Source organism: Zingiber officinale, chromosome 1A (genome assembly GCF_018446385.1).
Source record: "Zingiber officinale cultivar Zhangliang chromosome 1A, Zo_v1.1, whole genome shotgun sequence".
Lineage (NCBI taxonomy): Eukaryota > Viridiplantae > Streptophyta > Magnoliopsida > Zingiberales > Zingiberaceae > Zingiber > Zingiber officinale.
Window position 1 is genome coordinate 163,040,722 of NC_055987.1, and position 72,089 is coordinate 163,112,810.

The 72,089-nt window shown below is 37.6% G+C and overlaps 4 protein-coding genes and 1 pseudogene across 4 annotated transcripts; 1 reads left to right on the forward strand and 4 right to left on the reverse strand.

The window, feature by feature from the left end:
* Positions 1 to 4,774: 4,774 nt before the first annotated feature.
* LOC122038240 (cyanidin 3-O-rutinoside 5-O-glucosyltransferase-like) lies at positions 4,775 to 6,491 on the reverse strand. Its single transcript, XM_042597887.1, has one exon. The coding sequence runs from the start codon at positions 6,365 to 6,367 to the stop codon at positions 4,952 to 4,954; it is 1,416 nt and encodes a 471-aa protein (XP_042453821.1). The 5' UTR covers positions 6,368 to 6,491; the 3' UTR covers positions 4,775 to 4,951.
* A 172-nt stretch (positions 6,492 to 6,663) lies between these two features.
* LOC122006107 (transcription repressor OFP11-like) lies at positions 6,664 to 7,344 on the reverse strand. The gene has a single exon (XM_042561462.1). It carries the CDS (start codon positions 7,342 to 7,344, stop codon positions 6,664 to 6,666), a length of 681 nt encoding a protein of 226 aa, XP_042417396.1.
* Positions 7,345 to 8,127: 783 nt separating this feature from the next.
* Positions 8,128 to 12,083, reverse strand: LOC122038241 (FRIGIDA-like protein 4a). The gene is made up of 3 exons (XM_042597888.1): positions 11,189 to 12,083; positions 8,963 to 9,138; positions 8,128 to 8,865 (listed from the first exon to the last, which is right to left on the reverse strand). The coding sequence occupies exons 1-3, from the start codon at positions 12,051 to 12,053 to the stop codon at positions 8,563 to 8,565; spliced, it is 1,344 nt and encodes a 447-aa protein (XP_042453822.1). The 5' UTR covers positions 12,054 to 12,083; the 3' UTR covers positions 8,128 to 8,562.
* Positions 12,084 to 48,942: 36,859 nt separating this feature from the next.
* On the forward strand, positions 48,943 to 50,664 carry LOC122038242 (isoprenyl transferase-like). Its single transcript, XM_042597889.1, has 3 exons — positions 48,943 to 49,457; positions 49,536 to 49,603; positions 49,954 to 50,664. Exons 1-3 carry the CDS (start codon positions 49,011 to 49,013, stop codon positions 50,399 to 50,401), a joined length of 963 nt encoding a protein of 320 aa, XP_042453823.1. The 5' UTR covers positions 48,943 to 49,010; the 3' UTR covers positions 50,402 to 50,664.
* A 5,146-nt stretch (positions 50,665 to 55,810) lies between these two features.
* LOC122006120 lies at positions 55,811 to 60,345 on the reverse strand (annotated as a pseudogene).
* Between the last annotated feature and the right edge of the window lie 11,744 nt (positions 60,346 to 72,089).

Genomic DNA, 72,089 nt, shown 5'->3' on the forward strand with positions numbered 1-72,089 from the left:
TTTTTTATTGTGAAAATTTGTATTGAATATACTGAAGCCTTTAATTTGGAAGATGTATACAAAAATTAATAAATTAAATAGAAATCAATCGATAAGCTAATTTTAAAATTTGCTCATCTTTATCGAATCTTTGAAGTGGGACATCCTTAGTTTGATTGCGATGTTCGAGATAAGCACAAACAATTTCCCGTTAGTTTCATTTTTTTTTTTACAAAAAGCTTAATTTCATATCTTTTTATCTTATTCTCAATTTAGTCTTTAAAATTAACTTCAATCCAGTCGCTTCTATATTTTTCAACAAATCACTTTCCAACCATATACTTTTGTTATTTTAAACATATATATTAATTCTCTAGTTATGTGTAAAATGTAAATGCTAGTTAATTGGATGTTTGAATTCCTTGCACTTTAAGGATCATTTAAAGTTCCTCGCGCTTTAATCTTGCATGATTTTAATTTCGATTTGATAAAAATTAAATCATTATATGGTTATTTTCCTAATGCTTTTAAGGGTGCGTTTGATTCGGGGTTATTTTTGATAATTTTGATTATCCATCCAAGGTTATCAATAAAAACCTTGTTTGATTTAGGTATTCAATGATTCCCGAGTAATGTTTCATACCCGACACGTCAGCAAAAGGGTTATGCAGCCCGGAATCGAGAAACCTCAGAAAACTAAAGTTTTTCTTGATTCCGGGGTTAACGAAATTTTTTTATCAAAAATACCCTCCGATAAGAAAAAACATGGAAAAAAGAGAAAAAATGTACAAAAATATTAAAAAATATAAAAAAATATAAAAAAATTGTTTAAAAAATTTTAAAATTTTAAAAAATAAATAATTTAAAAAATAAAATTTTAATTTTAAAAAAAAATTAAAAATTAAAAATTTTAAAAATAATTTTTTTAAAAAAATTTAAAAATTTAAAAAATTTTTAAAAAAATTAAAATTAAAATTTTAAAAATGTAAAAATATAAAAAATATAAAATATAAAATATAAAAAATATAAAAACATTAAAAAAAATTTAAAAAACACATAAAAAAAGTTAAAAAATATACAAGAAAAAGAAAAGTAAAAAACATAAAATAATAATAATAATAATAATAATAATATGTTTAGTTGATTTTATAACTGAGGGTAATACGGTAAAATATTAAACTAAGGTATTCATTAAAACCTTCAAACAAACAAGTTTTTGTTGTATTACCTATGTTTTATTCCCCATAACCTTGGTTATGTGATTACCTGGTAATCACATAACTAAGGTTATACATGAAAACTTGAACGAAACGCACCCTAATAGTCATTACTTTTTATCCCTTTAACATCTAATTAATATTAAAATACCTTTTAAAATATGTATTATATTCTTAAAATTTTCTCTCTCCCTTATAAATATATGATTTAGATAAAAATTTATGAAAATAAAATAGAAACTTTTGTGTTAGATAAGGTTTCTGTAACAATAAAATAATTTTCTTAGAGGCATCATGATGAAGAGGATTTTTTAAAATACTAAGGCTTAAAAATTAACTAATTTGGACGAAGAAAACAAAAATTGAAATCTATATAAAAATTAATAATTAATTTGAAGAAAAATTGAATAGCAATGACATATACGTTGCCCCCACTTCTAAAAGTCAACTTAGTTTAATTCGATTCATCAATGAAATTCTTTTTCTTCTTCCAATATTTAAATCGATTCAATTGAAAAACCTCACTTAGTTTGCTTTTAATTTTTTTTTTGTCGAAATTGATCGCATTAAATCTAATCGCTAATTCATTTTATAATTTAATTTCACAAAGATCAAATGTAACTTGTTACAAGTCTCATCACGTGTTTTTTTCGATTACGTGGTTCGAAAGTTATTCTACCGATATATCTATTCTCATCTACCTTTTCTCCTCCCTACTTATTAAAAAAAAAAATGCCAACATCTTCAACCTCTAGAAGCAGCATACATCACTAAAAATATATATATATATTGCAATAGGTATTATCAAATATGGGTTGATAACACTATTACTATAATAATAACAATTAAATCTTATCCTACTACTAAATAGGACCGATTATATAAATCCTTTTATATTATTAAACTCTATTTCCTAATATATCATAATCTATACTTAAATAAATTTTATCTTATTTTATTGTTAATTAAGTATTTTTTGATCTTCCTCTTTCTCATTTGATATGTGTATTTGTCATGGTTTTATATTGCCTAACTGGAACATTTATTGGTTGTCTAAGTATATATTTGCAGGGCGGAGCTAGGCCCCTTATAACAGGTGGAGGTAAAATATTTAAAGCACAATATATTATATAAAAATTACATAACAAAATATGTTACAAGAATTCTCTACGAGTACATATATTTTGAAAACGACGTAATATTAATTCATTATCAATTGTATCAAAAACTTCTTTTTCAATAAAAGTAGCTAAACAATCATTCATCCACCGATCTCCCATTCGATTTCGAAGTCGATTTTTCACAATCTTCATAGCAGAAAATGCCCTTTCCACAATTGTTGTAGCCACGGGTAACACAAGTGCAAGTTTAATAAGCTTATACACCAATGGATATACAATATCTCTTTTTGTTTCAACTAATTCTCTCGCAAGACTTCCTATTCCTTTCAAATTTGCAAACTCTTTACTAGAGTTCATATCCATAAAATAATTATCAAGCTGATTACCTAATGTCATAATCTCAACTACCTAATGTCATAATCTCAACTGATGAAAAATCTGCGGGATAAAACTTACCAAATTGAAGCAACTTTTCCTTATCAAAAGCAGAAAAATGATTTTCTGGACTAAGACATTCCATACAAAGAAGCAATTCAGTATTTACTTCAGTAAATCGATCATTAAGCTCTTGAAGTTGCATATCCAAGATTTCATAAAATAAACTAACCTTGTAGTAGTGTAAATTGGTAACAACTAGAGCTTTACGTCTTGATCTACCCTTGAGAACTCGAACTTCATTCATGTCTAGAATTATAATATCATGGCAACTGCAAAACATCATTACTTCATTCAATAAATCATCCCAACCATTATCTCTCATCAATTGTAGCCTCTTTTTTGAGATTTTAACTTGTATCATAGCATTGACAATATCTTGATTCTTTCTCTACAAAATCTGGGAAAGCTCATTTGTAACACCCAAAATGTTCTTCAATAAATGCAAAGTGAAAGCAAAATTAAATGTTTCTAAAGACTCCAAAAGACCAACAACTTCAGCCTTATGTTCTAATGAGAACCATCTTCCACTACATATTCTAAAACATCAAGAACAGTGGGAAAATGCACAATTAAACTCATCAATGTGCCATAATGTGAACCCCCAATGAGTATCACCAGCTTTTTTAAACCCAGATTCTTGATTTAAGCCACGATCATTGAAAATTTCTCCATTTCCAAGTATTTTTTTAACTTCAACCATTCATTTCTCTCAAAACATATCTTGTCTTTTACATGAACCTCCAACTACTTTAACTACAATAGCAACCAACTTAAAGAGAAAAGTAACTTGGAGATGATTTTTTGCTACTGCAACAATAGTAAGCTGGAGTACTTGATATGCAAAATAATGAACATAATATGCAAAAGGATTATCTTTCAAAATCAAACTTTTGAGCCCGTTAAACACTCCTCGCATATTACTTGCACCATCATATCCTTGTCCTCTAATTCTAGCTATACTCAATCCATAATATGAAACTAGTGATTCTATAGCTTTTTTGAGTGATAGGGAAGAAGTATCACCAACATGAACAATCTCAAGAAAACGTTCAACAACAATGCCTCTCAAATTTACATAACATAAAGTAATAGTCATTTGTTCTTTATCTGATATATCGTGTGATTGATCAACTAATATGGCAAACACTTCATCTCTAAGTTCATTCAATATGATATATGTAGTCTCAAGACTAGCAGCATTTACAATATCTTTTTGAATTTTAGGAGAAGTTAATTGATTATTTTCCGGAGCATTTTGCATTATTTTAGGAAAATAAAAATTAAAGCTAAAATCCAAAACAAATTATAACAAAGAAGAACTTTCAAAGTCTCACAAAAAGTCTACCAAGACTTGTGCAAGTGTCTGCTTGCTCATCTATGCAATTACATATTGAAAGGATCAACAAGTGACATAGCTCAAGTTACTACTGTACAAAACATATCCATCTTTATTGACAGCAACCACCCACTAATGGACAAGACTTCTTCAAAATAAGACTAAATTGACGACACTAATGGACAAGAGTCTTAGACTTCTTCAAAAATATCTAGCTTCAACTCAAAAAGAAATTGAACAACTTGAGAATTAGAGTGCAGTAATAGCAATTCCTAACTATCATTATAAGGTTGCTCGGTAAATAGTAAATCTCAATTTATGTCACACACTCAAATCCAATAGATCTGGCCATGACCCATCTTTCGCTGGTTGGGAGTTTCTCTTCAATGGAAGGTGTAGAGCTTGAGGTTTATTACACCGTCTGAATATGTTGGATCATCTTTGCACTTGTCCTATCATGTTATATTGTTGTAGATTCTTTAGAACTACATTAAATTGTTTAATTTCCTGTGTGTTTGTGTTGTTCTACTAAGAAAATGTTGTAGTTTCTATAATGTTGCAGTGAAAATTCTTCCAAATTATAGAATTGCCTGAATGATCATACCAAGTCTTGTGTGTATGAACACACTGTCAATTATTAAAGCCTAAACTGAACAAAGCAATGTCGACATCAACAACAAATATGGAAGAAACGATCACAAAGAGTAGAACTAGTAGATCAATCATAGACAAACAAGCAAACAAAACTGAACAAAGCAATGTTGACATCAACGACAAAAATAGAAGAAACGATCACAAAGAGTAGAACTAGTCAATCATAAACAAGCAAAACAGAAGACATGTATGTAGCTTCCAACTTCCTAATCCCTTAGTTTTCCCTTTCTAATTGCTTCCACGAAAGTCCTTAGATTTCGATCGGACGATCCTCCATCACCCACGGCGTCCCTCGCCCTCCCACTCCACTCCGCCGCCTTCCTCCTCATCCTCTCCCCCGCCTCCCCTCCTCCCATCACCACCTCCAAGCACCTCCTCAGCTCCGCCGTCGTCACCGCCCCTTCTTCGTCCACCTCCGCCCTCACCCCCGTCCCCCACGCCACCTCCGCCAGCGTTGCCACCGTCTTCTGGTCCGACCACCGTGGAGCGCCCACCGTCGGTACGCCGCACACCAGACCCTCCGTCACTGAGTTCCATCCGCAGTGAGTTACGAAGCACCCCACCGCGCGGTGTGCCAACACCTTCACCTGATCGCACCACTCCACCACCATCCCTTTCCCCTTTCCTGCTTCTTCCTCTTCCATCTGGCAGTCCAATTCCCCGCGGTTGTTCTCCCTTACCACCCACAAGAACGGCCGGTTGCTCTCCCTCAACCCATTCAGCAGTTCCTCTAACTCCCGCTGCCTCAACTTCATGTAGCTCCCGAATGACACGTAGACCACCGACCCCGCCTCCTGAGCGTCCAGCCACCTTATGTGCCGCACTGCCGCCGCCTCCTTATCCTCCTCTGCTTCACCCGTAAACGACCACGACGGCACAACCGGCCCGACGGTGAAGAGGCGAAAGTGCTCGACGACCGACGCGATTGCGTCGGGCTCCAAATCGTCGAAGGAGTTCATCAACACCTTTGGTTTCATTGTCGCCGTGGTCTCACTGTCGAGAGACTCGAATAATTCTTTCAGCACGGTGAAAATCGAGTAGAAGTCATCGTCAGGAACGATGGTGGTGATGAAAGAAGGAAGGTCTCGAATCCGGACCGGCGGCACGCCGGGAAAGTTCACCGCGTAGGAAAGGTCATGGAGATTGGCGGCGATGACGGCGTCGTAACTGTGGAAGTAGTGGTAGTAAATGGAGAAGAGGGTGGCCGGCTGAATCCAGTAGAGGGCAGAGTCGATGCCGTGCCGGCGCGCCACGTCGGCCGCCCACGGCACGAAGATGGTGTACACGACGCAGGTGGCGGGACGCCCGGCGGCGGCGAGGCTGTCCAGCAGGGCAGAAAGGCTTCTCGAGCCGACGCTCTTGAGTTGAGACATGAAGTGGTTGAACTGCGACTCCTCCATGATGCCATCGTCGTAGCCGTCGGAGATGGGAGCGTAGGCGACGAGGCCATCGTTAGCTACGTCTCCATTGGTGAACATGCGGTTGTAACTGGAGATGGAGAGCGCGAAGGTGGAGAGGACGCCGGCGCTGCCGGCGAGGCGGCGAGCGAGGTGGACGACGGGATTGATATGGCCTTGGGAGGGGAAGGTGACAAACACGAAGTGCGTAAGGCCGCTATCCATGTCGACGGCCTTGGATCGTACGTTTGCGCGAACCAATTCAATGACGAAGGAGAGATGGCCGTCCTTTTTATTTATAGAGAAGCGACGTGTGACCGCCGCTCGGCGACGATGCCAACTATGAGGCATGTCACCGTCACGCGCCAATTTTCTCATAAAGAAACGATATGATATCTTGTAAAGATGGGATTAGAAAGAAAAATGTTCCTCTAAATCATGTTTAAATAATAATACAAAAAAAAACTACTCTGTTTTCTCGAACCTACGCCGGCATTCTACTTTGTTCCAGTCGTTCGGAATCAAGTCCGGCGGCCAGTTCTCGTCGCGCATCGGATGCTGGACGTCAGGTCGGTGAACGCCCTGACTATTTCCCCGTGGAGGCTCTGTTCGTTGAGCTCCAAATACGAGAAGAGCAGCCGCTGCATGAACTCCCAGTCCGGCCGCCGCCCCGGCCCCTGCGCCTCCACCATCTCCTCCATCGACCGCCGGAAGTCCTCGTACGGCTTGCTAGAAATCCTCACCACCGCCTCCCCGCCGCACTCCGCCGCCCCCGCCTGCAGCCCCGCTTCCTCCGCCAGCGAGCTCGAGGCCCTCGCAGTCGCAGGCACAAAAAACCGATCCGACGCCTGCATCGCGCGCGGCGAGGGAAGCGTCAGCCGCGGAGACACCTCGTCCGGCCGCGAGATGTAGTAGCTCCAACAGATGTCGTCATAGTCGCGGCCGCCGTTGTGCTTGTCTTCATGTCCGTCGGCGTGGCTGCGGCCGCCGAAAAGAGATGGGAAGTTCTCGAGGAGGTAACGGTCGACGTGGGAGAGGTTTACGGCAGCAGTTGCTTCTCCGGTAGCGGTGACCTGTCGGCCTGCGGAGGAGGGGCCGCCGACGAGTCTGCGGCGCGACGTGAACCATAAATGGATAAGAAGCTTGCTGATGGACTGCTTGCTTGGTTTGGGGACGCAACTCGTGGATTTGTTTCTCCCCATTTCTTATTTTCTTCAATTGGATTGATAATCTATCAATGATTGGAGATTTATAGATTAGATTTGGTGCAGAGATTGCATGAATTTAGGAGGAAACAAATAAAGCAGGTGCTGTGGTGCTGGATTTGGGTGATGATTGGAACATAAATGGCTTAAAGTTGGAAACGGCAGGAAATGATGAATAAATTTTCAGAATTTTGAATTTTGTTGTAACATAGGAAAGGTGTAATAACAATTTGAACCGGAATTGGTAATTCCAATTTATGAGGGTTTAATGCCATAAATACAGCTGTCTAATGGCCGCAGCGATCGTTACATGAGAAAGGATGAATTAATATAATGTGCATGAGAAAGGATGAATTAATATGCACATGACATGACAATACTTAATATTTATTAATGTAAATATTGCAGTAAATTTATGTAAATATAATTTTAAAAAACTAATATAATTTAACGATTTAGTTTTTTTATAATACGGTTCACTAATCCATATTTACTATATCCATATTGTTTTATTTTTTGAAAATATGATGTCGAAAGAGATGCTGAGAGATAATTTTTAATTTTTAAATTGCCTCAATTACTTGAAGATTCAGATTGAGATTCAGATGACACGTAGCTAATGCAATTTGCTGATATATAGTTGAATTATTTGTCATGGAAAAAGATAAAGATTAGTTATACTGTTAATTTTCCATGCATCAATTTCACCATTAAAATTTCAAATAACTTGACCAATTCTACAACTCATTATATTCATTACAATAAAAAAACAATTATATATATTTTTAGAAACAATAATTTTATAAACTGCTCATTCCAACAAGTTATACCTAAACATCACGTTCGCTATAATTATAAATCATTCACTTAAGCAAGACCTCTACCACTTCACTCGTACAACAGAAATATACTGCAACCTACGACCATGTTTGGCAACCTATATAACTTACAGACTCATTCAGTAAAAAGATAATGGACACAAGTCATGACAGAGGAGAGGCTCAAAGTGGATATGATGGCTATCCCAGTGACATTGAGGGTTAGTTTTGTATCCGCCATAACTGATGGTAGATCCTCCATAACATAAGGCGCTTGCCCAGCAATGTTGTGTTCCCTATAATCCATTGTGTCGCACTGGCTGTGACTCTGGCTGTGACCTGCAGTTGCATAGGATGCAGAACCAGGGCCATCGTATCCACTCCGACCTGCGAAACCTCAGGAATGATGAGCTGGTGGGATACGAGAGGCGAGTGGATTCCGACTGAAAGAAGCATGAGGCGTATTTGATGTCCTGGCTGCTTTGGCACGATGAAATGGAGCAGTCGCACCTATCGATATAGGTCGCTTGCCATGAGATTTCTTTGAAACTGCAGGCTTCTTGCTATTGGCCTTGGCTTTCTCCAATACTGCAAGACGCCTTTTTATCTCAGTGGTGTTGAACTTGGATTCAAGGTTGCAAATCTCCACACACTTCATTATGGATCTTAAAGCAGTTATCTCCAGATTGCTCGACTCTTGCTAGAAGAAAATATAAAGATAGCTCAATAGACACATTATTAACCCTTTTAATACCAACAAATCAATAGAATCTCAATAATCAATTTGGGTAACATACCAATGCAGCAGGTGAATTATTGCCATCCTTTAATATGGAATTGGATTTTTTCTTGGAGGATTCGAGATGCATTTTGAGAAGGGACTCAGGGGGAAAACGATCGATTAAACCAGACTGATGGACAAAGTAAATAGCTTCAATCTCCTTTTCAGTCTTTATCAACTTGTCAATGACAACTGCATTAGAGCACTCGAAGTTTCAGTGTATATGTTTGATAGAAAAGGATGGATACTGCATCAGAAATTTCAGTGTATATGTTTGATAGAAAAGAATGGATACTACATTAGAAGTTTCATTGCTGACATCAGAAAGTAAGTCAAGTGGCTAAAAAACCAATTTTATGAAAGCTCGATCATGCCAACCTGAAAAAGAACTTGTTTGTGTTCCATCACAAAAGTATCCCTTTCATATCAGCTATGCGACAAAATTGCAAAAAGAAAATACCAAGATTAATATGCAGCATATCTTCCTATACCAATTTCCTTCAAATCTCCTATCTATTTTATTTCTGTTTTCCCCACTTGAATGACACAACACGAGCAACATCTGTGTACTTCAGGCATTGACCTCACAATATTTGTCAGTGTGCAAAAAATTCATGTGCCTCAATGATCATCTCACGGGATTACATTCTTAAGTAAATGATCTTAGATGGAAGAAAATTCCAAAATAAAAAATATATTATTGCATGCATGATAAAAACAATGCAAGAAACCACTTTTATGGAGCTTACAGTAATCAAGTCTAAAGATTAAATTTGTTAGAAACAGTAAAAATAAAACAATTAAATTAGTTTCCAGTATAAATAAAATAAATTGAAAAACTAAGCCATGACAGACTTATTTTATTAAAATGGTTTATTGAAAAAAGGTTTATTTTTTTTGCGTCACTCTCCTTCACCAAGGAAAATTCAACTTAAAGGATTTCACTGAATTGTCTTCAAGGAAGCAATTTGTGTTATCATCCTCATAACAAGACAACATGAGTATATTGGAACTATCAAAGCCATATTAACATACATTTGCAAACATGCATTAACAATGATGGTATGAAAAACATCAGTACTATGATTAAAGTAATAAATGAATTCTAACAAAATGTGAAACACACTATATGAGGGCTGAAAAGGCTTCAAGGGAAAATGTGACAAGATCAAAATGAACTATAAAAAATTCATATGAGAGTTATTGGCAGATGAGAAAATCTAATAATTTATTCGATCAAATTGTAGTGTAGCTGACTTCTTGCGTTTAACATGTGAAGAAAGTACAAATTACCACAAAACAGTTATTTCCTAAAAGTCATAATTGTTGTATAATTGAACCTAATTAATTATGAATAGCATCCGGTTCTAGAGATAAATAAGAAAAACCTATAAAGAGATTTGTGACTTTTATAATAAAACTGTGCAAAAAATGTACTAATTCAACTCAACCAAGGGTAAAAAAATTTGAAACCGATGCCATAAAGAAAGTTGAGCTTGCCATTTTCCCAAACCATATCCAACAAAATTTCTCACGTACCCACCAAAAGAAATAAAAGATGAACCAAACCATACAATTAGCCCTGACTCATAAGACCTAAGATCAAATCATTGTCCTTGATATAGTGAGGCACAGAGATATCTAACCTTGATATACTAGTTGAGCTACTCCCAACAAGAACAACTATCAACTAAGAACCGGCAAAGAGATGTAAAATCCTCATTTTGGTAGTGCATGATACAATTCAAATCTTTAGACAATACCATCAACTAAACAACTTGTTCCTTGAAAAAAGTTAATTGATGAAGTGATGTTAAATTTTTGTTGCTTTAGTCATCAAATGTCTAATCTCATGTAAGCTTCTCTAATTTGTTATGCTAATCATCACCAATGATTAATGTGCTGCAACATGCACTATTCAATGAGATTATAAGAGGACATAAATGTCATGCAAACACTGCACACTATTTAAACATCAATAAACATTCAGACAGATTGATGAAATCTTTCAGTTAACCAAGAATATTTCCTAAGGCCACAATTACCAGTGTCAAGAGGCCAATTAGCCTTGGTGAACTAGAAAGATAAAGGTTATGTTAGATGTCATGTTCCAAACAACTTAACATATATTAAATATCTAGTCATTGCTAATATCATTACTGTACAAATAAGACTACAGCTACAAACACTTCTCCAGGTAGACAATTGTTGACTATTCAAAAATCAATCAGGAGCGGTATACCTGACAATTGCTCTCTAAATCCCATTGCAGTAGCAAGCTTAGCCATTTCTTTTCTGGAAGCATGTTCCGTAATCAACTTCAACAAGAAATCCTCCTCAAAACGTGACCTCAGCCCAAAGGTTGCCACCATCTGAAGGAATATTTGTGCCTCCGAACCACCCATTGGTTCTTCCCTTTCTCCTTCCTCAGTCTTCAGGCCAAACTTTTCCTTCCACGACTCAGCCACAGCAACTGCCCTCTCCCTGATACTTTCTGCTACATCTGGACACTTTGTCCCATCTGAACCGAGCAGCGAATGAAGCAGCATCCCTAGAGCCCAGTTCCGATCTTTGCCATCCTCGATAGGGTGGATCAGGAAGTCCTCCACTGCGTCGATTACCAGCCGCGAGGGGTCGACCGACTCATCTATGGCGTCGGTTATCTCCCTCCAGAGCAAGCAGAGGGCCTTGCGGCGCGATGCGACAAAGCGCCACAGCCCAGCTGAGTCCATGCGTCGCGCGTACCAACGGAGAAGACCGCGGAGATCGGATTTCGCGGCGGGAGGGCCGCGGGCGTCGGGCTGCTCGATCTCAGCCAGGACGGCATCACGGCGTTCCCGAATGGTGGCAGCGGCGACGAACTCACGGTCGCAGAGAGAAGATTCGCGCTCGGAGATGGAATCGAGGGCCCGTTGGGTTCTCGAGTCGAGAGATTGGAGATCGGCGTCGAAGGCTTGGGATCGTTCGGCGACTGTTAGGTGGAGGGCGTTCCAGTGGTTGGAGAGGGACTTCCATAGGAAGATACAGTTGTCAAGGAGAGCTCTCTGCGCTTCTAGGTCGCTGAGGTGCTCGTTGATTCGATCGCTGGCGAGGGCTTGGGCTGCCATGGCGTTGGGAGAGGTGAGGTCAAGTCAAGAGAGAGGAAACGACTTGTAAAAAGTAGTTCGGATCCTCTGTCCCGATACCTCTTTGTCCCCATGTCTCATTGCCGATCGGACGGTTCAGATCATATATCAAGACATCATGGTACATCACAAAGATACTGTACACATCTTAAAGATGTCATGATGTCTTGAGATGTGATCTGGACCGTCTGATCGGTAATGGGACATGGGGACAGAGAGATTTCGGGACAGAGGATCCGAACCGTGTAAAAAGAGAGAAGACATTAAAATTTGAGAGGACAAACCAGAGAGATTAAAGATCAGGGGCATTGTTATTTATGGGCCAAACGTTCTGGCCCAAATGTGTACTAGGCATTCATGAAATTTAAAATTAGATTACTTTATTCCAGTTTATATATAGATAATAAATGTTGAATTTAAATAAAAATTGATAATTTTTATTAGATATATATAAATAAAAAATTATAGATCCACTACTTTAACCCTTAAGCATATAATATTATTTTTTTTAAGAGTTAGCATTTAGATTTAGGGTTTAGTGTTTAAGTTAAATGAAGTGATTTTTTTTTAAAAAAAATAATACTAAGTGCTTCATGTTGCCATAATATATATATATATATATATAAAGTTTTTCAAATACAAATGTGTGGCTGTGTCAAGCTTTATATTAAAGGCCCCTTACATCATTTTATTATTTATTTTAACTTAAAAAATTATCCATAATTTCATAATATGATTCTCCTTTGTTATCAAAAATTTTTAGTAAGTCTACAAAATGTAAAGTAAAATAAAAAATGAATAATGTAAATATTTCAAAATATAATAAAAAATTAAATATTACTAATAATTATTTAATACAATACATTTTATTTTCATTTTAGCTATAAAAATACAATGCATATTGATATTATTTTGTAGTGAGCTTGTAACATGTAAAGTAAAAATATGGAGTTAAATATTTAATATTATAGAATATAATCAAATAAAAAGATAAATATTATCAATAATTATTTGAATACAACACGTCTTGTCATTCTAGCAGCAAAATATCAATTAAACTAGTATAATCAACATCTTTAACTATTTTCTTTTCAATAAATAATATTACCAATTCATTTAATCTTTTTCGCAATATAGTTGATCGAAGATATATTTTAATTAACTTCAACTTTGAAAATTTTCCTTTCTACAAATGCCACTCTAATTGACTAATTATGGTCAATTCTAGCTTTCAATAGCTAATCCTTGTAGTCAATCCTTTATAAGACAACGAGTCAAATAATGTCAATCCTTCTAGCCTTCAATAGCGGATCGTCTAATTATATTCATGTTGTTGTGATTAACTTACAACAAAAGTAAAATATTTTATCCAAGGAAGATAAATAAACTAGTAATTTTCTATCTTTTTTTCATCCATTTTGCGGTGTTAATTAATAATGTAATGCATTAAAATGTCTATCAATTTTATCTTTAGAAAATAAGACGTCATCAATTTTAGTTGGACCCTTTTCTACTAAAAAGTCTCTTAAATTTTGATCAATTTTTTCTCATCTTCTTAGGATTATCAATATTCAAATGTGAAGGAACGTCAAAAATATTATATTATCTTCTTCATCAAGTCATTCACAATTGTTTATTCAACACCCATCATATTTTCGATCTTCTTTTCATAGTCATTTTGTTATTGATATTAAAATATTTATTAATATTTCCTTTATTTTGAATTATTTTTTTATAAATATTTTGGAGGCATGATTATATACCTAAAAAATATTTTTAAAACAATGGGTAAGAATTAAGAAATAAGAATATATTATAAGAAATTCTTAGAATATATTATAAGAAATAAATAAATAAGAAGAAGGGAAAATTAAAAAAAAAGTTTAAAGAATATAAAACAAATGAAAAGAGAGCTAAAGAAAGATAAGGAAAAAATGTTTAGGGCGTGTATAATTTAGGAAAAACTTTGTATCCTCGGCTATGCTAGATTGATCCATTCCACTTCCTTTGTAGGTTCCAAACAATATAAGGATAATAAACATTTGTAAAAAAATGCATCCAAATCAGAAAAACTCAATTCCTAATGTGAGGTAGACGCAACTTTGCGAGGAATCCGATCTATAGAAGCATATCTAATTAGAAGAAAAGAAGCATTCACAAGCAATCATTCAATCTATCAAAGAGGGAACAAAAGAAAATCCTAGTTTCTTGACGAAATTGGAAGGAAACGATACCAATGCAAAAGCTAGACAGATCAAATAGAAGCTTATCAGAATAGATGATGAATCGAAGAAGCTACTATCACCAATCATGTCGGAGAGACAAACATGGAAGCACTGTTGAAGAGAAGCAGCTCACAGTGAAATTAGGTGATGAGGATCAGCCCTTCATGAACTGTGTTTCGTTCATATTAAAATTTTAATATTAAGTAGCATAACAAATTATTAATTTTTGGATCCTTCTAAGAAGTGGGCCTGAGGCGATCACCTCCAGGGCTGCACCTTAGGTTTGAGCCCGTTGTGTGGATGACAAACAATTAAATTCAATACTTTGAAAACTTCTCTAATTATGGGCAATCCGTGTTAATTTTTTTTAGTATTTATAATTTAGACTTTAGGATTTTTAGTGTTTAAGTTAAGAAGTGATTTTTTTTTTAAAAAAATAATAATTGGTGCTCTCAAATTACCGCAGGGTATATATAAAAGACAACATGATCAAGTCTTACAAATACAAATGTGTGGATGACAAGCAATTAAATTCAAGACTTAGAAAGCTTCTCCAATTCTATATATGGCATTTGATAATTAGGAGTTGAAAATGACAACGAAATGTTATTCTTATGAAAATTGACTTTGGACACGTACTTTGTCTCAACTGGTATATTTACAGCACTCTTATGCACCTGTCAAAACTTGTAAGTTACAACCACAATATATGACAATAAATCCTGAATTTTTTTTAATAAACAAAGACTGGAGAACAATTTTAACCACAATGACTCGATTCTTCTAGGAAAAAAAAATCTGGGATCAATTAGTGGCGGTCATATTCTGTGGAAAAGTCACCCAAACCTTGTTCCAATCATTAGCCGAAGCACCTCAGCGACGAATTCAACTGCTCGTTGATGGCCTCCTCCAAAATGGGTCGTATACGGGCTTACGTCTCATTTGTGATCGAGCTGCCAGTCTAGGACGCGGCGAACTTTCCTTTCTTTCACAATACAATTATGGGGATGTTTGATTTATTGGCATAAGAGTAGGAAATAAGAATAATATTGATTTTCATTATTAATATTTGAATTAAATGAATGAAAATATAAATAAGAAAATGAATATTTATTATTGAGGAATGACTTATTCTCATGCCCCTTCAGTTATTATTCTATTTTCAGCAATCAAAATATTCCTTTATTCTAAAAATACTCTTAATATAAAACTAAAATCCTCTCCTTAATATCAAACATTAAAATATATTTATTTAATTTTTTTTTCATATCACTTTCTCTCTCCTTGTTTTCTCTCATCCTATTTTCTCTTTCCATATTTTATCACACACTTTCTCTCAATCTCTTTCATCACACTCTCTTCCCTCTTTTTTTTTCTCATCACACTTTCTCTCCCCTCGATCTCTCTCATCCATACTCTTTTTTCTTTTTTTCTCTCTTTTTTCTTTTTTTTCTCATCGCACTTTATCTCTCATCATATTTTCTCTCTCCTCAATCTCTACTATCACACTCTCTCCCTTTTTTTCTTAACACACCTTCTCTCTCATCATACTTTCTCTTCTCATCAATTGCTCCCACCACACACTCTCTCCTCATTTTTTCTCATCACATTTTTTCGCTCATCATACTTTCTCTCTCCTCAATCTTTCCCATCACACACTCTCTCCTCATTTTTTTTCATTACACTTTCTGTCTCTTTATCCTCTCCTATCATATTTTCTCTCTTATCATATTTTCTCTCATCTTTTCTCATCATGCTCTCTCTCATTACACTCTCTTTCCTCATTTTCTCTTATCACACTTTCCCTCTCTTCATTCTATCTCATTATGCTTTCTCTCTCATCATACTTTCTCTCATCATATTTTTCTCTCACATCTATTTTTTCTCTTATTTTTTTTAAGGGTAAACAAGAAATTTTTGATTTATTTCGATAAAAAATATTCAACTAACCAAACATTGCTTTTAAGAGTGATATCCATGCTCATACTCATTCTCATTCCACAATACTATGATTCCCATTCATATTCCTATTCCTAAGAAAGAACCAAACGCCCTAACAATTGTCACTGCTTGGCGAGGGGTCAGCGACACATGCTCGTTGGTATGAGGTTGTTGGAAGGTCTACGGATAAATCGGAAGAAGTTGTTAGGTACCTCACTAGGATAAATAATTTAATATTCGATTCGATAAGAACCAGTTATATTTGTTCAATACACGTAGAGTCGCTCTACATATTAGGTAAAAGATGATTATATTCATCTCAGTACCTTATGTAACCTCGTCAATCCATCTTAGGACTATCACAAGAAAAATAAATCATGGTGACTAAGAGGTAATATAAATGGGAGGGTGAGTTGTGTTGAGGTGCAAGGATTTACGCTCCGTCAGTCCTGGTATTTGACTCCTTCGATCATTGGGTAAATCTGTCATTCACTTACCATCCGAGATATGATGCAGTGGTAGGGTGTCCATGTAGTCAAATACCTACGTTTCGATTCCCCGCTACGATGCACTATAAGATATTTTCCTCTAGTGGGATAACAAACCTGGGATGATGGACTACTGGCTGCTCGTTGAGAGCACTTTTAGATTTATCCGGATGATCGATGAAATATTTCAATAGGATAGGATCGATCATCCCTAAGATTAGTTGGCCTGAAGGACTGTATACTTAGTGCTAGCTATATATATATATACAATCCCGATCTCCTACGTGCCTTGTGCGTGACTGCCATGGTGACAGTCTCTGTCAACATTTTTTAAATTAATTTTGATGATTTTATTAATTTCTTTTTCATCGTGATATTTCTCTGCCCACCTCTAGCGTCTTAGATTCATCGTCGACCCTACGCTATCCTCGCCACTACTCGCTGCAATGCAGTCCTTCGTCGTAGCCCTCTCACGGCACTTAGGGTTTCACCGCTGATCCCTCGCCGTCCCTCTTGCGTCACTTAAGGTTTCGTCTCCGACCCTGAGCCACGACGTCGTTTCTCGCCACAACTCGTCGCAACGCCATCCCTCGCCGACGACACAATGCCAAAGTACAAGATGTAAAAGAGAGAGTGACAGAGAGAAAGAAGATCATGAGATGTCACATTATACATCAGATTATATAAAAACATGGCAGCACAACCTGGCTTCTTGTCGCAAAATATGGCAGCACAATATGGGTTCTTGTTGTAAAATATGTAATCGTTAATCAAGCATTTCTCTACTCCCTGTCATCTTGCTTCTCAGATCTAGATAGATGAAATGAATAATAGTTACAAAGAAGAAGAATGGTAACAAATAGAATGAATTGATTTAATGTTTTCGATCTTGAGTGTTACTAACAAGAAGAGTACACATTCGATGTTAGAGATGCTCAAGTGGTCTGGTAAACAGAATGAAGATGATGAAATTTCGTACCGATTTGAGAGTAATATTCGGACCGATCTGACAGTAATATTCATACAGAATGAAAATGATGGAATTAACCTCCGTGTCATGGTCCTAAGTGTTCAATTATGGCATTTTAATTATATTCAATGCATGCTAATCCTAGACCAATTGTGTTGATCAGAGAATAAAATAGTTCAAAGATTACTAGTGCACAAGGAAAAGCAATTTAGGCAAATAATAATTAAATATTAAACTTTCAAATACCTAGTGCATTGCAGACATAACCAAATACACACAGATTGACAGTAAAGGAATAATTGATGTAGTGCCTCCAAGACTATTAGAATGCATACAAAAATTCAGAAATAAAGGAGCAGAAGGTTTTAGATGTTTTAACACAGAACTAGCATGCACTATATTTTGAGAAATGCACAAATATCAAATTAGAAACTTTTGGAATTTTCGAGTGTTTCAATTTTTTTTCAGTCTTCTAAAATGTCAGTGTAGTATTAGGTCTCTAATGACGATAATAAAAAATAATATCAAATTGATTTCAATCAATTAAAATTTATTATATTTGATATTACAATCAAGATCGGCATCACAAATAAAATCAATATGAATCGCAAAAATAATATTTCCAAATCTATTATATTTATTGCTATATGCTTATAAATTATATACCATATTTAATATTTCCATAAGTGTTTGGACAACTTGTATAAATAAACCTATTTCTTTAGTAAACATTAATCAAAAAATTATTCTCTAGTCTATTTCCTTTCTTCATCTATTAGTTTCAATGTCGTATCAGGGTCATCTTCTCTTTCTCTTAATTTTATTCTTCCGAATTTTTGGTACATCAGCTATACGAGTTTCTACATCGAGGTTTGATATCATCATCTACAGTGCGGCAACCTCAGCAACTTCAACGCAACTTCGACAACAGCAACTTTTCTTCTCCTTTCATCAACAACTCTTTTTCGTCGACGATAGCAACTTCAACAACGTCAATCGTAGCAAGACAAAATTATTATTTGTTCGTTTTATTTTTCTATTTGTTTTTTCCTCCCTTCTCCGTAAATAGAAAAAAAAGAAGTAAAAAAAATGAGTAGAGAGAAAAAAGGCAGAAAAAAAACAAGGAAAAAAATTGGGGAAAAAATGTCTTCTGTTAGTTCTACTGGGATTCTTACGCCATCATAAAATACATTTTTCCCTTTTCATATGGTTCCTTCTTTTTCTGTTATTTTTGACCATGATAACTATTTACTTTGGAAATTACAATTTCATCCTTTACTTTAAGTTTATGACTTACTTGATCTTGTTGATGGTACTTCATTCTTACCTCAAAAAGATGATCCATCTTATGTTATTTGATTTATGAAGGATCAATTAGTCTTGTCGTGGTTAATCTCATCAATTACTGAGCATATACTTTCAATGCTTGTTGGCCTCAACACCTCTCGTCAGGTTTGGGAAGCTTTTGATCATTCTTTTGCATCCCACTCTCAAGCACGGGTTTTCCAACTTCGTCTATAATCACGGTCTATGCAATGAGGAGATGCCTCTATCAATGACTATATGCAATCAGTCAAGACCATTGCCAACAACCTAACTGCAATTGGACATCCGGTCTCTGATCCATAACTATTAATGCGTGTTCTTACAGGTTTGGGTCCTCAAAATGATAGCTTTGTTCATAATGTGACGACTTGCATGGATCAAGTATCACTTGAAACTCTTAATGGTATGCTATCCTCTCAAGAAAGGCTTCTATAAATACAATCTCAAAGGATGTCAAATTCTCTGTCTTTATTGGCACACATGATTAGCAAAGTGCCACAACCTGATCAACATAATCAGTCTCCTCCTCAACATAGTCATCAAAATCAGATTGGAGCTTTTAGAGGTCGAGGTCGAGGTCGAAGTTGAAGTCAAGGACGTCGTCAAATTTGCTTCAATTATGGTCATTATGCTCAAAATTGTTATAAAAGATATGATTTAATTTTTTGAGGAGGACCTGTATCATCAAATCGACCCCCTCCCTCATCTTGGCAATCTAGTACTTAATCATCTCATTCTAGAGCATTCTCATTATCTATCCCTCTTAATGCAATGTCATTAGTTCCTGAAACCCAAGGATGACATCCAGATTCTGGAGCAATTCATCATGTTACACCAAAGTATGATATTCTTATAGAAGCTTCGCCTTATCATGGACTTGACGTAGTACAAATAGGCAATGACTTAGGTTTACAAATTGCTCACATTGCAAACACATCCTTTCTTTATGTGGTTGTAATTTTCACATGCGCAATACTCTTTATGTTCCTTTTATCACTAAAAATTTACTTTCCTTATGTCAATTTACTCTTGATAATAATGTATTTTTTGAATTCCATCCTCATATTGTATTGTGAAGGATCGAGTAATAGGAACTATTCTTCTCCAAGGGGACACTAAAAACGGTCTTTATCATCTTCAACCCACCTCTCTTAAAACATTTGTTGGAGAATGCACGGACAAATTCTCTTGGTATGCACGTCTTGGCCATCCGTCTCTACACCTTGTTCAGGACATTATTAGTCATTTTGGTTTATCAACTTCTTTAGCGTCCTCATCTCATTTATATGAAGCTTGTATGAAAGTAAAATCTCATAAACTACCTTTTGTATTTTCTACTGCAACTCTAGCATTCCTTTGGAAATTATTCACTCTGATGTATGGGGTCCTGCTCCTATTCTTTCTAATTAGGATTTTCTTTAATATGTTATTTTAATTTATAACTTTAGCAAGTTCATTTGGATTTTTCATATGAAAAGAAATTTTGATCTCTTTGATTTTTGTTGTCGTTTTCAAAAGCATGTTGAGCGTTCTTTTGATCGTAAAATACTCTCTCTTCATTCTGATTAAAGTGGAGAATATCAAGCGCTTCATCAACATCTTACTTCCTGATCTGGCATCCTTCATCGAGTCTCTTGTCTCCACACTCCTGAACAAAATGGATCTGCAGAGAGAAAATATCATCATGTGGTTGAAACTGTTGGATCGAGATGCGCTAGAGGGGGGGTGAATAGCACTCGTGGCTTTCACATTTTGAAATCGTAAATCGTATCAAAAACTAACAGAGTAATAAGCAGCGGAAATAGAAAAGAAAAGCAAACACACACAGAAGGACACAGAGAATTTACTTCGTTCGAAGCCTGTAGCGACTCCTACTCAAAGGCCCGCGATCCTTGATCGCTTACTGTGGGCAACAACTATAAGCTCAAATAGATTTACAAGTTTAAGTACAAGAAGCAAATAAAGAATGTAAATAAACTTTTATACTGACAACTAAAATGCTAAATTGAAGCTCCAGGTCGTCGGTGTCGAGTTGCAGCACATCGGAATGAGTTCGTTAGCAGTTGAATGCAGAAGAATCGCTTGAGAGTTGATATCCTTCAATGCTGCTCGAAGTCCCCTTATAAAGGGCATCCAAGGCGCCTTGAAAGCCATTCAAGGCGCCTCCACTGCTCCGAGTTCACCGTGCAGATGAGCGCTAACCATTCTGCGCTTATCCCATCTGAAGGCGCCTTAATCCACCCGAGGCGCCTCCATCCACTGGTCCAAGGCGCCTGGGACTGTTCTGCGCTGGTCTCTTCTGGCTCGCACTCGAGGCGCCTCCAAGCTCCATGGAGGCGCCTCGGCACTGTTCATCCGAGGTCATTTATGCACTTTGGTCCCTGCAAGATATGTTAATCCAAAAATATCCTGCAGCACAAAGTTAGCACAAAACAATAATATAAATGGAATGATATGGCAGTCTCCAGACTGTCCGGGTCTGACTTCGGATTTCCGACCGGAAACCCTAGGTCGACTCGACGCCTACTGTTCTCTCTACGGGGAACACGTCCTCACCTACTCCAGTCAGGAGATTTACCTATTGTCAGTGCGATCCTCTAGATCGACTGGACTTTTGCTCAGCACTCGACGCTTCCGGACTTTCTGTTGGACATCTGCTTCCCGGCTGGTCCAGTTTTTTACCTAGTTCGCGACACCAAGACTTTCCACCTAGGGTTACTACCCCCTAGGACTTTTGCTTGAGGCCATCGACCTGCCAAGACTTTCCGCATAGGGTTACCACCCCCTATGACCTAGGGTTACCACCCCCTAGGGTTTTCCCTTTGCCTAACCGCAGCTAGGACTTTCCTGAAATACTCAAGCAGACTTGTTAGATCACAAAACACCTTAACTTTGAATCCTTTACCATTATTAAAACACGAGTTCGATCGTCGGATGCTTCCCGCACCAACAATCTTTCCCTTTTTTATTATGGCAACTCAAATTCAAAGTTAAGTAAACAGATATCAAATAAAGAATAGATGCAAATAAAAACCTTTAAAGCAAGCATAACATCAATGAATATTTTGCTAAAGTAAACTCCATGAATTTAAAGCATAGCATCAAGTTTAGGCTCCCCCTTAACTGTTACTTCCCCTTTAATATTTTGTTATTTATTATTTTAAATTTGAATTTGCTACTCTCATTTTTTGAATTTGAATTTGATAATTATTTGAGTATTTGAATTTGCTACTCTCCCCCTTTGCCATATATAAAAAATAATCAAAATAGTCATTTGATTTTTAAAGAGGGATAACAAGACTTTGATAACACTTAACATTTTATAATTTTCTTTTCTTACCTTTTAGCTAAGTGAAATAAAGATCTAAAAGTTAATAAGGGTTGATTTTAAGGGATGATGTTAGCCCTTTGGAAACTTAGTTAAAATTATAAAACCACTAGAAGGTGGAACCTTTTGACAGTTTTTAACTAAGTTGAAAAGCTAGTAAAACTATACGTAGAGATGTACTTGTTTAGATTTTGAAAATTTATTAGAGAAATATTTAGAGCCAAATGATTTTTGAGAAAACATTTTTGAAGTCGCTTTTTACTTAGTAGAAATTTTTGAAAAGCAATGAGTTAAATTTTGCAAAACTATGCATTACTTAGGAAAGCAAGAATTTACAAAGTTAGATTTCAAAGTGGGCTAAGTTTTAAAATTTTGAAAATAAAAATTGGAACTTAGCTAAGCTCTTTGCAAGTATTGGATTTTGAAAACTATAGCTTAGGTAAAAAAACTTAGCTTAATTTTAAACAATACTTATTAAATTTCAGGACAAGGAGGGAGTGGAGTAGCTAAAAATTTGGTTTAGGTTATTTATTCAAAGTCAGTTAGTCCTTAATTCCAAACATGAGTCAAGTTTAATAGATTTCAAATTATCCAATTTTACTTTAAGAGGTATCAGAGCCCTAAAGATCAAATATGCTTAACCTGAAAACTGAGTATCCTTTACCAACTGTCTAACCTTTAGCTACTTGCTGAATGCCTAGAGGGCAACAACTTTTACTTGGTTAGTCGAGTTAAGTCATTTAGTCCAGTTAGATTTGACTAAGACTGGAAGACTTGACTTGATTGATGTATATTACGTGTTTAACACCCAGACTCATATTGATGCACAGATATAAACATTCTTGAGTCCAGGCTGTACTCTATGCATCTCACGCTATTCTATGTTTTATAAGCACAAGCAAGGTAGACCTAGGTTTTTGTGAGATGCTCTGGCTTAAGTCTAGGGGGAGCATGATTTCTAGGGGGAAAACTTAGGCTAAGTCCGAATTTTGAAAATTCTAAGAAATTGGAATTTTGAAAATAATATTTTCCTAGAATTTGAAAAAACACGTAAAAGCAGGACGATTAAGTAAAAAGAAACACCTATTCTACCCAACACATTCCTATTTGCCGTCTAAGTGCACTAAACTCAAGTTCAAGTAAGGGTTTTGTAAAAATGTCAGCTATGTTTGATTTGGACTCAACATGGTTGAGTGCAATTTCACCCTTAGCTACGTGATCCCTTACAAAATGGTGTTTACCTCTATGTGTTTAGTCCTAGAATGGTGAATAGGATTTTTGGTCAGATTAATTGAGCTGATATTATCAATAAAGATTTTTGTATTTTTATATTCTAGTTGATAGTCTTTTAATGTATGCATCATCCACAACAGTTGAGATGCACACTCTCCTAGGGCTATGTATTCAGCTTCTGTAGTAGATAAAGCAACACAGTATTGCTTTCTGCTTGACCAACTTACTAGGCATTGACCTAGAATTTGGCAGCTACCACTTGTACTTTTTCTGTCTAATTTGCACCCGGCATAGTCCGAATCAGAATAGCCAAAAAGGTCAAAGGTGCAAGTTCTAGGATATCAAAATCCTACATTTAGAGTACCTTTAATGTATCTAAGTATTCTTTTAACATATGTTAGGTGTGACTCTTTTGCACAGGATTGGTATCTTGCGCATATACCTACTACAAACAATATATCGGGTCGTCTTGCAGTTAGGTAAAGTAAGCTACCTATGGCATTCCTATAGTACTTTGGATCTACTGGTTTTCCTTTTGGGGCAGAGTCAATGTTGATGTTAGTTGCCATTGGAGTATTTATTATTTTTGAATTTTCCATGCATAATTTTTTAACTAACTCCTTAGCATATTTAGTTTGATAAATGTAGATTCCATCTTTGGTTTGTTTTATTTGTAAGCCTAAGAAAAAGTTGAGTTCCCCAACCATACTCATTTCAAATTCATTTTCCATTAATCTAACGAATTTTTTTAAAAATTTAGAGTTAGTTGAGCCAAAAATTATATCGTCAACATAGATTTGGGCTATGAAGATGTCTTTTTCTATAGTTTTTACAAACAGGGTCGGATCTATTTGTCCTTGGTTAAAGCCTTTGGATATTAAGTAATTAGATAATCTTTCATACCATGCCATAGGGGCTTGTTTTAGTCCATATAAAGTCTTTTTTAGTTTAAATACATGGTTTGGGTAGTCCAAGTCTTCAAATCCTGGGGGTTGGCTTACATAGACCTCTTCCTTGATAAACCTATTTAAAAAGGCTGACTTAACATCCATTTGGTATAACCTAAACCCTTTATGTGCTGCATAGGCTAATAACATCCTAATGGATTCGAGTCTAGCTACTGGTGCATAAGTTTCATCATAGTCTAAGCCTTCAACTTGACTAAACTCTTTGGCTACTAGTCTAGCTTTGTTTCTTATTATATCACCCTGATCATCCAACTTGTTTCTAAAAACCCATTTGGTGTCTATTATTGATTTATCTATGTGTTTAGGTACAAGGTCCCAGACTTGGTTTCTCTCAAATTAGGCTAATTCTTCTTGCATAGAAATAACCCAATCTGGGTCAGGTAGGGCTTCTTCTATAGTCTTAGGTTCAATTTTAGAAATAAGGGCAATCTGACTAAGGTTTCTATAGGAGGATCTAGTTCTGACTCATAGGTTTGGGTTACCCAAAATTTGGTCAGGTGGGTGAAAAGTACTTACTCTAGTTGGTCTTATATGTGGGTCAGAAACTGGTTCTTCTGGTTTATTAAGGTTAGGTTGGATTTCATCATCTTCTATAGTTCTTGGATTGATGTCAATATGTTCATTTATATTAGGTAGGTTGTTTTCTTCATCAAAGATTACATTAGTTGTTTCTTCCACTTTTAAGGTATTTTGATTATATACTCTAAAGGCCCTACTGGTTAAGAAGTATCCTAAAAATATTCCTTGGTTAGATTTGGGTGTAAATTTTCCTAAGTAATCTTTAGTATTTAAAATGTGAATTTTACACCCAAATACCTTTAAATAGTTTAAGTTAGGAATTTTATGTAATATAGTTCATAAGAGGTTTTATTGTGAAGTTTGTTAATTAAAATTCTATTTTGAATATAATTTGCAGTATTTATTACTTCAGCCCAAAATTGATGATTTAAATTATATTCATTTAACATAGTCCTAGTGGCTTCTTGTAGTGTTCTATTTTTACGTTCTACTAGACCATTTTGTTGGGGGGTTCTAGAACATGAAAATTCATGTTGGTATCCATTTATGTTACAAAATTGGGTAAACCTATGATTTTCAAATCCCCCCCCCCTATGATCACTTCGTATTCTTTTAATTTTAGTATCTTTTTCATTTTCTGTTAATTTACATAAATTACTAAATATTTCAAAGGTTTCATCTTTTATTTTTAGAAATTTTACCCATGTGAATCTAGAGTAGTCATCAATTATAACTAAGCAATACTGGTTCTTGCTTAGTGATTTGACTCTATGTGAATCAAATAGGTCAAGGCGAAGGAGCTCAAGCACAGAGTTAGTTCTTTCTAGATTCGTTGACTTGTGTGTTGATTTGGTTTGTTTTCTTTGTTGACAAACATTACAGATTGAGTTTTTAATGAATTTTAATTTTGGCAAACCTTTGACTAGGCCATTTTGACTCATTTTAGAAATGAGTCTAGTGTGAGTGTGACCCAGTCTTCTGTGCCACAGTTGGGTTTCCTATTGTTGTGTCATGAGATACTTTATTGAGGATATTGATAGGTCAATTGTGTAGATGTTATTTTTTCTAATGCCCTTAAGTCTGATTTCAGGGTTTTCGATGTTTTTAACTAAACACCCAGATTTGTCAAAATTGACTAAGTATACACTATCACACAATTGATTTATACTTAGTAAATTAAAGTTAAAATTTTCAACCAATAAAACATTTCGAATAATGAAGTCAGAACTAAGTTCAATATTACCTTTTCCGATTACTTTAAGTTTACCGTCATTACCGAATGCAACCGATCCTAAGTTCTTGTATTTGAGCTTAGTAAACTTCAACTTATCTCCAGTCATGTGTCTGGAGCATCCACTATCCAACATCCATTGATCCAATTCCTACACATGAAGTAGTTGAATTGGTTTCTTTTAATGGATTTAAAGATAGCTTAATTGAAGTAGGCTCCCTAGTTTTCCATCTCACCCAATCTAAGTTTTCAATCAATTAACCCCTATGGGTGATTGTGAGATGATTGATTAAATTAATGGTTTGAAAAATTTGGAAAAAGTTATTTTTAATTAATTAGCTTTTGATAATTTTAAGTTAAGTTAAATTTGAAAAATAATTTTAAATTAAAATAATTTTGAAAGAGAATTTTAATTTTGAAAAAGAATTTTAAGTTAAAATAACTTTGAAAGAGAATTTTAAGTTAAAATAGTTTTGAAAAAGAATTTTACATTAAATTAATTTTGAAAAAGAATTTTAAGTTAAGTTAAATTAATTTTGAAAAAGAATTTTAAGTTAAAATAATTTTGAAAATAGTTTTAAGTTTAAATTAAGTTTGATTAATTTGAAAAAGTTTAATTAATTTAGTTAATTAAGTTTGTTTAATTAATTTCAATTGAATTAATTTAATTTTAATTTAGTGAATTAACTTGATTTAAGTTCAAGTCAATTTTTAATTTCTTAGTCATCTCACACGATCTAAATTTTCAATCAGTGAACCCTATAGTTTTTGTGAGATGATTTTAATTTTAGGGTTTTGTTTAACTTTGGGTTAGATTCAGGTTTAGCTTTGGGTTCAACAAGTAAGCATTCTTTAAATAAACTTCTGGGCTATGGTGAGTCACAAGGAACTCATTAAAGTAACCATGCCTTCGAGGTTTTCCAAATAGTCCTACCCATTGAACTTAATACTAAACATTGGTCTAACTGGTTAGGATCCATTTAAGGGTAGCTTTGGTCAGTTCTACTTGGCCAAATGCACTAGGTCGAAGTCATATCTTCCTAGACATGCGATGCCCAAGCTTCCCTAACGTACTATCATCCAAAAACTTCATCAGTACCGTGTTTCAAGTTAAACCTAGCCCTTTGTTCTAACGCTATTTACCCTGCCAGGTAGGTAAAGTTCGGTTACCCTGTCGGGTAGATTAAGTTGGAGGTGCCAGTTATTCTAGATCCTCCTTCTATTTGATTTAAGTTTTGGATTGAGTTTTAATTTTGAATTTTTTAATTTGTAATTTGAATTTTGAATTTTAATTTAATTTCGAATTTTGAATTTGTAATTTGAATTTTGAATTTTTGAATTTTAATTTTAATTTCGAATTTTAATTTATAATTTGAATTTTGAAATTTTGAATTTTAATTTTAATTTCAAATTTTAATTTATAATTTGAATTTTGAATTTTAATTTTAATTTATAATTTGAATTTTGAATTTTAATTTAATTTTGAATTTTAATTTATAATTTGAATTGTTTTCGTGTTTACTCCCCCTGGATCATAGCCTCGATATGGTCTATCGAGGTAGTGTATTTGATCTTTCGGGATCCAGTATTGGCCAAGTCCAACTTGATTGACCAATTTGGACTTAGGGACTCATGCTTGGATTACCTTTCTATTTGGTTTGTTTATTAAGGATAAATAAGATTTATATTTCTTTTTAGTTTTATATCCTAGCCCAGTTCTATTGTAAACGGCTCTTTGTGTCCCAAGAATTAGGTCAAGATTCTTGGAGCCTAAAGAAAATCGTTCTAAGGTATTTTTTAAATCCTTGACCTAATTTTTCAAACTAGAATTTTCTTCCTCAAGTTTTTGAACTTGAGTTGAATTTCCAGTCTGAACTTGATCAGGTAAGGATTAGAGTTAGTCACTTCTTTAAGGACAGCTACTTTCTTTAGAAGTGACTTAATCTTAAGGTTTGACTTAGCTAACTTGCGTAATAAATAATTGATTAAATTATTAAGTCTAGGAATACTTACAGCGGAGTCTGGCCCTTCGGAAACGAATGCGGATCCGTGGCTTCGCTCGGACTCGGCCTCTGACTCGCTCTCGCTCTCGGATTCGTCGATCTGGTCCCGGGCCATCAACGCGAGTAAACTCGTCTGATCGAGTTCGTCGTCGTCGTCCTCCGAAGAAGATTCGTCTCACGTCGCCTTCAGTGCCTTCTTCCTTCTTTGCTTTTTTGCTTCCTTTTGGTTAGGGCAGTTGGCTTTGATGTGCCCCTTCTGGTTGCATCCGTAGCAGATTACTTCAAATTTTACCTTAGAACTTGGTTGGGCCTCCTTGGATTGTACCGCCTTCTTCAGGTCTTTCTTGTTGAAGCCCTTCTTCTTCTTGTAGAGCTTCTTCACGAGGTTCATGAGTTCGCTGGTTAGTTCGTCTTCTTCACCTTCTGAGTCGGGTTCGTCTTCTGATTCCGATTCAGTTTTTCGCCGTAATCTCGATTCTCATGTTCGACTGGTACCTGCAACTAAAGCAACCCCCTTCTCGGTTGGCTGTGCATTAGTCTGCTCGTGAAGTTCAAACTCAGAAAATAACTCATCTAATTTTAAACAAGACAAGTCCTTGGAGACTTTGTAGGCATCTACCATTGATGCCCACAATGTACTCCTCGGAAATGAGTTTAGAGCGTACCTTATGACGTCCCGATTCTCAACTTTCTGCCCTATCGCATGAAGAGAGTTGAGGATGTCTTGAATCCGTGCGTGGAGCGAACTCACCGTCTCTCCTTCCTGCATTTTTAGATTGTACAGTTTATTAAATAATAAGTCACGCTTACTTACCTTCGTTTTCGAGGTGCCCTCGTGGAGTTCGATTAATTTCTCCCATAGCTCCTTTGCCGTTGAGAATGGACCAGCTCTGTTGAGCTCCTCCTTGGTCAGCCCACACTAGAGGATGAAGGTCACTTTGGCATCAGCTTCCACCTTCTTGATTGTGGTAGATTCCCATTTTTCGCAGGGTGTCGCCTTGCCGTCTTCGTCGGATGGGAGTAGTAGTCCTGTCTTGATTATCATCCACGTATCGAATTGTGTCTTCAGGAAGGTTTCCATTCACCCCTTCCAATATCCGAAGTCTTCTCCGGAGAAAAGTGGGGGGCGAACGGTGTTGAACCCTTCTTGTTGGGCCATTTGTAATATCGACAGTATATGTAAAACAAAAACAAAAGAAATGTGCCAAGACTAGGTCTTGGATTAGCAGTGTGGGAAGATAAGGATAAGAAATAATGAACTCGAGTGGTGTTGCACCAGCTTCGAGTAAAACTGATTCGTAAAATAATTAGAATGTAGCTAATTAGCTAATTCTAATTGACTCCGAAAAAAAACAGAAAATAACCACTACAAAATGCATGATTGGTGGTTGCACCAGATCAACGCGACCCCGCTCTGATACCTATTGTTGGATCGAGATGCGCTACAGGGGGGTGAATAGCGCTCGTGGCTTTCACTTTTTGAAATCATAAATCATATCAAAAACTAACAGAGTAATAAGCAGCGGAAATAGAAAAGAAAAGCAAACACACACAGAAGGACACGGAGAATTTACTTCGTTCGGAGCCTGTAGCGACTCCTACTCGAAGGCCCGCGATCCTTGATTGCTTACTGTGGGCAACAACTATAAGCTCGAATAGATTTACAAGTTAAGTACAAGAAGCAAATAAAGAACGTAAATAAACTTTTATACCGACAACTAAAATGCTAAATTGAAGCTCCAGGTCGTCGGTGTCGAGTTGCAGCACTTCGGAATGAGTTCGTTAGCAGTTGAATGCAGAAGAATCGCTTGAGAGTTGATATCCTTCACTGCTACTCGAAGTCCCCTTATAAAGGGCATCCAAGGCGCCTTGAAAGCCATTCAAGGCGCCTCCACTGCTCCGAGTTCACCGTGCAGATGAGCGCTGACCATTCTGCGCTTATCTCATCTGAAGGCGCCTTAATCCACCCGAGGTGCCTCCATCCACTGGTCCGAGGCGCCTTAAACCTCTTCCAAGGCACCTGGGACTGTGATGCGCTGGTCTCTTCTGGCTCGCACCCGAGGCGCCTCCAAGCTCCATAGAGGCGCCTCGGCACTGTTCATCCGAGGTCATTTGTGCATTTTGGTCCCTGCAAGATATGTTAATCCAAAAATACCCTGCAGCACAAAGTTAGCACAAAACAATAATATAAATGGAATGATATGACAGTCTCCGGACTGTCCGGGTCTGACTTCGGATTTCCAACCGGAAACCCTAGGTCGACCCGACGCCTACTGTTCCCTCTACGGGGAACGCATCCTCACCTACTCCACTCAGGAGATTTACCTGTTGCCAGTGCGATCCTCCAGATCGACTGGACTTTTGCTCAACACTCGACGCTTCCGGACTTTCTGCTGTACATCCGCTTCCCGGCTAGTCCAGTCTTTCACCTGGTTCGCGACACCGGGATTTTCCACCTAGGGTTACCACCCCCTAGGACTTTTGCCTGAAGCCATCGACCTGCCAAGACTTTCCGCATAGGGTTACTACCCCCTATGACCTAGGGTTACCACCCCCTAGGGTTTTCCCTTTGCCTAACCGCAGCTAGGACTTTCCTAAAATACTCAAGCAGACTTGTTAGAACACAAAACACCTTAACTTTGAATCCTTTGCCATTATCAAAACATGAGTTCGATCGCCGGATGCTTCCCACACCAACAGAAACTACCTTAGCTCTTTTTAATCATCAAGATATATTAAAAGTACAAGGGGGGATGGTATCTTGGGTCCAACTCCATCTCCACATATTCCTATAGACTCAGCGGCTAGTGGTGATCCACCTTCTAATTCTGATTCTCATCCGTCTGAACACTCATTTCCGAGTAGCTCTGATGATGATACTCCTCGGTGAATGCTTCCACTAAGCGATATTTATCCACGATGTCAACCAGTTTCTACTTGTTATCCTCTTCCACGTGCTCTTATTGTTTCTTCAAATTTTGTTGAACATTCTAACTTTAAACATGCAATCAAAGATCCAAATTAGAGTTCTGCGATGACTACAAAATTTGGTACTCTTCTTCACAATGCAACCTGGAGCTTAGTTCCTTGTACTCCATCTATGAATATTGTGGGCTCTAAATGGGTTTACCAAATTAAGTATCGTGCATATGGATTTATTGAACATTACAAAACTCGCTTTATTGTTAAAGGCTTTAATCAACAATCAGGTATTGACTTCAATGATACTTTTAGTCCAGTCGTCAAAATTACAACTATCAGATTGCTACTATCTATAGCTATTAGCTCCAATTGGTTGATACGATAATTAGATGTTTTCAATGCTTTCTTTCTTGGACATCTTGAAGAAATTGTTTATATAGAGCAACTACCTGGATTCATTCGCCTGCAACTTCTAACACATGTGTGTCAACTTCAGAAATCTATATATGATCTTCGGCAAGCACCTTGTGCATAGTTTCATCGTCTATCTACCTGGCTTCATACTCAGGGATTTTCTGGCTCAAAAACTGATTCTTTCATATTCTACAAATGTAATGAGGAATTTTCAATATTTGTTATGATTTTTATGGATGATATATTAATAACTGGTAGTGATCAAAATGACATTACTATTTTATTCCATCTTCTTCGTCAAGAGTTTTCTATTCATGATCTTGACAATGCTTATTTTTTCCTTGGCATAGAGTTTCTCTTATATTCTGAAGATTGTCTTCTCTCTCAAAGAAAATATATTACTAGACTTCTATAACGAGCTAAAATGGATGGTGCACGTCCTATCTCCACACCAATCATTGAAGTTGGTTTCACCGCACCTTCATCCTCCTCTTAATGTTTGACCCTCAGATCTATCGAAGTATTGTTGGTGCCTTATAATATGTCACCATTACATGACTTGATATTGCTTTGGCTGTGAATCGTGCTTGTCAATTTATGCATGCTCCTACTGAACACCATTGGGAAGGTGTTAAGAGAATTCTTCGATATCTCAAAGTCACTATTCTACATGGTCTTCTTTTATATTGTCAGTCCTTACGAGAGTTGATTGCCTACAGTGATGCCGATTGGGTTAGATCTCCCGAAGATAGATGATCTACTAGTGGATATGTCATATTTTTTAGGCGAAATCTTATTTGTTGGCTTTCAAGAAGCAACATATAGTCTCTCACTCAAATACTGAAGCTGAATATAAAGTTATAGCTAATTTGACGTTAGAAATTATTTGGCCACGATCTCTTTTTTCTGAATTACACTTTTCCCCAATTGCTACGCTTAAAATTTGGTGTGATAATATTGGAGCAACTTATTTTATGGTAAATCCTATTTTTCATGCTCGTACCAAACATATAGAGATTGATTTTCATTTTGTTCATGAGCATGTGGTGACTCGACAACTTTTAATTTCTTACATCTCTACTGAAGATCAAATTGCTGGTATATTTACTAAGTCATTATCCAGATAATGTTTCACCAAGTTAGCACTCAAACTCAACGTTCAGACACTCCCATTGAGTTTATCGTTTGGGGGGGAGGGGCGAGGGGGTGATGACAATAAGGAAAAATAATCTCGAATTGATTTTAATCAATTGAAATTTATTATATTTGACATCACAATCAAGATGAATCAACTAGCAAAAATAATATTTCCAAATCTATTATATTTATTGCTATGCTTATAAATTGTATACCATATTTAATCTTTCCATTATTGTTTGAACAACTTGTATAAATAATTCTATTATCTTTAGTAAGCATCAATCAAAGAATTATTCTCTATTCTTTTTTCTTTCTTCATCTATTAGTTTCAACGCAAGATAGTGATCTTATTATATTTTTAAGAATGCATCCAAAAATTCAGAAAGAAAGGAGCAGAAGGTTTGAGAAGAACATACACGAGGTAGGCAACAAAGTTTCAACCCATCAGTGAGGGACGGCATCGCGGCGAGTTGTGGCGAGGAACAACGTCGTGGCGTAGGGTCGGCGACGAAACCTTAAGCGATGCTAGAGAGACGACAAGCGGTCGGAGGTGAAACCCTAAGCAATGTGAGAGGCCCACGACGAAGGACTGCGTCGCGGCGAGTTGTAGCGAGGAACGATGTCGCAGCGCAGGGTCGACGATGAATCTGATATATATAGGTGATTTTATTAATTTTTGTAAATATGAATTATGAATTATTTATAAATAATATTTATGAATAAAATTAATAAGACTATTACAAATATGATTAATGAACATCAAACATATGAATAGGAGATTATGAGAGCTGTAAAAATAAAAGTGGATGGGTAGACATTGGATGAACATATTAATAAATGAAAATATTAAAGATTAAATTGGGATTGATCTTATTAAAAAAACTTTAAAAGATATATATAAAATAATATGAATATGTACGTAACATACCAATAATATCCTATAATCTAATATGATAAATAAAAAATAATAATAATCCCAGTTAGTCTTATTGAAACGCTCAATATCCTTTGATTGTGCTCTCCATTTGGAGAAAAATTCCTGCAAATATGCTATAGCTGGGGATCGAACCGTGGATGTCTGGGTGACAACCTAAATATCCTACCACGATATCATGCCCCCAGGACGTAATATGATAAATAAATATATTAATTGAGAAAGAGGGAGAGAAAGATTAAAAAAAACTCAATTAATAAAATATATTTAAATATAGATAATAATATAATAGAACATCAGTTAAAGAAGTATATAATTAAAAATGATAAAGCATGCGCACCTCATTTAGTTGCTAAACTTTCTTAATTGATCATAATTATTTATTTAATTCAGGCCTATCATCATCTTTCCACTTCGGCCCGACCACTTCTTAATTAATTATAATTATTTATTTAATTCAGGCCTATCATCATCTTTCCACTTAGACCTGACCACAAGATAATCGGGTCAACGGACGAATTACCGGTTGACATGAGTCACAAGCCAAAATCATAAGTTCAAACCAATTTTTATCCAAACAACTTAACCATCCAAACTATAATTATTATCATCCTATGTTAATTAGTTTATTAATATCTAATTAATAGTTTTCTTTATAAATTTGTTATTGAATGAACAAATACTATGGGAACTAAAAATCATATTGAATGAACAAATAAATTAGAAAATGAAAGTGGATAACAACGTCGTAAAAGAATAAAAAAATAAGAAGATTATGTAGATTTTGATTCCCATACATCCTAAGAGATACATAACTTAAATAAGTGTACAAGTTTTTTTATATGAAGTTATAATTTTAAATTTTAGTATAAGAATCTTGAACAGTGATGAACTGTGATGAACCGTGCATGAATTATAAACCGATTGTTCTGAACCGTGAATCGTAACTATCATGGACAGTTAAGGTAAAGAGTTGACTCCCATGAACTATCGAACAGATAGTTTTGAATTGTCGAACCGTCTGTTCTGAATGATGGTCGAGGTCTATTTCCACTACTATTGATTCCTAATTCACTTATGTTATCTTTCAATTTATATTTTCACTTGTCCTATTCACTTATATCAATACTTAATAAAAGAAGGTTCATGTATATAGATGTAACGACCCGGCCCTCTTGGCCCATTTGACGGCCCATTTGGCGACCTCTCATGTCGTCGACCGTCGACCCTTATGTCGTAGGCTCATTTGGCGACCTCTCATGTCGTCGGCCGACGACCCTTAGCCATGTCGTTACTCACTAGGACTTTCCACCCCTGACAGTGGATTTTTGCCTCCCCCAGGATTCGAACTCTAGACCTCCAGGCTTAAGTATTAGAGTTTATGAATCCTGGTAACCAAGTGAGATGATCTCACTTGGTTACCAGGATTCATAAACACTAATACTTAAGCCTAGAGGTTTAGAGTTCGAATCCTGGGGGAGGCAAAAATCCACTGACCAGGGGTGGAAAGTCCTAGTGAGTAACGACATGGCTAAGGGTCGTCGGTCGACGACATGAGAGGTCGCCAAATGGGCCGACGACATAAGGGCCGACGGTCGACGACCCGAGGGTCGCCAAATGGGCCGCCAAATGGGCCAAGAGGGCCGGATCGTTACAATAAAAAGGCGAATCCTGGGGGAGGCAAAAATCCACTGACCAGGGGTGGAAAGTCCTAGTGAGTAACGGCACGGCCAAGGGTCGTCGGTCGACGACATTAGAGGTCGCCAAATGGGCCGAGACATAAGGGCCGACGGTCGACGACATGAGAGGTCGCCAAATGGACCGCCAAATGGGCCAAGAGGGCCGGGTCGTTACAATAGACCTGACCCCAAGCTCGTAATCGGGTCAACAAGCTAGTTGCCCCTTGACCTGAGTCACCGGGCTGATTGCACGTTGATCCAGGCTGTCGAGTCGAATTAGAACAAGTTCGACAGGATGTTAGGTCGATTCTATTGGTGCAATTTGTACTAATAATCTAACTCAGGGTTTGATGAATAACAAGTGGATTAAAGTTAGAGTGTTTTGTGATATAATTTCTTTACCAAGTATACAGGAGTTGACGGGTCTGAAAGACCTGACACCAGGCTGAAATCCAGCTAGCTCTATAGGACTCGATAGCTAATGAAAAGTTTAAATAGGTCCGCGGGGCCCAATTTCTAGTGGAAAGTCCAGTTGGGTCCGTGGGACCTGACAACAGACTGAAGTCCAGTTGAGTCTGCGAGATCTGACAACTAGCGGGAAGACCTGATGGGTCAAAATCAAGTCAAGCGACAGTAGTTGGTAAGTAAGAGATATACAACTAGAGGAGAGATCCAGTGAGAACATGTTCCCAGTTGAGGGAATTGTAGGCGTCAGTCCAACTTAGGTTCATTTGGGAAACCTAAGTTGAGACCTTGACTAGATTCTGGTCTCGGGGAGACATGATCTAATTACTACTCCTATTTTATTAATGTTGTGCTAACTCTGTTTTGGAGGATAAATATATTGTTATTTACCTGAACTAACTCCTTTTTGTAGAAATTCAAAGGCTAAAAAAAGGAGTCCGAGCGTCTAGAGTCTAGGGCTTAGAGTTGGTTCGGGTGCCCAAACTAGCCTCACCCGGGCGGTCCGGGTGCCCGAAGCTGGTCCAAGCGCCCGAACCAGAAAAATTATACCGAAGCTGAGTTGGAGCGCATTGACTGGCCGATCCCACATCAATGGTCCAAGCGCCCGGAGGGGGTCCAGGAACCCAGAAGTGGATAAACTTCGTGGATGAAGTTTCGACGAGAGATCACCATGTCAGTAACGGTCCAGGTGCCTAGAGGGGTTCCAGGTGTTCAGTAATATTTTTTTTATAGTTTTTGTACTTAAATTTTATAATCATCTGAACTATTAGTGGATTTTCCAACGAAAGCACTCGACGAATGTGGACCTTGGAGTAGGAGTCGTTGATGGCTTCGAACCAAGTAACAAACTACTTGTGTTAGCGCTACCACTAGAACAATTTTGTCAAAAAATTTACTTATAAAATACGTTTAAAAATTATTTGATTGAACTTCTATTCAAAATCTCTCCTTAAGTCTGATATATAAAGTATTTACTTTAAACTATTTTCTATATTACTGGCATTACATCTTTTTGCTTGTATTTCCTTTATCTTAGTTTTTTTTTTTATGAATGCCAAAGGGGGAGGGTAAGGGTTAATGTAGAAAAACCACAAACAAATTTGACCACGTAAAACAAATACAAAACTAACTTAGATCATTTATTTGCATTTTTAATATTGTCTTTCAATATTATTTTTTTAAACTTTAATCCAAGTTGTTATTGTATCAAAAAGAGGAGATTATTGGTGTAATTTACACTAATGATCTAACTCAGATTTTGATGAATAACAAGTAAATCAAAGTTAGAGTGTTTTGTGATATAATTGCTTTACAAAGTGTGTAGTAGTTGATGGGTCTGAAGGACTCAACACTGGGCTAAAATCTAGTTAGGTCTCTATAACTAGCGGGAAGTCTAGATAGGTCTATGGGGCTCGATATCTAGCGGAGAGTCCGGTTGGTTCTGCGGGACCTGACAATTGGCCGAAGTCCAGTTGGGGATAATTGGTGGGAAGACCTAGTGGCTCAAAGGCAAGTCAAGCGACTGTAGTTGTTAAGTAAGAGATAAGCAACTGGATAAGAGATCTAGTGAAGATGCATTCCCAGTTGAGAGAACTGTAGGCGTCAGTCCAACTTAGGTCGATTTGGGAAACCTAAGTTGAGACCTTAACTAGATCCTGGTCTCAAGGAGACAGGATCTAATTACTACTCCTATTTTATTAATGTTGTGCTAGCTTTATTTTGTAGGATAAATATATTGTTATTTGTCGGAACTAACTCCTTTTTACAAAAATTCAAAGGATGAAAAAAGGAAGTCCGGGCGCCCGGAGTTTGGGCTCTCGGAGCTGGTCTGGGCGCTCGGACTAGCCTCACCCGGGTGGACCGCAGGCACCCAGGCAGTCTAGGTGCCCAAAGCTAGTCCAGGCCCCCGTACCAAAAAAATTATCCCGAAGCTGAGTTAGAGCGCGTCGACTGACCGAACCCACGTCAACGATCCAGGCGCCTTGCGAGGGTTCGGGCGCTCGAAAGTGGATAAACTTTGTGGATGAAGTTTTGACAAGAGATCGTGATGCCAGTAACTGTCCAGGGGCTTGGAGGGGTTCCAGGCGCCTAGAATGGGCCTATATAAGGGCCTTCGACTAGTAGCTTCAAAACATCATCTACTACAACTTTTATTCCTACGCGGTGCTCAAGAAAAGCTCCTACGATGCTATAAAGCTCCTTCGACAACTGACGATTAAGATCTATTTATTTTCTCCGTTGATGGTAACATTTTCTTATAGTTCTTGTACTTAAATTTTATAATCATCTGAACTATTAGTGGATTGCCCAATGAAAGCACTCGATGAGTGCAGACCTTGGAATAGGAGTCGTCAAAGGCTTCGAACCAAGTAAAAACTACTTGTGTCAGCGCTTGGGTTCTCTTTCTCTGAATTCCTTATTTCGCTGCATAACTCATTTTAATTCGAGATTTTCGACAATTGCTATTCACCCCCTCCCCCCCACCCCTCCCCCCATCTTAGCGACTTTACGATGCTACAAGTTTCGGTTCCAGGCCCCCAAAATTGACGGACCACCAGTTAACCGTCGATTAACTGCCTGTTCAACCCGTCGATTTCATTTTTTTTTTTTTTTATGTTTTACAACCGTTGGAACCACCGGTTAACCGACAACATGTGGTTCCTAGCTGCTGAGGGGGGTGTGGGGTGGGGGCAGAGATGCTTTTTTGGGTATTTATTTCAAAGGTTTGATCTATTTTTATTAATGACTATGATTTAGTGTTTGTTACTATCCAAACTTTACAAATATAGAGTTCATTTCATCATTTTAACACAAATATTTGTTAGGATCGACGGTCGCGGCTAGAGAGGGGGGGTGTGAATAGCCGACCCCAAATCGTTCGTTTCTTTCTACAAATCAAGGTTAGCGCAGCGGAAATAAACAATAGAAACGACAACGGAGAATAGCAAACCTCAAACTCGTCGATGTAACGAGGTTCGGAGATGAAACTCCTACTTCTCGGCGTGTCCGTAAGGTGGACGAAGCCTATCAATCCGTCGGTGGATGAGACCCCGGAAAACCGGCTAATATGAACTCCTTCTGGGTGGAGAAACCTCGCCACAATAACTTTGCAACAGCAATAAGGAGTACAACAGTAGAGAAAGCAAACAAGAACAATCGAAATGTAAAACCCTTTGTATGCCTTCTCGTTGTCGACTGGAATTCTGATGAAGCAGCAACTTCTCGGATACAAGCTCAGCTAGAAAACCAGCAGGAAGCTCACCCGAAGCTTCGGCAGTGAGAGCTCAGCAAAGCTCGCAGAAGGAACCAGGAAGAACTGGCAGAAGCAAGAAGAAGGCCCTGTAGAGTCGCTCGACTCTTTATATAGCTGAACCTACAAACCTGTGAAGGCAGAAGAAGACACAGAAGACCGAGATCTAGCCGTTGTTACTCACAACGGCTAGTCCTGGACCGATCAGGCTCCAACCTGATCAGTCCACACTGTCCCTGATCGGTCTTGGGGACCGATCAGGCTAAGCCTGGACCGATCAGGCTATGTCCTGATCAGTCCAGGAAGACCCTGATCGGTCCTGGGACCGATCAGAGCTTCCTCTGATCGGTCCAGGGACCGATCAGCATGCATGTGCCTTCCTTTTTTCCCGAACTTCTTGCCTTCTGATAGTTGTTTCCTGATCGGACTGTAGACCGATCGGATAACACTCAGTAGGCTACTGTTTGGTTACTGATCGGTCACCAGATCGATCCAGATACCCAGTGTATCACTGGATCGATCCACTGATCGATCCAGAGCTTGGTTTTTGCCCAAACCAAGTCTCAAACCTTCCAAACCAACATCCGGTCAACCTTGACCTGTTGGTACATCATGCTTAGCATCCGGTCACTCCCTTGACCTGCTAAAACTCCCCAACAAGTGTCCGGTCAATCCCTTTGACCCACTTGGTCTTTCCAACACCAGATGTCCGATCACTCTTGATCCATCTGGATTTTTCCCTTGCCCGGCTTCACTCACCAGGACTTCTCAACTACCTAGCTTCACTCACTAGGACTTTCCCTTGCCTGGCTTCACTCACCAGGACTTCCCAACTGCCTGGCTTCACTCACCAGGACTTCCCAACTGCCTAGCTTCACTCACTAGAACTTTCCGACTGCCTGGCTTCACTCACCAGGACTTCCACCTAGCTTCACTCACTAGGATTTTCACCTGGCTTCACTCACCAGGATTTCCCAACTGCCTAGCTTCACTCACTAGGACTTTCCGAACTGTCTGGCTTCACTCACCAGGACTTCCACCTAGCTTCACTCACTAGGATTTTCACCTGGCTTCACTCACCAGGATTTCCCAACTGCCTGGCTTCACTCACCAGGACTTTCCAAACTGCCTGGCTTCACTCACCAGGACTTTCCAACTGCCTGGCTTCACTCACCAGGACTTTCACTTTCACCTAGCTTCACTCACTAGGATTTTCACTCTGCCTAACATCCCAGTTAGGACTTCCCAGTCAAGTATCCGGTCAACCTTGACCTACTTAACTCTTCTTCATTCAACCTGATCAGACCTTGATCAGTATATCTCCGCATGGATAACTGCACCTGCATTGTCCATGTCTACATGTCTTTCTGTATTGTCAAACATCGAAACCATGACCAAGGTTTACGCTTGGTCAACTAGGTCAACCTTGACCTACTGGAAATTACACCAACAATCTCCCCCTTTTTGATGTTTGACAATACCTTTAAGTTAGGCTAATCCAATAGCCTCAACTTTCTTCATGCCACTAGGTAATGAAACATAAGTTACAACCTTACATTCTCCTTCTAAGAAGGCAACCTCCTTCTTAGATAATGAAGGCCTAACTTAAACCATTCATTCTCCCCCTATTGGCACACATCAACAAACTCTCCCCCTGAAGAGTAAGTTATCGTTGTTCACAACTTCACTCGTCGTGATCAACAAACTCTCCCACTAACTCCAATGTTCTTCCTTGAACATTCTCTAGACATTCTTCCCCTTTTTGACACACATCAAAAGGAGTGAATCAAGGTCAAGAGTTTCTTCCTAATGAAAATCTCATACCTTTCATTGAAACCCTTAATTTCCCCCTTGATACTAAGGTCAACAATTAACTTAGTGATAATCCCATATCACTCAAGTCTTTAGGAGTAAAAACTCCCCCTAAAAGTCAACTCCCCTTGACTAATAGGTAAAACTCCCCCTAAAGGTCAACTCCCCCTTGACCATTGCACCAACAATGTCTTGGAGTGTTTCAACCCTTTAGAAATCCAAAACACCAACTTCATTGCTGAAATTTCAGAAATTTCAGACAACACAGTCGAAACTGGCACGCCCTGATCGGTCACCAGACCGATCAGGTCTTCCCTGGATCGGTCACAGTGACCGATCCACAACTGCCTGGACCGATCAGACTCCCTTCTGATCGGTCCACAACCTTTGATATAAACTGAATTTCCTTCCGAAATTCAGAAACCCCTACAAAATTCCAGAAAATTCCAGAAATTATAAAACTTTGATGATACATTCCTCATAACATATACTATCAAGGAAAAATAGTTTTCTATGAAAATATCTTCCATTTTTCAATCTTGATACAAAGTTCAAAAGTCTTTGAAATAGCTCAAAGTTAACTCATCTTTGTATCACTTTGCTCAATGATGAGAGCTATCACTAGAAAAGCTTCATCAAGGTTTTTCAAATCAATTTTAAAATGATTTTAAACCCTTTAATTTGGGACCACAATCTTAGGGCTAAATGTACATGACTTGTACACAAGCTTTCCCTATGATCCCCCAATTTCGAATTAGGCTCATCTAGGTACAAGAACTATGCACCTTGATCATAACTCATGATCCTAATATCTCACACACATCTAAGGTGTATCAAACACATCCAAGTCAATTTTGATGTGAGATATGGTTTAGGTCATCTTAACTAGGTTCTCATGCATTTTCTAAACAACAATTTGATCTCCATATCAAATTGTGTTTTAGTCCTTAAATCAATTTCATTGATTATAAATGCAAGAGATGATGACATGGCATAAAATAGTATCATAAATGGAACATGTGCCAATGTCATGATGTCATGTCATAAAGTATGAAACTTAAATAAGGCATGACCTTTAACTAACCTAAGCATCATCATGACATTTCAAATGATAGTAAATTAGATATGATGTCATGACATGGCATATGGCACACAATATATGGCAAATAACATATAAAGGTATAGAAAATACCTAATTCTAGCTTTAGTTTTCATTTTTGATAATTTTGATCATTTTACCATAAATTCTATATTCCTAAGTGTAATAGACCTAGCATCATATACCAAAGATTTTTAGATCACTATGTGCCAATTAAATTGACTCTAGAAAACTCCTCAAATATGATTGGCACATCCTAATCACCTTAGGAATAACTTTCCATTTCATTTTCAAGGCTTGATTACACCTTGAAAATTCCTAAAGTGCCACCTTTTGCCATGATTAGGTTACCTACCTATTCAAGTAAGGTTGGCACACCCTAAACCATCTAACATGATGGAATCATGCTCTTAGGAACCCAATACCTATTGGAGCTCATTGGGTTCACTAAATATTCACTAGGGATGACTTCCCTAGCAACCCTCCTAATGACCCTCCTAGGCTTTAAAGCCTTGGTCATTTGGGACTCAACAAGATCAACTCTAGGGGTGACTCCCCTTGTGACCTTGGTGATGGTCTTTCTAGCCCTAGGTCTTGTTCCATAATCGAATGGAACATTATGATAAGCGGGCTTGACCACTTGGGACTTAGGTTTGTGACACAAACCTTTCATGTCCTTGGACTTGGGTTTTTGACCCCTAGACCCTAGAGTCAAATCCTTAAGAGCCTTTTCTAGAGAGTCAAGTCTTGACCTCAAGACTAGATTTTCTTTCTCTAATACCTCAAGCTTTAATTTATCCTTTTTCTTTGAGGTATTCCTAGGCATGTGTCTAGTTGATTTAGGATTTATACCTAGGTTCTCCCTAACCTTAGATGAATTAATCCTAGGATTGACATTTCTAGTGTTGTCCTTACCTAGGCTAACATGTTTAGCACCTAAGCATGTGTATCGATTTCTAATGTTATCATGCTTACCATTATTAACAATAGCAATAAGGCTACTAGCATGTGTCTTATTATTATTGCAATAATGTGCCTTAGAGATTACCTTAGGGTTTGCCTTAGCTCCCCCTATCGATGTGCTCGTCTTCTTGTCCTTGTGAGGTTGTCTCCCCCTCGGACATTGGCTCCGATAATGTCCCCTTCGCTTGCATTGGAAGCACACCACGTGCTCCTTGCTCTTGCGTATCGGGACTCCGGCTTCCTTGATCTTTGGCGCCGGTGGAGTCTTCCTAACCCTCTTTGGACATTTACTCTTGTAATATCCAAATTCCCTACACTCAAAGCATAATATATGCAATTTACTAGAACTTAAATTGCTTGAGTTACCTAGGGTTGAGGTGGGATGTAAGCTCTCTCTTTCATCCCTTCCGGAGGTAGAAGCTTCTTCTCCTTGCTCCGAACTTGAAGAGGAACTCTCCTCCTCTTCTTCTTTAGATGTTGAGTAGCCCTCAACTTCTAAATTCATCTCTCCATGATGTGAACTCCTTGGCTCACTTGACTCCTCTTCATGGCTTGAAGTGGAGTTCCCCTCATGGAACTTAGCCAAGTTGTTCCACAACTCCTTGGCATTGTTGTATCCACCTATCTTACATAGAATGTCATTAGGTAATGAGAATTCAAATACTTTCATTACCTCATCGTTGATTGTGGAATGGTGGATTTGTTCCCTTGTCCACTTCTTCTTCTCGAGTGGTTTTCCTTCCTTATCCATTGGAGGCTTGAAACCTAATTGAACACAACTCCAATTTTCAAGGTTAGTCATAAGAAAATACCTCATTCTTACCTTCCAATAAGCGAAGTCGTCGCGGTCATAGAAAGGTGGAATGGTGATGTCTTCTCCGAGTTGATTCATCTCTAGCTTGTGCTCCCTCGGGTGTTAATCCAATGAAGAGCGACCTCGCTCTGATACCACTTGTTAGGATCGACGGTCGCGGCTAGAGAGGGGGGGGGGTGTGAATAGCCGACCCCAAATCGTTCGTTTCTTTCTACAAATCAAGGTTAGCGCAGCGGAAATAAACAATAGAAACGACAACGGAGAATAGCAAACCTCAAACTCGTCGATGTAACGAGGTTCGGAGATGAAACTCCTACTCCTCGGCGTGTCCGTAAGGTGGACGAAGCCTATCAATCCGTCGGTGGATGAGACTCCGGAAAACCGGCTAATATGAACTCCTTCTGGGTGGAGAAACCTCGCCACAATAACTTTGCAACAGCAATAAGGAGTACAACAGTAGAGAAAGCAAACAAGAACAATCGAAATGTAAAACCCTTTGCTTGCCTTCTCGTTGTCAACTGGAATCCTGATGAAGCAGCAACTTCTCGGATCCAAGCTCAGCTAGAAAACCAGCAGGAAGCTCACCCGAAGCTTCGGCAGTGAGAGCTCAGCAAAGCTCGCAGAAGGAACCAGGAAGAACTGGCAGAAGCAAGAAGAAGGCCCTGTAGAGTCGCTCGACTCTTTATATAGCTGAACTTGCAAACCTGTGAAGGCAGAAGAAGACACAGAAGACCGAGATCTAGTCGTTGTTACTCACAACGGCTAGTCCTGGACCGATCAGGCTCCAACCTGATCGGTCCACACTGTCCCTGATCGGTCTTGGGGACCAATTAGACTAAGCCTGGACCGATCAGGCTATGTCCTGATCGGTCCAGGAAGACCCTGATCGGTCCTGGGACCGATCAGAGCTTCCTCTGATCGGTCCAGGGACCGATCAGCATGCATGTCCCTTCCTTTTCTCCCGAACTTCTTGCCTTCTGATCATTGTTTCCTGATCGGACTGTAGACCGATCAGATAACACTCAGTAGGCTACTGTTTGGTTACTGATCGGTCACCAGACCGATCCAGATACCCAGTGTATTATTGGATCGATCCACTGATCGATCCAGAGCTTGGTTTTTACCCAAACCAAGTCCCAAACCTTCCAAACCAACATCCGGTTAACCTTGACCTGTTGGTACATCATGCTTAGCATCCGGTCACTCCCTTGACCTGCTAAGACTCCCCAACAAGTGTCCGATCAATCCCTTTGACCCACTTGGTCTTTCCAACACCAGATGTCCGATCACCCTTGATCCATCTGGATTTTTCCCTTGCCCGGCTTCACTCACCAGGATTTCTCAACTGCCTAGCTTCACTCACTAGGACTTTCCCTTGCCTGGCTTCACTCACCAGGACTTCCCAACTACCTGGCTTCACTCACCAGGACTTCCCAACTGCCTAGCTTCACTCAGCAGGACTTCCCAACTGCCTAGCTTCACTCAGCAGGACTTCCCAACTGCCTAGCTTCACTCACTAGGACTTTCCGACTGCCTGGCTTCACTCACCAGGACTTCCACCTAGCTTCACTCACTAGGATTTTCACCTGGCTTCACTCACCAGGATTTCCCAACTGCCTGGCTTCACTCACCAGGACTTTCCAAACTGCCTGGCTTCACTCACCAGGACTTCCACCTAGCTTCACTCACTAGGATTTTCACCTGGCTTCACTCACCAGGATTTCCCAACTGCCTGGCTTCACTCACCAGGACTTTCCGAACTGCCTGGCTTCACTCACCAGGACTTTTCCAACTGTCTGGCTTCACTCACCGGGAATTTTCCAACTGCCTGGCTTCACTCACCAGGACTTTCCCACTGCCTGGCTTCACTCACCAGGACTTTCACTTTCACCTAGCTTCACTCACTAGGATTTTCACTCTGCCTAACATCCCAGTTAGGACTTCCCAGTCAAGTATCCGGTCAACCTTGACCTACTTGACTCTTCTTCATTCAACCTGATCAGACCTTGATCAGTATCTCTCCGCATGGACAACTGCACCTGCATTGTCCATGTCTACATGTCATTCTGTATTGTCAAACATCGAAACCATGACCAAGGTTTACGCTTGGTCAACTAGGTCAACCTTGACCTACTGGAAATTACACCAACAATATTCTCTACTCTCATTTTCAATTTCACATTCTCTACACATTTTTGACTTCAAGGCTCCATTTCTACATACTTTTGTTTTCAATTTTCAACTACAATGGAAGGTGAGACCATAGAGGTTCATTATCTCAATCTTAGAAGGAAAAGGAAATAGTGAATCCGCACGAGGACACCAATATTCAATCCATTGATGATGAGACTGAGCACCTTCCTATTCTGACACTCGAAGTACAAGAAAGTATTGATACAATTGCTTCTAAGGTTTGGGAAATTTCGCCTCTAAAATCTTCTATTTTCACTAAACATTTTGATAGATCACTCTTCCGTCGAGAGAGTTGCGTACAAAATATAAGCACTACAATGCTTTCTGCAAATTCCAAACTAACAACGGCTATGGGTTGTTGAAATGATACATAGAAACGAAGCATTCGACGAAATATGGTCTCAACTGTTCTCAAACACAATTATCTAATTTTTTTCAAGTAGTAGTAATACTGATTCTGATTTTTTTTTTATATTATGATAATAAATAAAGAGAATTATTAGCTAAATTTATTTTAACATAACATCTTCATTTTAGTTTTGGATCTAAATATATATTTGATGATTTTTGTAAAGAATCTCTTAATCCATATGATAAACATGTTCCTAGGACTATAATTACTCATACAGTTCAAATATTAGTAAAACAAGGAAAAAAGTTTAATTGATGAATTTAATAAATTAAATAATAAAGTTTTTTTATGTTTTGATATTTAGAGTGATAATTAGCAAACACATTCATATATCAGTGTGATCCGCTATTGGATCAATAACTCCTAGAACCTCCAAAAAAGATTGTTAGCTTATAGAATTTTTAATAAATCATATACTGCTCATAACATCACACAATTATTATGTTTAATTTTAGAAAAATATAGATTAACTCATAAAATATTTTCAATATCATTAGATAATGCTAGTTTCAATACTACTTGTATAGAAGAAATAAAATTTGTTTGTTAACCTGTTATTGGAGGTTTATTATTTTTTTATATTCGTTGTGTATACCATGTTTTAAATTTATGTGTTCAAGATGGATTAAAAATTTAAAAAAAAAATCACATTAATTTAATTAGAATTGTAATTTCTTATTTATGGTCGTATCCATCTATAATGAAACAATGGGTAAGTTTTGTAAAACTAATGGAATGAAACCTAAAAAATTTTTATGTGATAGACCAACATGTTGGAATTCAACGTATTAATTATTACAAGATTTATTTCAATATAAAAAATTATTATGTTTATTTTTTTCATAAAATATTAATACTAATATATATTTATTTTCATAACAATGAAATATTTATAGTAATATTTGTGAAAAATTAAAAGTATTTAATGATACAATCAAACAACTTGCTGATGTTTATTATGACACTGCTCATTTAATTTTAGATTTTTTTTTAATATAGTATTAGTTTTAAATAAACATATTAATAATGAATCTTTATCTTCTTGCATATTATCTATGAAAACTAAATGGTAAAAATATTTTTATATTATTCCTAGAATTTATTTAATTATATTAGATTCTAGATTTAAATTAGAAGTTCTACTAGAAAGGTTCACTTTGTATTATGATACTTTAATTCTAATTAAAGATTTTTTTATCCAATTAATATTATATATAATATTAGAATTTATTCATATGATATTTATAATCAATATTATATAAAATATGGAATACAACCTAATATTTGTAAAATACAATCAACTATTAGTAGTAATTTAAAACTTACAAATACAAACCTTTTATTAAAAGAATAGATGAAACGTCTATGAATATCCTCAAGTTCCACACAGGAATTTGAGAATTATTTTATGACTTCTTTTGATTTTACTGAAACAAATAGCGAAAATTTCAATATCTAAAGTGGTGGTCACAAAAGACTCGAAGCTTTTCTATCCTTTCCGTGACCGCCAAAGAAATTTTCACTTGTCTAGTGTCAACTGTTGTTGTGGAATAGACGTTCAATGATGACGACAACATATTACATATTAGATGAACGACGATTGACTTTATCTCCTGACTCATTGGAAACTCAAACATTAATCGACGATTTGACTAAAGTCAAGAAAAAAATTCAAGGAATGCAACATTTTAATAACGAAGTTGAAGATTTTAATACTGAAGGAACGAATACAATAAGAATGAGAAATGGAAGTGAGTAACATCACTATACCCTAAAGCTCTGTTTGGTATGCATAATAAGATAGGATTGGGTTGATTAGAATATGATTAAAAGTAGGATAAATAATTCCTCTTGAGATCAAGATATTATGAATCCTACCCTTAATCATCCATAATCCTACATCTAATCAACTGTACCAAATACTTGATTAAAAACTTTTTGAAAATATAATTCTATCCTATCATGCATACCAAACGGAGCCTAAGACGATATGTAACAACTTAAATAAGTGCAAGTCATTCTTTTAATAAATTTTAAATTTTAAATTTTTAATATAATAATTTTGAATCATGATGAACTATGAATCAAGCTGTGAATCGATAGTTTCGAATTATAATTGTAATAATTTTAGATAATATTAATGATCGATCTATCAAAAATTATTGAACTGATGATTTTAAATTATCGAATTGATAATTCTAAATCGTCAAATTATCGGTTTCATAATGTGATTAGATCAATATGCATATAATACCGTAAAGATTTAAAAAAAAAAAATCTGTCTACGACTATTTATTTCCAATGAGATTCTGGCCCCAAAAAATGAATTATATGCTGAACCAGAAAAAAATTGTATGGTTGGTAATTAATAAGCGTCTGAATTTAACTTTCGTTTCAAAAAAGATAAAAAGGATTTTCTACAAGCTTCTCGATATTAAACTCCTAGTACAATAATTGTGAACTATATAATTTTACGGGTTTTGGGAAAATTTAGAAGAAAACAGAAAATTGAAGGTATAAATACAGAGAAAGGGAGAGGCTGTAGAGCAAGCCATAGTTCCTACGTAACATTTGAAGCATCCAAAGAGAGGCGACGAGCGCGAAATTAAAATGCTATCTTATTCTTCTGTTCACCTCGCTTCCCCTTTCAACCATCACCAAACAATCCTCTCCAGTTCTCCTCGTAGAGGATTGATACCAAACGACTCGTCCGCTTCCTTTTCCTACCGCCCTCGCCCCTCTCCTTCTCTGACCTCCTCCCTTTCCCCCGTCGCCGCGCTTCCGGCCGGCTCGTCTGCGACAACGCTCGTAGACGAGGCGGAGCAAGAAGCAGCTCCTTCGCTTCCGTCCCCCCTGAAGCGGGAGTTGCTTCCCGGCCACGTGGCCATCATAATGGACGGAAACTCGAGGTGGGCCCGAGCAAGGGGGATGCCGACGTCGGCGGGGCACGAGGCTGGCTACCAAGTCCTCAAGAAAATCCTGGAGCTCTCCTATAAGTGGGGGATTCGAACGCTCACCGTCTTCGCCTTCTCTGCCGAGAACTGGAACCGCCCCAAGGTCCGACCTTTCGTGGCTTCGCTGTCTATCTCTTAATGGTTCTTGGCTAAACTGCGGTTCTCGCATTTCGTCGAACAGGTGGAGGTCGATTTCCTGTTGATGCTGTTCGAGAGAGTGCTGAAGGAGGGCATTGAAGATTTTATGAGGTGAAGATTTATATGCTCTTTTAGGTTCATATATAAATTTTTCATTCGATTTTTTTTTTAAATTTATTCCTTAACTGGTCACGATGACAAAGTTTCTACTGTAGATTAGTTGCACCTGTGAACGTCCCTGGGACTTCATAAATAGTAGCAATAAAGAAAGAAAATTTCCATGAAACATCACTTCGCCGAGCATCGCATGCACTAATCATAAAACAAGTCAAATTTGTTATACAATTTTTACAACTATTGTGTTGATCTATCCTCCCAAAGCAAGTGCTATTGCTTAAATCAACAAAGGAAGTGTTGCTTTATAGGATGACCAAAATTTGAGTTTCATTATTCTTTAACAGGGTAGGAATTCGGATATGCTTAATTGGCGACTCTACAGAACTCCCAGAATCTCTACAGAAGCTAATCAAAGAAGTAACAGAGGCGACTAAGAACAACACAAAGCTTGATTTCATTGTGGCAATCAGTTACAGTGGGCGAAGGGACATAACACAAGCATGCAAAAGCATTGCAGAGAAGGTGAAACATGGTTTGATTGAGCCTGCAGACATCACAGAGTCACTTGTTGCTCAAGAGCTCGAGACAAACCGCATTGTTGAGCTTCCTTATCCAGACCTACTTATCCGAACAAGCGGTGAGCTGCGGCTCAGTAACTTCTTGCTGTGGCAATCTGCATACAGTGAGCTTTTCTTCACAGATACACGTTGGCCTGACTTCGCGGAGGCGGACTATATCGAGGCATTGACCTGTTACCAAAGTAGGCAGAGGCGCTTCGGCCAACGTATATAACAAAAGTCCTAAGATGATGGTGGCGTTGCCTCTTATACAAACTCTAAGTCAATCTAGATACTCTTGCCCCTTAGGCCCTTACAACAGAAGGAGTTGTATCAGCCTCTCTATAAAATCGATCAGGTTGAGCAACTTTAGTGTAAATAGATTAGCAGAAAAGTTGTAATATCTACTTGAATAATTATTAGTGGAATTCTACTAACAGGATATCCTTTTGGGACTATCCTGCAGCATGCTATATAGCAAATAAGAAATTAACCTTATTGCAGTGTCTTGACACATAAATGGCTCTATAAATATAGAAAAATATTCTAGAACTGTGATTTGCTTCAAATAACTCATTTTTATATGATTTATTATCATTGTAGAAAGCTCAAGAACTAGAGTGCTTGCTATAGCCTTAATTACTTGCACAGTCATCCTGAACTTGCACACAGTATTGCAAATTCCAGAGGACATCATCAATGGGAGGGCGTGTTAAATATCAACTCCAATCCAAATAAAGGATAAAACTTATCCAATAAAAGATAAGAGTTATAGATAAGATTTACTATTTAATTATTTATTTTTCTAATAGATAAAGATGACGACTTGGTAAAAGATAAAATTAAATGTGTGGTCAAGAGTGTTTTTCTCATTTCATGGATAAGAATTAGAATTTCAATGGCTAGGATTTAATTTAATTGAACGGTCCAGATTGTATGAAGAGTACTATAAATACTCTACCTTGTATTTAGTTTTATTCATCAATCAACTATCAATTTGTGAGTCAAAGTTTTTTGTTTTTCTTCTTTGTCTTAGAATTGTGAGTGATCCACAAAAAAGGTGTTGTAGTGTTGTTATTGTTAGTGTAAGACAAGTAATTTATTTACTTGTTTGTTGGTCCAATTTTCAACAATTGGTATCAGAGCCAGGTTAATCAGGGATTATTCTTGGTGGAGCTATCTTAGATTGTGAGGAGTTTTATGCTTTACAAGTTTTTTAATCAAACTTGTTTGGTATAATCAAAGCTTTTCGACGTGATGGGGGACCTTCAAGTAGTAGGAGGTATCAAGAAGCTCAACAACAAAAACTACAACACGTGGGCAACATGCATGGAGTCTTACCTACAAGGTCAAGATCTTTGGGAGGTTGTTGGTGGTAGTGAAGCTACGCAGCCGGCAGAAGACGCGAATGACATTTTGCGAAAATGGAAGATTAAGGCAGGTAAAGCAATGTTTGCCTTAAAGATCACAATTGAAGAAGAAATGTTGGAGCACATCCGAGATGCCAAAACATCAAAGGAAGTGTGGGATATCTTTGCTACACTTTTTTCAAAGAAGAATGATACAAGATTGCAACTTCTGGAGAACGAGCTATTGTCAATAGCGCAATGTGACAAGACGATTGCCCAATACTTCCACAAGGTGAAGTTGATAAGTCGCGAAATTTCAGAGCTAGATCCATCAGCTCCTATTGGGGAAGCAAGGATAAAAAGAATAATTATTGATGGTTTGAGGTCAGAATATCAAGGATTTATTGCTGCTATACAAGGATGGCCAACACAGCCATCGCTTCTTGAATTTGAAAATTTACTTGCAGGTCAAGAAGCTATGGCTAAGCAAATGGGAGGACTCTCACTAAAAGATGAAGAAGAAGCGCTCTACACCAACAAAAATAAAGGCAACTTCAAACGGCACACTGGTGGATCTAAAAAGGATGGCGACAAAGGAAAAAGCTATCATGGGAATGGAGGCTCTCGTCCAGGGGGGGCCTCGAAGAATTATGGTGATCGTAAAAAATTTTCTGGCGAGTGCTACAATTGTGGGAAGGTGGGCCACATAGAAAAAGATTGTTGGTCCAAGAAAAGGTTCGTTCAAAGCAACACTGCTACTTCCAATTCTAAAGAGAATAGCGAAGATGATTGGGATGCTGAAGCTTTGATGGCTACGGAGGAAAAAGACTTGGCTCTCACAACAACGCCAGAACAGATTGACTACAAAAATGATTGAATCGTGGATTCAGGCTGCTCAAATCATATGACAAGTGATAAAGAAAAATTGCAAAACTTATCTCAATACAAAGGAGCTCGTATGGTGGTTACAGCCGACAACTCAAGGTTACCAATAGCACATGTTGGTAAGACGGTAATTACGCCTCGATATAATTCTAACCAAGTGCCTCTTCAAGATGTCTATCATGTCCCAGGAATGAAGAAGAATTTACTGTCTGTGGCCCAATTAACATCTTCAGGTCATTATGTTCTATTTGGTCCTGAAAATGTAAAGGTATATCGAAACCTCAAAATTTCAGAAACACCAACAATGGAGGGTCAACGATTAGAGTCGCTCTACGTGATGTCAGCAGAGTCTGCATATATAGACAAGACAAGAAAAAGTGAGACAGCAGTTATATGGCACATGCGGCTAGGTCATGTTAGCTATTCCAAATTAAACATGATGATGCAGAAGTCGATGCTCAAGGGACTTCCTCAACTAGACATACGAACAGACACAATATGTGCAGAATGTCAGTATGGTAAAGCACACCAATTACCATATCAGGAGTCAAACTTCAAAGCAAAGGAACCATTGGAGTTAGTTCACTCTGATGTATTCGGGCCTGTTAAGCAGTCGTCAATTGGTGGTATGCGGTATATGGTGACATTCATTGATGATTTCTCAAGGTATGTGTGGATTTTATTTATGAAAGAAAAATCTGATACCTTCTCAATGTTCAAAGAGTTCAAGCAGTCAGTCGAAGGAGAATTGGGAAAAAAGATATATTGCTTGCGCACAGACAATGGAGGAGAATATAGCTCAAGAGAGTTCTCTCAATACTTGAAAGAAAGTCGAGTATATCATCAATACACTTGTGCCAACACACCACAGCAGAATGGTGTAGCAGAAAGAAAGAACCGACATCTTGCAGAAATTTGTCGAAGTATGCTGCATGAGAAGAATGTACCTGGACGTTTTTGGGCTGAAGCAATGAGGACTGCAGCTTTTATCATCAATAAACTTCCTCAACCAAGGTTAGAATTTATTTCACCCTTTGAGAAGTTATGGAACAAAAAACCTACAGTTAGCTACTTTCGAGTATTTGGATGTGTATGTTATGTATTTGTTCCTGATCACTTATGAAGCAAGTTTGACAAGAAAGCTATTAGATGCATCTTTGTGGGATACGATAGCCAGAGAAAGGGGTGGAAATGCTGCGATCCAACAAGCGAAAGATGTTACACTTCACGAAATGTAGTGTTCGATGAAGCATCTTCTTGGTGGACCACAGAGAAGGAGGTCTTGCCAGAATCTAAAGACCTTGAAGATAAAGTACAACAACAGATGAGGGAACATATAGTTCAACTTCAATCAGGTTCAGATGAATCAGGAGGTCCAAATGATAATGATGCAGAGCAAAGAGTGGCTCAGAGTCCTTGGCAAACCGGCATATATCAACATCCAAATGAAGAAGAAAGGCCTAATGAAGTGGAAGAATTAACTCCACAATCTCAACTCCGAAGGTCAACAAGAACACGAAGGCCAAATCCAAAATATGCAAATGCAGACATAGTTGAAGAAGCAGTAGAGCCTGAGACGTTTGAAAAAGCATCACAAAGTTCTGAGTGGATGACAGCCATGAAACAAGAGATTGATGCACTACAACAAAATCAAACTTGGGATCTCATACCAAAACCAAGAGATGTGAAACCCATTTCGTGCAAATGGGTTTACAAAATAAAGCGTCGTCCAGATGGGTCAATTGAAAGGTATAAGGCATGATTGGTAGCTCGTGGCTTCTCTCAACAGTACGGACTAGACTATGATGAAGCGTTTAGTCCGGTGGCGAAACTTACAACTGTACGAGTTCTACTTGCACTTGCAACCAACAAAGATTGGAATCTGTGGCAAATGGATGTGAAAAATGTTTTTCTTCATGGAGAATTGGATCGAGAAATTCATATGATCCAACCAATAGGTTTTCAGAACCAACATCATCCTGAATATGTGTGTAAACTGCGAAAAGCGCTCTATGAATTGAAACAAGCACCTAGGGCATGGTATGGTAAGATTGCTGAATTTCTAAATCAGAGTGGTTATTTAGTAACATCTGCAGATTCTAGCCTATTTGTCAAATCAAATGAAGGAAAACTAGCTATCGTGCTTGTATATGTTGATGACTTAGTCATCACCGGTGATGATGGATCAGAAATTCTTCAGACAAAAGAGAATTTATCAGTCCGATTTCAAATGAAAGAACTTGGACAACTCAAGCATTTTCTTGGTTTAGAGATTGACCGCACACAAAAAGGAATATTCCTTTGTCAACAAAAGTATTCCAAAGACTTGTTGAAAAGGTTCAGAATGCTCGACTGCAAACCAATCTCAACACCTATGGAATCAAATTTCAGAATGTGTGCACATGAAGGAAAAAGCTTAGAAGATACAACTATGTATCAAAAATTGGTAGGCAGTCTCATCTACTTAACCTTAACTCGACCTGATATTTCTTATACAGTTAGTGTAATAAGTCGGTACATGCAAAATCCAATGAAGCCTCATTTGGAAGCAGTTCGACGAATACTAAGATATGTGAAGAGCACAATTGATTATGGTCTTGTGTATAAAAGAATTGGAGACTGTAAGTTAGTTGGTTACTGTGATGCTGACTATGCAGGAGATCATGACACCAGAAGGTCAACAACTGGTTACTTATTTAAGCTTGGTTCTGGAGCAATTTCTTGGTGCAGCAAGAGACAACCAACTGTATCATTATCAAGCACTGAAGCTGAGTATCGAGCAGCAACAATGGCAGCTCAAGAAAGCACATGGTTGATTCAACTATTAAATAGCCTACATCAACCAGTTGATTATGCAGTTCCAATATATTGTGACAATCAATCGGTAATTCGTTTGGCGGAAAATCCGATCTTTCATGCAAGAACTAAACATGTTAAAGTGCACTATCATTTTATCAGAGAAAAAGTTCTCCAAGAAGAAATTGAGATGAGACAAATCAGTACAGATGATCAAGTTGCATATTTGTTCACAAAAGGCTTGAGCGCCAGCAAATTCAAAAGGTTTCGTGATCAACTCGGCATAGTACAAAGGGTTGGTGTTGAGGGGGAGTGTTAAATATCAACTCCAACCCAAATAAAGGATAAAACTTATCCAATAAAAGATAAGAGTTATAGATAAGATTTTCTATTTAATTATTTATTTTTCTAATAGATAAAGATGACGACTTGGTAAAAGATAAAATTAAATGTGTGGTCAAGAGTGTTTTTCTCATTTCATGGATAAGAATTAGAATTTCAATGTCTAGGATTTAATTTAATTGAACGGTCCAGATTGTATGAAGAGTACTATAAATACTCTACCTTGTATTTAGTTTTATTCATCAATCAAGTATCAATTTGTGAGTCAAAGTTTTTTGTTTTTCTTCTTTGTCTTAGAATTGTGAGTGATCTACAAAAAAAATGTTGTAGTGTTGTTATTGTTAGTGTAAGACAAGTAATTTATTTACTTGTTTGTTGGTCCAATTTTTAACAGGGCGCTGCTTGGGATCCTTTGATAGACAACTAAGAGATACTTTGACTAGGGGTGGGCATAATTCGGTTCAAATCGGAAAAACCGACTGAACCGAAAAATTTCGGTTTTTTTTGTTCGGTTTTTTCGGTGTTTCGGCCGGTTTCGGTTTAAGTTTTTTAAAATTCGGTTATTTGGTTCGGTTTCCGGTTTTGACTCCCAAAAAATTGAAAAAACCAAACCGACCGTATTATACTTAAAACATTATTTTTATAGATATTTGATCATACAAGTGGATTAATTTCTAATTATTTATAATATAATAGCATAATCAAATTATATATTTATATTTACTTATTGTCACCGGATAATAAAATTTTAGTATTACTTTAAATTCATAATTATTTTAATAAATTGATACTTTTTCTTTATCTCTAAACTAATATTTGTAGTAGGACAAAATCAATTTAATTCATTGTATAAACCGTATATAACCGACCGTATAAACCAGACCGTATTACATAAAAACCGAACCGAACCGTAATAAAATGATTTGGTTTTGGATCAAAAATCTTTAAAACCGAAACCGAAAAAATAAAACCGTAGTAGGGTAAAACTGGACCAAACCGGCCGATGCCCACCCCTAACTTCGACCACTCTGCTCAAGGATTCAACTGAAGAATTTTGGCAAATCATCGGGTCAGTAAATCCCTTCAAGCTTGCTGGATTATCTATCAAAGTCTTCTCCATCTGCAAGCACAGTAATATTTTTCACTTCTTTTGTACCAAAATCTGCATGCCAACTCAAAGGATAGAGCAGAATTCTATGCACCTTTGCTCTCAGAGAATCAAGCTGAGCATTGGACCTTAGAGGTTTCCCTGTGATAACCTCTAGAAGGATGAGGCCAAGTTGATAAATATCTTCTTTTTTCCCAAGTCAAACACTGTCAATACTGGTAGACAAACAAGATTGATTCCACAGATTTAATATTAGCTTCTAAACTAGAAAATGATCATTTCTAAACAAAAGTGTTTCACCTTCCAAGATCTTCCTCGCGTGCAGGAATGGACAAAGGGCTGCGGGAGCCTAGCTGGTAGATCAAACATAATAACCAAACACTGTCAAAACAGGGAATACAATACATCCACTCATTTTTCATTAAATTAGGCGGCACATTACCTTGTGACTTCTGAAATTTGAAAGTATTGGAAGATTGTAATTGCGTATTTTCGCAGTGAGAGTTTGATCCAATAGTATGTTTTCTATGTTAAGATCATTTCCAACTATACCAGGAACTGTGACCGTATGTAAGAATTGGATTCCCTTTGCAACTCCAATAGTTGCAGAAACCCTTTGTGATGATGTCATCATCATCTCTATCTTTTTGGATTCTGCAAGAAGAAGAGCGTTACGGCCCTCTATTTCATCACATACGTACTTACACAAAGCAAGAGAAAGTTTACCTTCACGATTACCACCGAGGTAAGACCTTAGATTTCCATTAGAAATGTGCTTAAATACAAGAAAAATAGTATCCATGGTGTTGTCGCCATCACTTGTGACACAGTATCCAACAATGCTGACTGAATGACGATGCCTGAGCTTTGAAACAATATCTATGTACTGAAGAAGGCTTGGACACGAGAGTTTGTGCTTCAATCTCAAGCATCTGATGATCACTGATGAACCATCACGAATCCACCCTTTATAAGCCTGAGAAGACGCGCAAACAAGTTAGATAGTTCAGCCCCGATACTAAACTAAAGCGATAATAAAATTCCTACCATCATTAACAACCAAAAGTTCCATCGAGTAATTATAAAGGTTTAGTGGTGTAACCGGCAATGTTAATGATCATACAGATAGTATTCTGTAACAGTACATGAACATGAACTTGCAAGAAATACATACATATACTTGTAAGATTCATGTTTCTTATGAACTTGTCAGATGATATACTACCTTAATTTCTTCAGACGTAAAAGCACAAGATAATATGAGTTCTTAATGTGTAAACAAGAGCCAGCACAAGAATCAAATTTACTCACTGAAAAGTGACAAATGAATCAGTTTTTTACTAACTCAAAAAGATTTATACAGAAGTGTCAATTTATAATTTCTTTCCCATAGAGACTACCTGCCCTTGAGGACCGTCTTCAATTAAGTTTGATGAATCAAAACTATTGGTTACTTCTTCGAGATCCTCAATACTGAAAGCCTGATATGGCACTAGTCCGAGAGTCCCTATCATCACTGTTGGGGACATTCGCCCTGCAGATGATCGAAATCAAAATCATCAATTTCTCGACCAGACTAAATATAGTAGTAGATTTTCAAGAAGAAACCATGCCTATCTTTTCTCACTTGCATCATCAGGGCTTCTTGGAGCAACCCGAACAAAAGGTTTCCCTGCACTTGTCTTCTAAAAGATGCTGAGAGTGTCTTCTTGATCCTCTGCTGCACTTCTCATCTTCCTAAAGATCATGAAGCCTAGGAACCCAGCAAGCACAGCACCACAAATGACTGCCCCAACAATCCCAGATATGACGCCTAGACTGCTCTTTGATCCGTTGATCTTGTTTGCTGAAGGCAAAACAGTGTACACCGCACCTTGATTACAATAGGAATTTGGATGTTGGATCCCCAAATCCCCTGCAACTGCACTCAAGCAGTTCTCCGAGTTCAGCATAATCCTGTTCGAGGAATTCGATTGGATGCATGGAGGCAGGCTTCCAACAATAAGATTGTTCGAGATATCAACGTAGGAAAGCTCAAGGCTGCACAAAAAGTTCGCCAGAACTTTGCTGGCAAGCCTATTCTCTGACGGGTCGAGGTACTGCAATGAAGGAAGTGAGAACAGGAATGATGGAAATGATGATGGTTCTCGTAAAACCTAAGCTACATGAATTCTAAATAATCAAAATAAGAATTTGAATAGGAAAAACAAGAATATATGAGCATGGATCTTCGTTTCATCGAGAATACGGCATAAGGAAGTAAATAATACATAAACATAATGACAAAGAACCTGATTGAAGAGCCATATTTTTGTCCTTTAGCGTCGTCAAGAAGATCCTGTGGAAGAAGAAGTAGCGGAAAGAAAAGATAGGTCTTCCGGAGGAGTTAGGGTTGATGGCGCCAAATTTTCTTTGTCAATGAGGAACGAAAAGACGTCTAAAGAATGTCCTAATCCTCTGGGGACCAACCCATTATATAGTGCACATCTATTATCAGCCCATCGATCATAATAGATGTGAGATTATAAATCCATATATACTGAACATCTATTATCAGCAAATAGATGATAATAGATGCGGGACTATATGTTCTACACATATGAAATCCACATCCAATTATCTGAAACCCACTAGACATAAGTTAAATCACTTTAAAGGGTTCGGATGGTATTCACGTGTGCAACTTGCAAATAAGCCCACCTAATAGGGATAATTATATCCAACAATCTCTCACTTGAGCTATATGTGAGTTGTATATGAAATACAAGTAAAACTTTAGTTGATATCAAACTTTATTAGTACAAAATACCCTTGTAAATAATCTGGTCCATTAACTTTATTGGTATAGGATTAAAGAGGTCATAACTACTGTATATGATCGTAACAAGCCCCAACAGTAATCACAATACCAATATCATTAATGACATAGATCAAGATGTGGATGTGTAGAGTGGAATTACATGAAATGTGATCAATACATGTCAATTTTCAACTAGTCCTAAGATGACCTCAAAAGAGATCAGATCATATTTGTAAAATACTTTATGCTAAACTGCAATAGCAAATCATGATCCAAACTGTATGATTCCAAAAGGAATCTATATCATATTTACAAACACCAAATGCTAAACAGCAATAGTAAATAATGATATCATAGTCAGAGTGTTAAACAAACATATAAATTCCCATCAATATTTTGAACTTTAAGTACGTACAATAATCAAAATAAAATGTTTGTCTTTATTATCAAATATAGAGTAATAAAACAAATACAGACTCCCACTAGATGAATTCTTCTTTCATAAAAAGGACTCTCATATTCACAACATGCTCATGAAACACCTTAGGCACCAAGCCTTTGGTAAGTAGATCGGCCAACATGTAATCTGTGCTGATATGCTTTACCATAATCTAACAACTCTGAACTCTTTTTTTAACCGCTAGAAACTTGATGTCGATGTACTTGGACTTCGACGAACTGCGGTTGTTCTTGGCATAAAGTTCTACAGCTTTGTTATCACAGTAGATCCTCAGTGGCCTGTCAATACCATCAACAATCTGTAATACTGTGATGAAGTTCCGCAGCCAAATACCGTAATTGGATGCTTCGTAGTATGCTACTAACTCTGCCTCTATAGTCGAAGTGGTTACTAACGTCTGTTTGACGCTCTTCCAAGATATAGCCCCTCCAGCAAGCATGAAGATATAGCCCAAAGTAGATCTTCTGCTATCCAAGCATCCAGCAAAATCGGAGTCTGAATATCCAATCACCTCCAAATGATCTGATCTCTGATACGTGAGCATATGCCCTTTAGTTCTTTGTAAATACCGCATCACTCTCTTTACCGCTTTCCAGTGTGACGATCCTGGGTTACTAACATATCTGCCTAACATCCCCATTATAAATATTATATCTGGTCGAGTACAAACTTGTGCATACATGAGACTTCCCACTGCTGACGCATATGGGAATTGCTCCATCTCCTTTATTTCAAGTTCAAGTCGTGGGCACTGCTGCAAACTGAACTTGTCACCTCTTGACACAGGTGTGTTAACGGGTGTACAGTTCTGTATACCATACCTTATAAGCACCTTTTCAATATAGGCATGTTGTGAAAGTCCAAGAATGCCTCTTGAACGATCACGATATATCTGTATGCCTAAAACAAAGGATGCTTCACCAAGATCTTTCATTTCAAAATTACCAGATAGAAATGACTTGGTTTGATGCATCATACCCTTATTATTACTCGCAAGTAATATATCGTCCACATACAAAATAAGTATAACAAACTTGCTCCCACTGAACTTGACATATATGCACTGATCAACAGAGTTCTCTTTAAATCCAAATGAGGTAACCACTTGATCAAATTTCCGATACCATTGATGGGATGCCTATTTTAAACCATAAATGGACTTCTTTAATCTACATACTAGGTGCTTTGAGTCGTTAGACTCAAAGTTCTCTAGTTGCACCATATATATAGACTCCTCTATGTCTCCATCGAGGAATGCAGTCTTTACGTCCATTTGATGTAGCTCCAAATCATAATGAGCTACAAGTGCCATGATTACCCTAAGGAAGTCTTTTGTCGACATAGGTGAGAAAGTCTCCTTGTAATCAATGTTTTCTTTCTGAGTGAATCCTTTGGCAACAAGACGAGCCTTATACTTTTCGACATTGCCCCTTGAATCCCGCTTAGTTTTAAATATCCATTTACAGCCAACGGGCTTCTTTCCTTCAGGCAATTCGACAAGTTCCCAAACGTCATTGTCTGGCATAGACTTCAACTCTTCTTGCATGACGTTAATCCACCTTTCAAGATCAGAGCATTGTTTGACTTCTTGGAAAGATGTAGGATCACCTTCCAACCCTATGTCAAAGTCATGCTCTTGGAGATAAACATAATCATGAGAATTCGTGCTTCTTCGTTACCTTGTGGATCGCCTTAAAGGCACTTGTATTTGAGGTGGTTAAGGTACTTGCTCATCAATATGAGGCAATACTTCAATTTCAGTGGCAGGTTCCTCCAATTGCATTGGAGATGTCATGGGAGTATCTTGGTTCACTACGCTTACTGGATATGTGATACCCATAATGTGCGGTATGGTAACCATACCGCTACTGATCACACTAGTAGTAGCCACAGGAGGATTGTCATCACATTGCTCAAAAGATATTTCCCTGATTTTATCACTCCCACTGTCCTCAATGAACTTGGCATTTCCCGTTTCGAAGAAGGATCTATTAAAGGGATCATAAAATTTATACCCTCTTGATTTCTCAGAGTATCCTACAAAATTAAAGTTAATTGTTATTGACTCTAGTTTCCTTTCATTAGGCTTGTAAGGCCTAGCTTCAGCTGGATAACCCCAGACGTGTAAGTGCCTAATGCTAGGCTTCTTACCCGTCCACATCTTGGACGGGGTTTTAGTTACTGCCTTACTAGGTACTCTATTGAGTAGGTAAACTGCAATCTTGAGTGCTTCACCCGACAAGGACTCTGGTAGAGAAGTGAAAGCCATCATACTTCTTACCTATCTTTTAGGGTTCGATTGCGATGCTCAACTACACCATTCTGACTGGGTGTACCAGGAATGGTATACTAAGGCACAATTCCACACTCAGGCAGGTAATTCGCAAAAGGTCCCGAACGTTGTTCACCTAATCTATTATATCGATCGTAATATTCATCTTTAATTTTCTTACCTAGTTGAAGTTTAACTTCGGCTTTGAAAATTTTGAACATGTCCAAAGATTACAATTTCTCATGAATAAGGTACAGATAGCCAAATCTGGAATAGTCGTCTATAAAGCTAATAAAATATGTGTGTCCATTCCAAGATGCCTTAGGGAATGGTCCACAAATATCTGTATGTATTAGCTCCAAAATATCATTACAACGGCTAGCCCCCTTATTCCTTTTGTTAGTAGTCTTCCCCTTGATACACTCTATGCAAACATCAAAGTTTGACATATCAAGGAAATCGAGAATTCCATGTGACATTAATTTTTCTAGCCGTTGTTTGGATATATGTCCTAAAGGCCTATTCCACAACATGGAAGAATTCTCATTAGTCAATTTACATTTCGTACCTATACTATGCATTATCACGTTGTCAACTATAGGAGTAAAGGTGCTCAATTTATAAAGCTTATCAACCAAGGAACCATTGAATTAAAGAAAATACTAAAAATTGTTGGACCGTTGGGCCGGCTGGAAGGGGGGTTGTTGGATAGCCCTGTAAATTAAAAACAAACAACCCTTCTTCGAACTCTTTAAGCTGACACTTGCATAAGAATATAAAAGAAATAAAACATAAAAGAAGAGGCACGAGTGTTTACTTGGTTACTACAACCGATGTGGTTGTTAATCCAAGGAAGTTGAAGCACTAAAATCTCCTTCAGGCGGAGAAGCCTCTTACAGCGTTTAGGCACAGAAAATAGAAGCTCAACTACAACTAGAAGCGCACAAGCGTTGGAATTACAAGTAATGAGTTCGTTGAAAATCTACTGGACCAAGGCTATATTTATAGCCTTGGTCGGGGCGCCTGGAAGGGTTCCGAGCGCCCTGGGGGGATAAAACTTTATCCCCCAACGTTCAGAATGCATTAGACGCATTCTGATCAAACATGCTGGTCCGGGCGCTCGGAGGGGTTCCGGGCGCCCCGGGCTGGTCCGGGCACCCCAGACTATTCTAGGCGCCCCGGACCAATAAAGTCAACCCGTGTTGACTTTTTCATCCGGGACCACTGCTCTGGTTCGGTTCGGCTCGATCCGGGTCTTCTACTCCGGATCTGTTCACTTGAGTGATCTCTGCCCATCCGGAAAAGGGCTCACCCGAATCCAACTTCCGGTCTTCTCGAGCATCCTTCCGCTTCGGCTTCTCGTCCCTCGGAATCGCTGCGTGTTTCCTTCTCGTCCACCAGCGTACTCATCCGCAGTCTTCGTCCCTCGGTCGCACCCCGTGCCGACCTTCTCGCTAGCTGCGTCTCTTGCTCCCCGAGTAATCTTCCGCTCCGTCTTTCGTCCGTCGGAACCACCGCACGCTTCCTTCTCGTCCACCGAGGTACTCTTCCGCAGCACCTCGTCTCTCGGACTCACCGCGTGCCGTCCTTCTCACAAGCTGCATCTTCCGCTCGAGTACCTGTGCTCCTAAGCTCCTGCACACTTAGACACAATGTTAGAAACACACAGGACCTAACTTAACTTGTTGATCACACCAAAACAACCTTGGGGTTCCAACAATCTCCCCCTTTTTGATGTGATCAACCCAAGTTAAGCTAGGGTAAAAAATATACATGAAAATGAAATAATTTATATTGCAATAACATGCAACAAGATAGAAAAAATTAAATTTCAAAAATTCCAATTTTCAATTTCTACCTCCCATAGACTTATACTTTTTCTTCTCCCCCTTTGATAACATAAAAAATTGGGGTTGCAAGAAAAAATCTAAGGGTTGACACTTAGAAAAATTATAAAAATTTATTTCAATGATTTTCTGGAAAATATTTTAAAGTTAAGGAAAATTTTCTAAGTCAAAAATGACTTTTGAAAAGTTTCTAAGTTTTCGCCATCAAGAGTTTAAAATTTTCTAAGCCGAAAACTTTTAGAAAATTTTGAGAACTTTGAAAATTTTACAATAATTTTCACAAAAGCAATCTCAAAATATCAGAGAAAATTTCTAAGTTAAATAATTTTTCACAAAAAAATTTGAGAAATTTCTAAATTTTTGTAAAAATTATTTTTGAAAAAAATTAAGGCTGAAAATAACTTTTGACTTATTATATATATACATATTTTTTTTATTTAAGAAGAATTCATTCTCAATTTACTGCCACATATCTAAATTTCCATCTTTCATTATTTTTAGATCACAATTTTTCAGATTTAAAGCAGACAATATTAAACATGCAGAAAATTGTATCATGTTAATTTCTATTATTAGTTTGTCGAGAATCTTTAATTGACAAGGTATTGTTCGAAATTCTTTCAACTCATTATTATTTAATGATTTTTTAGTTTTTAATTCACAAAATTGTTTCGAGAAAGTAATTTGTAATTCGAAGAAAGTTTTCGACAACATTTCTAATTTGCATAATTCTTTCGAAAAAATGTTTTGCAATTTATAAAAGTCTTTCGACAAAATTTCTAACTTGCAAAATTCTCTTGTTAAAATATTTTGTAATTTGTAAAAATTTTTCAAAATGATTGGTAAACCGAAACACTCTTTCGACAATTCAATTTTTAAATCGCAAAAATCTTTAGGCAACCTTTCTATCGAATTAACCAGTTGTTTAGAGGGTAGAGGTCATACCTTACTTACCTCGTCGGCCATTGGTTCTCCCCCTGTTGAATTACTTTCTTCCGAAGATTCTCCCCCTTCATCGATGCTCATTGAAGAAGGGCTTTCTGTGTCCTTGGGATGAACTTCGGGTATTTCGCCAGTTTCTTCATTCTCGGACTATTCCGTCGGCGTCTTGGTGTCCATTGAGTTGTCGGCTTCCAAAGGTTCTTCGTAGAGCTTCAAGAACTTCTCCCAAAGTTCTTTTGCGCTTTTATATTCGCCAACTCTATCAAGATCTTCATTTGGTATTACGGTTAGAATGTGAAACTCTGCCCGACCATTTGCCATTGACTCGTCACGTTGCTTCTTGTTCCAGAGGTGTAGATCGAGTTTTTCTCCATTTGTTGTCTTTGGTGCTTCATAACCATATTTCAATATTAAAGAAATACCAAAATCTAAATTTAAATATGTCTCCATTTTTTGTTTCCAAACAGCAAATTCCCCCTCGAATGCTGGTGGGTAGTCGCTAGCTCCGGCCATCATTTTGTTGCTTCAGACGGCGGTTAGTCCTTCTGAGGCGTCTTGGTTCTGATACCACTTGTTGGACCGTTGGGCCGGCTAGAAGGGGGGTTGTTGGATAGCCCTGTAAATTAAAAACAAACAACCCTTCCTCGAACTCTTTAAGCTAACACTTGCATAAGAATATAAAAGAAATAAAACATAAAGGAAGAGGCACGAGTGTTTACTTGGTTACAACCGATGTGGTTGTTAATCCAAGGAAGTTGAAGCACTAAAATCTCCTTCAGGCGGAGAAGCCTCTTACAGCGTTTAGGCACAGAAAATAGAAGCTCAACTACAACTAGATGCGCACAAGCGTTGAAATTACAAGTAATGAGTTCGTTGAAAAGCTTCTGGACCAAGGCTATATTTATAGCCTTGGTCGGGGCGCCTGGAAGGGTTCCGGGTGCCCTGGGGGGATAAAACTTTATCCCCCAACGATCAGAACACATTAGACGCGTTCTGGTCAAACATGCTAGTCCGAGCGCCCTGAACCAATAAAGTCAACCCGTGTTGACTTTTTCATCCGGGACCACTGCTCTAGTTCGGTTCGGCTCGATCCGGGTCTTCTATTCCAGATCCGCTAGCTTGGGTGATCTTTGCCCATCCGGAAAAGGGCTCACCCGAACCCAACTTCCGGTCTTCTCGAGCAGCCTTCCGCTTCGGCTTCTCGTCCCTCGGATCGCTGCGTGTTTCCTTCTCGTCCACCAGTGTACTCATCCGCAGTCTTCGTCCCTCGGTCGCACCCCGTGCCAACCTTCTCGCTAGCTGTGTCTCTTGCTCCCCAAACAATCTTCCGCTCCGGCTTTCGTCCCTCGGAACCACCGCACGCTTTCTGTAGGATCGAAAAGAACTTAGATATCTCCACAATGGTATGATATTGTCCACTTTGGGCCTAAGCCCTCATGGTTTTGCTCTTGGGTTCTACCCAAAAGGCATCATACCAATGGAGATATCTTTTCTCTTATAAACCCATGATCTTTCCCATGTGTTTTCAATATGGGACTATGTTTGCAACCTTGCAACCCCAACACTTCCTTCTCGTCCACCGGGGTACTCTTCTGCAGCACATCGTCCCTCGGACACACCGCGTGCCGTCCTTCTCACTAGCTGCGTCTTCCGCTCGAGTACCTGTGCTCCTAAGCTCCTGCACACTTAGACACAAGGCTAGAAACATATAGGATCTAACTTAACTTATTGATCACACCAAAACAACCTTGGGGTTCCAACAAAAATTCCATTTCTAAATGAACAAGAATAACTTGATTTTTCCAAACAAGAAATTGAAATTAAATTCTGTCGAAAAGATGGTACAATAAATGTATTTTCTAAATCCAGAAAAATATTGGTTCCTAAATAAAGCCTAAAAACACCAATAAACTAGACTTTAGCCTTCTTTCCATTTCTTGTATAGATGTATCTTTCATCATCAAGCGGAAGTCGACTCCTGAGACAACCTTGCATAGTAGCACTTATGTGAGTAGTAGCACCAGTATCTATCCACCAAGTGTCAGTGGGTACAATAGCTAGATTGACTTCCGAACTAACAAAGTTGAGAAGTTTACCTTTCTTTACACGCCAGTTGGTGTACTTGAGGCAGTCTTTCTTCATATGACCTTTCTTCTTGCAAAAGAAACAAGTGGATTCCTTATTCTGCTTCTTGTGCTCCTTATGGTCATTACCTCCAGAATCTGCAGTTTGTTTTTCTTTTCCGTTGTTGTTGATCCTCTTTCGTTTCTTGCTCGTACTTTGAGAACCAAATGCTAAGTGAGCACTCTCAGATGTCTCAATCTTTAGTCTCCCCTCCTCTTGCACGCATTGGGCAATAAACTCATTCAATGTTCACTTTTCCTTTTGAGTATTACATGATATCTTAAAAGGAGTTAATCGTGCATACAGAGACATCAAGACAAAATGCACTAACATACCCTCAGACATATCGAGTTTTAGTGCTTTCAGACATGTCGCTATATTGGACATCTCCATAATATACTCCTTTATGTTTCCTTTACCATTATATCACATGGTTATCAACTTTGTAAGAAGTGTGGTAGTCTCGACCTTTTCATTTGAGGTGAATCGGTCTGCTAATTCGTCCAGAAAACTCTTAGCATTTTCTCCCTCTGTTATTGAGCCCTTTATTGGTGCCGGTATGGAAAGCTTCATGATATTCAGACACATGCGATTTGATTTCTCCCACAGCTGAAATTTAACCCTCTGCTCTATAGTGCTAGCACTAGTCAGAGGTGTGGGGCGATCATTCCTTAATGCATAGTCTAAGTCCATGCAACCTAAGACTACGGTTACGTATTTTTTTCATTCAGCAAAATTCAAACCAGTTAGTGTTGGGATGTTATTAATACTGGCAGTTACAGATTGCACTGAAATTAAAGAGAGAAATTTATTTAAGCTCACGATTTAACTAAAGTCAAGAACATATAAGTAATATAAAATTATACAAATAAAATAAAATTTTAAATGCATATAAATGGACTCTTTATGAGATACCAAATACAACATAATGTGTCTTCCTTTGGGCCGAGACATTATTTGTTAGCGATTCTCTCTAATATAACTCAAACCTTAATTGACCACACAATGTGCCTTCCTTTGGGCCGACCCATTATACGCATAATATAATACTTTATATGAGTTATATTTTGGTTCATAGCTTACAACAACCTTAATCGGCCACATAATGTTTTCCTTTGGGCCGATATATTTTGTGCATGATTTGAACAAAATAATATTTTGTTCTACAGTTGTAAGCTACCTTATGCATATATCTGGCATAAAAGTAACATTCCTTTGAGCCGATTATTTTTAGCATAGATATATGTCTACCAACACAAAATATACTAAACCTACCTAAAGTGTCTTCCTTTGGGCCGACACATTAGTTCAACTTATGTAGATAGACTCAAAAAAATTTTAGGAACTTAATTCGAACAGAAATTACTTAATCAGGTTTAACAATATAAAATTAGACTTATTAATCGATTGATATCTTATAATAGTCGATTGGTATGTTCCAATCGATTATCCAATCGATTTGAAAGCTTACTTTATACGACTATATGATTATATATATAGAACCCTTCTTTATGAAGTTAAAATTTCCTACCAGTTCTATAATTAAATAGTATTAGTTATTTAATCTTTAATTATTCATGCATTAAAAAAATATTTAATGTAATTTTTTTATGCATGAAATAATTAGTTTTTTATTCTTGAATAGGTTCGTTAAACTGTTTCAATGTATATACATAAAAAAAAAAAAAGTTATAAAATACATGAAACCGTAGGCATATATATATATTTTAATTTATGAAACAGTAACATTTTTTTAAAAAAATTACGAAATAGAAACGTTTTAATCGATTAAATCGATTAAAAAGCATCTTAATCTTTTTTTAAAAAAACATAAAAAAAAACGATCTCAATCGATTAAAAATCAATTCAAATCGATTGATAATTGACGTAGTCGTAAATTTAAGATTATTTATCGATTGAAAATTTCAATCATTTTTATTCAAAATTTTAGACTCAGCAATCGATTGCTCGACCAAAGTAATCGATTGAATCATCATAATTTTACCTAAAATTAAATTAAACAGTGATATTTTTTTTTGTCGTTCTTCGTATTTTTCTCAGAAATACGAAAAATTTGAAAAATAAGTCTATCCTAATTTTCTCTTATAAGATTTTTGACGATTAAAAATTTATATTAACTAGAAAAACTTGATATTGACGAAAAATTTAAACTTTATTGTCAATGAAAACGATGAAACAGAAACTTTACTCTGATACCAATTGATGGTTCTCATAAAACCTAAGCCACATGAATTCTAGACAATCAAGATAAGAATTCGAATAGGAAAAATAAGAACATATGAGCATAGATTTTCGTTTCATCCAGAACACGGGAAGTAAATAATACATAAATATAATGACAAAGAACCTAATTGAAGGGTCATATCTTTGTCCTTTAGCGTTGCCAAGAAGATTTTGTGGAAAAAGAAATAGCGGAAAGAAAAGGTAGGTCTTCTGGAGGAGTTAGAGTTGACGGCGTTGAATTCTCTTCGTCAATGGGAACGAAGAGACGTCTCAAGGATGCCCAAATTCTTTAAAATTTAACTCAGTATATAGTACACATCTATTATCAATCCATCGATCATACTATAAATCTATATATATTTCCAATTAGGTATGTTATGACATGCAATTAATATGCATGGAGAAGGCTTCTCTGCTCCCTCTTCCTATTTAATTTACGTTATCTTATTAGGGCGGCCATTTCAGGGTTAAGATGGTTCATTCATCGAAGAACAAAACAGTGGCTGATCTTTATATAATTAAACACCTCAAAAGTCCAAAGCTCATTAAATATAAAATATCAAATATAAGACATTAATTCACAAAAATAGCGTCACACATTTTTTATTTATCCCTAAAAAATATTCATGGTTGTTAAAATTATCCATTTATTTATTTATTTATTTTAAAAAAGCAATATATCTAGGGGAGAACGAGGTGCCTGGGTTCATGTACTGGCCACCACTGGCTTTGTCTGGTTTGTATAATCAATAATTAATTATGATAATATTTGAAATATTTAAAGATTAAAATGATAAAAATATTATCACATGCAACATCAATAACATATTAAATCATCAAAAGAGATTAAATTGGATGTATATTTAAGTTCAAAATTCACTTAAAAAAAACAATGATTTAGGGATAAAAATTTGGGATAAATAATTTTCATCCTAAAATCGTAACAAGTTTGACGATAAAAATAAATTTTGACCCAAATTAGTAACACAATTTGTAACAAAATATTTTTGTCGAAAATTTCCAACGAAAACTATTTTCGTTACAAAATTCGTCCCAGATTCTGGGACAAATTCTGGATTCGTCCCAGATTTTGGAACGAACCTAGGATTCGTCCTAGAGATATTGGAATTTCATAAAACAAGTTTCTATGTGTTCCTAATTTTCTCTTCATCATGAAAAATATCATAATCCAGAATTTTAACCTAATATATTGAGTGTGGTAATTTTTTTAACACGAGTATGACCTAATTCGTGTTAAAAAATCACCACACAAAATATATTAGGGTAAAATTATGGATGAGGGCATATTAACGATCGGTACAAAATTAGGAACTCATAAAAACTTGTTTTATAAAATTCTGAGATCTCTAGGTCCATATTTGGGACTTCCGAATGATTTTTCTATTTTTTTTAAATCTGGGACGCGAGATTCGTCCAAGAATTTAAAAAGAAAATTTAAAAAAAATATAAAAATCATTCGGAAGCCCCAAATATAGAACTAAAGATATCAGAATTTCATAAAACAAGTTTCTATGGGTGTTGGGGTTCAATCAAAGTCCTACATTGGAAAGATTTGGTAAAAATCATGGGGTTAAAAGGATGCAAGATATCTCCATTGGCATGAGGCCTTTTGGGTAAACCCCAAGAGCAAAGCCATGAGGGCATAGACCCAAAGTGGACAATATCATGTCATTGTGGAGATATGTGGACATCCTTTGGGCGCAACAAATGATATCAGAGCCATGGTACTAACCAGATACCATGTGGGGTGGCCTTGAACAAAGTTGAGGGTGGGCTCGGAGTAGGTCAGGGTGACCGGACGTTCGTGGGAGGCCTGGAGCAGGTCAAGGTGATCGGATACTTGTGCAGAAGCAAGTAGGTCAGGGTGACCAGATGCTTGCAAGGAGGCCTGAAGTAGGTCAGGATGACCGGATACTCGCGGGGAGGCTTGGAGTAGGTTAGGATGACTGGATGCTTGCGGGAGGCCTGGAGCAGGTCAAGGTGACCAGATACTCGCGGGGAGGCGAGTAGGTCAAGGTGACCGGATGCTCGCAGTGAGGCCCGAAGCAGGTCAAGGTGGCCGAATGCTCGCGAGGAGGCCCGGGGTGATTGGATATCTCCATTGATTGTTGGGGTTCAATCAAAGTCCCACATTGGAAAGATTTGGTAAAGATCACAGGGTTAAAAGGATGCAAAATATCTCCATTGGCATGAGGCCTTTTGGGTAGAGCCCAAGAGTAAAGTCATGAGAGCCTAGGCCCAAAGTGGACAATATCATGCCATTGTGGAGATATGTGGACATCCTTTAGGTGCAACAAATGGTATCAGAGCCATGGTACGAAGCAGATACCATGTGGGGTGGCCTTAAATGAAGTTGAGGGTGGACCCGGAGTAGGTCAAGGTGACCGGATGTTCGTGGGAGGCCTGGAGCAGGTCAGGGTAATCGGATACTTGTGCGGAAGCAAGTAGGTCAGGGTGACCAGATGCTCGCAGGGAGGCCCAAAGCAAGTCATGGTGACTGGATACTCGCGGGGAGGCTTGGAGCAGGTCAGGATGACTGGATGCTTGCGGGAGGCCTAGAGCAGGTTAAGGTGACCACATACTCGCGGGGAGGCGAGTAGGTCAGGGTGACCGGATGCTCGCAGTGAGGTCCGAAGCAGGTCAAGGTGGTCAAATGCTCGCGGGGAGGCCTAGAGTATGTCAAGGTGACCGGGTGCGGATGCTTGCTGGGAGGCCCAGAGTAGGTCAGAGTGA

What these genes read in the sequence shown, in the direction of transcription:
- LOC122038240 (XM_042597887.1), bottom strand. Translation starts at nt 6,367, where the DNA reads ATGGATAGCGGCCTTACGCACTTCGTGTTTGTCACCTTCCCCTCCCAA.
- LOC122006107 (XM_042561462.1), bottom strand. Translation starts at nt 7,344, where the DNA reads ATGGGGAGAAACAAATCCACGAGTTGCGTCCCCAAACCAAGCAAGCAG.
- LOC122038241 (XM_042597888.1), bottom strand. Translation starts at nt 12,053, where the DNA reads ATGGCAGCCCAAGCCCTCGCCAGCGATCGAATCAACGAGCACCTCAGC. An exon ending in ATTTAGAGAGCAATTGTCAG is followed by an intron (nt 9,139 to 11,188) that starts GTATACCGCTCC and finishes GCTCTAATGCAG; the next exon opens with TTGTCATTGACAAGTTGATA. An exon ending in ATAATTCACCTGCTGCATTG is followed by an intron (nt 8,866 to 8,962) that starts GTATGTTACCCA and finishes ATTTTCTTCTAG; the next exon opens with CAAGAGTCGAGCAATCTGGA.
- LOC122038242 (XM_042597889.1), top strand. Translation starts at nt 49,011, where the DNA reads ATGCTATCTTATTCTTCTGTTCACCTCGCTTCCCCTTTCAACCATCAC. An exon ending in AGAACTGGAACCGCCCCAAG is followed by an intron (nt 49,458 to 49,535) that starts GTCCGACCTTTC and finishes TTCGTCGAACAG; the next exon opens with GTGGAGGTCGATTTCCTGTT. An exon ending in GGCATTGAAGATTTTATGAG is followed by an intron (nt 49,604 to 49,953) that starts GTGAAGATTTAT and finishes ATTCTTTAACAG; the next exon opens with GGTAGGAATTCGGATATGCT.